The following is a 59,268-nucleotide window of genomic DNA, read 5'->3' on the forward strand; positions in this document are numbered from 1 at the left end:
AATAAATTTATCAATCAACAGACTAATAACTTTACTGATTAGTAACAACGATCTGAAGACAGTTCTAAAAAAAGAATGTGGGAGGAGATTCGAAGATATGATTCAAATAGAACCTAATTTATACTTTGCGTTAATCCCCTTAAGCTAGTTCATTTTTGGACAAACAAAAGGGTAGCGAGAACTGTAATGGGCTTATATTTCGCAAGTTCGATGAAAAGAGAAATAATCTCAATAACGGCACAACGACATAAAATCGAAACAAAGCTATAACTCATTTCCATTCCGATTGAGATTAAACGATTAGACCTTAACTAGCATTCTGAATTCTATATAAATGAACTAAAATATTAAACACAAAGGACAGAACTGAAGCAAAAGAGATGGAGAGTCAATGACCTTTTGTTGGTGCAATACGAAATGAGCGTCGACGGTCTCGAATCTACACTCCCGAACCCGATTAAAGTAACTAAAATTTCAGCTCGAAAAATGGAAATGGAGTAATATATGGCTGTTTTTAGACTGAGGCTATGTTGATGATAATTTTCAATCTCAAAATCTTATATTTCGCAGAAGTACTTTCTGATTTAAAAGAATATCAAGATAAAAACCAAGGCTTGATGACCGAAAACAAAAACCCCCCCTCGGCTGAAGTGTTCAAGAGGCATTTATAGGAGTAGAAAAATTAGGGTTTTGTCTCTCGTTTTTGGGCGGGATTTTAAGTGGGATTTTGAGTTGAATTTAAACGAATCAAAAACGATCCGTTGAATGCAAGCCCTCTCGTTTTGTATCCACGCTTTTCGATAAAGGAAAAAAAAATATCTTCGTCGTCTTGTGTTGACTCGATCGTTCCAGTGAGAGAGAAAAACTTGTATGTAAATGGAGCGGGCAATCTCGTCCTAGTTGAAAGGGGACTGAGTTTTCGCTGAAATGGGGATGAGAGAGGAATGACGATGAAGAGAAAGGAAATGAGAGAGGTGAGAGGAGAGAGAGACGAGAAGGAGGGAGGCTGAAGTTGTTTAGGGATAGAGATGTTGGGCTGAAGAAAAGGTCAAGCCTGCTCGGTAGTTAATGGATCGGGGAAAGGTTTTGTGGGTACTGATTGGGCCATTACTTTGGTCGAACTTTCATGGCCCTTTCTTCCTTTAATTAATTTATTTGAACTACTAATTTAATAACTAGTATAATATATATTATGATAAATTATGATTAATAATGATATTAATAGTAGTAGAAATAGTAGTGAAAATAAAATACTTAACTCGTCAATAAATTTAGAAGCTCCAGAAAACAAATTGAAATAAAGGAGGGACAAAATTGGGTGTCAACAATCTCCTATTATGTTAATTATGCCATTTTTATTTTATTTATTTGTGAAATTGTTTATCCCACGTTAATTATTCAAAAGATATAATACTACATAATTTACATATTGCTTACAAATTATTAATTAGTACGTTAATATAATTTATCTTTCATTTCAAGAATAATGACTAATTTAGTTTGTACAGACCAGACTCTTTCATGGATCCGAATGTTCCCCCACAGCCGATGATCACCCGGTCCCGATGATCACCCGGGCTCAATGATTACACCGGGGCCCGCTATTCACACCCGGCCCACATAGATTAGTATTGTCTTTGCAAGGCAATCATAGGCCGACCATTGTGGCTGGTACCAGGGATATCGACTAGGCTCCGTCCCCATGGCCGCAGAGCCGCGTGGACTCTTTTACGCGAGCGCCCCCACACCCCTCGCGTTGGGAGATATTGTTTCGGGCCGCATCTATCGTTGCATGTCCGTTGGTCGTGCACAGCATGATTAGGCGCTCATTATGGCCATGGTTGAGAGGTGGAGGCCGGAGACACATACCTTCCATCTTCGCACTGGTGAGGCCACGATTACACTTCAGGATGTGGAGGTCCTCTTTGAATTGCGGGTAGATGGAGAGCCACGACACACGGTGCGAGCCTCCTCCGGTCGACGTGGGTGACGAGTTGACTAGGCTCATCCACTTCGTGCTCCGATGCCGCGCCCGGATATCGAGATAAAGTTTCTGCCTCGACTTGGTGCACTCGCACTTATTTGGAGGTCCGGATCCGGTTGTGGATGGCACCCAGGACGATGTTGATCGCCGCGCCCGTTTATTTTGCTATTATATTCGGGCATTTTGTTCCCCGAACTCATCGGTGCCTTTGTCGGTTACGTTATTTGGTTTCTTGAACATCCGAACGCTCGTGGAGACTACGGTAATTGGCGGTCTTTGTTTTGGCGCATCTTTACGGATACTTGTGCCGAGCGTCTGATCGGTCTTCGTCGAGACGTGTGTGGATTTTTTTGCTCTTCTCCGGTAATATTTTTTAAGTGTGCGTTCCTTTAATGTAAACAAACCTTTTGAAACGACGACTAAAAAATCGTATTTTCTAATATCGTTTCTAGGATTGCTATCGCGCGGGGAGAGGATCGCTTTTTCAGCCCGTATTCCAGCATTACCTCGAGATCGACATGCCTTACGCGAGAGGTGGACAGCGGGTTTGACCGGGATGATACACACCACAATATTCTTCCATAGAGACCGACGCAGATCACACGATCGACGATGCGGTAAAACTATTTAACTTTACATTATTAATTTAATTAAACGCCTTTTCTACTTGGTGATCACTGATTTGTATTTATATGGACGCCATACGCTGCTATATTAGATGGTTTGCCGACCTTTTTGCAAAGGGGCGGGGTGGGGTTTGGAGGTCGCGGTGTCCATTGATACACCCGGACATCGTGGAGGACCACATGCCCGGCCGTGTTACGACAAATTTGGGCATACACAAAGTATACCCCCGACGTCCGTCATGAAGCTCCGACCACGGCCGGACGATCGGCTACCGTCGATGATGATTTTTCTGGCCTTCATAGGCTTCCGCTCACCGTCAGAGAACAAAGTCGGGCACTTTAGCTATGGTCGGCCATTTGACTCCCAATGAGGATTACATGCGCTGGTATCATTAGATCACACGCCGATTGATCGGCAACCTAGCTTTGCGTCCCGCTAGGGATGTAGGATACTTATCACTCGCGGGGCAGTACGAGGCATTGGTAAGTTTATCATAATTAGATTTATTTAATTGCATTAATTGTTTTGTTTTAAAAAATAACCTTTTTTTTTACTGTTGAACACAAATGCAGCTAGTGGCCGTACATCGATTACGCATCTTGGGGTTAGAGCCTATGCCTTAACCCGGGCTTGCGGGGCTTACGTCGGAGAAGGTACGGATATCCGAGGATGGTATCCAGCAGGCAAGAGAGATTAGGCGCATGGAGGAGCCTGTTCCGAAGGCTGAGTATCAGGAAGCGCCAGGAGGAAGACCGGTGCTCCCGAGGGGGAGAGGGGACCGGTGCTCCTGCAGGAGAGGGCCGTCTTTGCCCGTAAGACGCCGTACGCGTAGAGGACGCGGTTGTCACACCCTAATTTCCGATAGGGCATGATGGGCACCCGACCCTTACCTAGGGCCGAGCGAACCTGCAGACTTTCGTAATACTCATAATCATACTGGGCCCGCAAAACATGACATAAGCACATAATGAAAATTTTTCATAAAACAAACATGCCTTTCGTCTTTTTTTTCAAATCAAATAAAATCTGTAGTCACAACAAATTCGTAACATAATGCATACTAATACACCGGCTTACATAGCCGCTTACAAACTGACGTCTCATACCGATGACACTGTCTGCAAAGTCTCTAGCATAACTCCAGATACCATAACAAACGCACTCGACTCGGAACACCCGGAGGAAACGGAGCTCGCCAATCCCGCCGGAACATCTTCTACTCTCTCGTCCGTACCGCGTGGCACGAAACGCAAACCGAAGAAAGCGGGGTCATGACGGAATACGTACCGAGTACGTAAAGCATGGCATACGTAAAATGAGATCATAACCGAAGTAAGGGGTAAAAGCGAGCATAATAACCCGAATACCAAAGTACTTACATCCGACACAAATCGTACAACGAGGTACCGAAGACAAATATAATAATTTAATGCCAAAACGCTTACCGTAACACATCATAACTTATCATATTTAGCCGACATTAACCGACGTTGGGATTCGCCTAAACCAATGTGGGATTTGTCTAAACCAATGGGATTTGCTAAACCAAAGGTGGGATTTGCCTAAACCAACGTGGGATTTGCCTAAACCAACGTGGAATTTTGCCTCATCATGGGTTTGCCCCACCACCGGGTTCGCCCCACCACCGGATCCGAAACCAACCGATCATATTCCGTATCACATACATATAATATATAACGTGTCCCGGCCTCCAGGAGGGACTCGGTAAAACGAATCATCATATCATATCAGACTTCGAAATACACATTACACATATATACACAGTACCCGGCCGAAAGGGGCTCGGGGTACCGGAACATCATACTCCAAAAAACACATCATTTACGAACCGAGAAACCATACGCACATAAATCCTTATTACTGACTCAACAGAATGATCAAACAAGCCCTCATTTAAAAGCCAAAACAAGAGTCAAATCAAGTTTCCTCCGAACGTCACTCGGGAACGAATCGTATCAAACAACTTTAGAAATCATAGTTACGTATCAAAATCATATGCATAAAAATCCTCGTTCAAACTCGACAGACAAATAAGTAATCATACCGGGGTCGGAAGCATAGCCACATTAAGCTTTTTCAAAAATAGGTCGTTAGAACCAAACATAGAAAAGTCGCGGGACCCACGGATGAGCGCCAACCCGATCCGGGCCCGCCTATGAAAATCATAGTCCTTATACGTTATAGAATCATTTGCGAACATATCAAAGCCATCCGGTTCTGTCTGTGAAAGTTACGGACGTTCGTAGTTACAAAACTCTTTTTTGAAAACAAAACTTTTTATACAACATTTGAAAACCAATCATACAAAGACATATAAACCATATAAGGATGTCATCATCAAGAAGCAAATAAGCATCGTAAACATGCTCGGACTTTAAGAATAGAATTACCCCCGAAGCTCATAACATATCATAACTTATCCATATCTAAGACATGCCAAAAGAAGGAAAGGTAAGCTTTACATAAAGGTAGGCTTTACATACCTTGATTGCTCCCTAAGATAATCCAAACTCAAGTCTCGGCTTCTCAAAATCTACAACACGTCATTAGACACCAAACATTAGCCATAGGCACTTAGTAATCCAATTCCAAACTAGCACTTTATCTACGGAAATTTGGGCAGCATTTCCCCTATAAATTCAACAACCCCGAGAATTCAACTGCCAATATCATCAACAACAATACCAACAACCATCCCAACAATATCAATAAGTAATTTCAAACGCATTCTAACATTAACAACCTTCATCCACATAATTCGACAACATTTCATTTACTTTCCATTTGACTACATACATTCAAATCAATATCGACGCTCACATATTCAAATACTAATCCGAGATCATTCAAACAAAATTCAAGAATGCTTCAAACAATCCACCCAACATTCAAACAATCCAAACAATACACCATGGAACCCGAAACCTTCCCAACTCAACACGAACAACAATAACATATTTCTTTCTTCCAAAACTCATAAACTACTCCAACAATCCACACTTTAACAACATTATCTTCATAAATACAAGAAATTACAATAAGATCACATTAAGCTTCAAATCAGCCCACACGGTTTTCAACTTCAACTTGATTATTAACCTTCATTTTTCATCATCGAATTCATAACGACGACAACCAAAATACTAGATAACATTAATTCATTTCTTGCCTACCAAACAGCCCCTAATCACGGCCCAACACCAACACATGTAATCTTATTAGTTTCATTCAATTTCTACACATTATAACAACACACAAACATGATAAATTCAATTAATTAACCACTCCTTCTACACAACACATATCACACGCCACACACATACACACACGCCCTCACTTTAGCATCCATATTTTCATGAATTCCATTCATTTATACATGCCACAACATACACAAACCACCCATAACATATGAAAAATAAGATCAAACCTTACCTTTTTCCACTTATCTTCTTACTTGGCTAGAATGAGAACTTCAAGAACAAACACTTTGCTTGCTTCAACAACAACTCCATGTTGTAGAGGACCTTCCATTTAGTGGAAAAGCTAGGAGAAAATAATTTTTTCATGATCAACTCCATAGCCCCTCTTGGCCGTTTTTTCTCCTTCTTTTTTTTTTCTTCTCTTGATGTTTCTTGAATTTTCTAGGTGGTGAATGTGATGAAGATGATTAATAAGTCATCTTATCCCACTTATATAACTCATCCATGGACCTATGGCCCACACCACACACATGGCCACATATGGCCATTTTCATGAAATAATTAGTTTTCAAAATTTCACTTCTAGCCCTTAATTTTCATGAAATGCCTAACTTTTCATAATTCACTTTTGACCCCAAAATTTTCTTATTCCAATTTTACCCTTAACACTCCATACCAATGAAAAGATGAATATGCAACTTATGCACTTTTAACAAAATCGAAAGAAATTACAACCTTGTCCTTAACTTATCATGACTAACTCGGATTATTCAAATGTACCAAAATACGGGATATAACAATGGGTGCTGCTGCTAGAGGACCTGGTGGTGGAGGACACCATCTGGTAGATGAGGCAGATGAGGCCGATCCCATTCCAGAGGACGTTCCCGATCTAGTCCATCCGTAGCCGTTCCAGGCCGGTGGCAGCTCACCTGGGGACTCACCTACGTTTACACCGGCGCTCCTACTTGCTGAGATACCTGGGTCTTCATCACAGCCAAGCCAGAATACATACATGGAGGAGCGTGATAACGTCGATTGGGCGGCGTTACGCACTTCATTAGCTGATGAGCGGCCTGTGAGGAATTTAGAGGGAGCCAGGATTCTTGACTTCGATGAGTTTTTGATCCCGGTTAGTATTTAAAATACTTATTTGTTCATTTAAATTACTTATTTTAAATATATATGTTACTCATTATTTAGTAATATTTTATATTTTAGGATTCGGCGCCGATGTCCACCGAGCCACCCACTCAAGCGTTTTCTCATGGGCCATCGAACGGCAGTCTTCCCATGTGACTGTCGAGCCACAGGTAAGCTTTTTATTAAAATTAGTTTTATTCAATATAAGGTCAATATTTAATATACATATTTGATTATTTAAAGTACTTATTTTAAATATGTATGTTACTTATTATTTCGTTTTTTCATATTTTAGGATTCGGCGCAAATGTGGGTCCACGAGCGACCCATTCAGAGCATTCTCCTCGGCCTACCGAGCGGCGTGTTCTTCTCGCGAGACTACCGAGGCGCAGTAAGATTTTTACTTAAAGCAAATTTTATTCTATATAAGGTAAATATTTATTTAATTTTTATAACCTTTATTTGGACTTCGAACAGCATCTCGTCCAGGAGACTACCTCATATTCACCACCAGACCCATCTCAGGAGCCTACAGACCCATCTCAGGCGCCCGTGGACACACAGGTTTGATTATTCAACAAACGTTAATTGATTATTCAACAAACGTTAATATATTCAATATAAATAAGAAATGGTACTAATTATTATATACTTTTCAGGTTCATCCTTCAGCGCCTGCGGTGGCGACTCCCGACGATAAGAGGTCGAGTTTCCGGACCCGTGTCGACGAGGTTCTCTCGCCTGTTCTAGCAGGACCGGATCCCGAAGAAGCACATACTAGTCGAGGGGCGCGAGGGCCGTGGAAGAGAAAATGATCATGACTTGGAGCGCCCGGTTATTAAGAGGAAAAAGGGCGATGGAGAAGATGGCGAGGGCGGTGGGGATGGTATAGCCTTAGGCCTAAGGATAGTCTCAGACATACTACATGTGGGACCCATCCACGATAGTGTATATACATTAGTGTTGTACAGTTTATCCTAAATATTATATATTTTTTGCATATTTATAACTATTATCTTAGTCTTTATTATTGTTTATAGTTTCACATCCTAAATTGATAATAAAAAAAACGTGACACATTCGAAATAAAGTTAAGCATTAATTTAAAAATAACACGAAACCCTAAAAGATAAATAACGTAAAGCTAATGACTACAAGTCTTCAACAAAAAATGGCTTCGAGCACTTTTCAACCACTAAAACGACAATCCAAACTTTTGCGTATCCTTAATGTATTGAGCCTACCTTATTAATTGTACAAATATAAGTAGGGTTCTATATAAAATATTGAAGTTCTGGAGTCTCAAAGCATGATTAATATATGGCTAAACTACGTAAAAAAGAGTGAAAATTTAATAAGAGGCTGTTTTTGGAAAAAGGTGGACTCTTATAGCGCAGTATTTTACTGCGCTATAGGTCAAAGAAACTTTGGTTTAGCGCAGTAAAATACTGCGCTAAAGCACCTAACGGCTCCGTCACGGTTAAGTGCTTTAGCGCAGTATTTTACTGCGCTAAAGGTAGTTATGTAATCTTTTTTTTGTTGGGGTATTTTGGTTCAAAATGTTTTTTTTTTGGGGTCATTTTGGTTCCGGACTCGTGTGGCAACGTAAGACATTAGATGATTTCTTCTCATCTAAAGTCCCAGCGAGACAAAAATGTTATTAGATGATTTCTTTTCATGTGTCACAACCTTGATGAACAGGATTACTAGGGACATGTGCTGGTGAAATGTAGTAGGTACCATATAAAATTAGTTAAGGTGCACATAAATTGTCCCTGACACCACGATTAATTAAAAAAAATGATCTTTATAACATGTGATCTAATCATTAATATATGTGTGGTTTAACCATCTAATAAATATAAAATGAGAAATTTAAAATTAAGTTATTTCTAAATTTATAAAAGTTATCTTTTTGGGAATAAACTAAAACGAAAAATGTATTACAAAAATTGTATAAATTGTATTATGTGACAGAGAGGGTAATAGCCGTACGAGGAGTATATCTTTTAAGTAGATAATACGATAGTAGTATTCACACCGCTACGCGCAAAAGACTCGGGTTCAAAATTGAACCGCTACTACCAACAGAAGACGTGGGTAAACCCAAAGTCCACAGATGATTCCCCATTAACCGGAACACATTTGTATTGGGGGGTGGTCAAAAAGTTAATACGGACTCTGGCAAATAGAGATCAAAATTTTATTTTCTTTCCATCGCTTTTGAATTAAGAGAAACAAACATGAAGCTTCCAAGTTCCAACGATTCTCGAAACTTTCCACACGTGCCTATTACTTCTAATATTTTATGTTGTACTATTTCCAAGAGTAATAATCATAGAGTGAGAACACAATATTTAATTGATGTTCAACCTATTTCCTCTTTTCTTCTATTTTCTTGCAGTCAACACAATCATTCAAGCAAAGCACAAGTATAAAAACACAAGAATTCTTGACATACAACATCTGAAACCAAAAGTCTTTTTATCCCTCTAAGTCTAAGGGAATACTTTCCACTGCTTTATACGAGACTTCATATATCCACTTAATTTGTGTTCCTCAAATATCTACACAAGATACTGATTGTGATTTTGGAATCTATTTATATAGGCAAGATCTAAACCTTGGAGAGTACTGATTATTTAAGATATACACAATTTCTTCTCAAGAATGGATATTTCATCAGCTACATGGTGGTCTGAAATGGTAAGACAATAATATGAGCACTTTTTAGCTAGAGTAGTTTTCTTTTGTTGCGAAAGTTCCCTATAATTTTATCTAGTACCTTGTAGTAATTAACATGTTCTTTGACAAATACAGGATCTTATGAATATGAATGATCTTAACTACATTGATCACTGCCAAATGATGACCACATTTGACGATTTGCCTTTCAATAATAACCCTTTTACCTCTTGCACCTATGGCAATGTTCAAGCTTCTCAGGCTGCTGAAATTTTATTAGAGGGAGAGCCAGCTTTTTGCAATTCCACAAACACTGATTACCAAAATACCTCTTTTTCTTCTCCTTCTACCTCTCCTCCGCCGTCGTCTTCACCCAATGTCATTTCTTTCTCTAACACAAGTTCGCCATCAACCACTACTTCTTCTGCCCAAAACTACTTTGAAAAATTGAAGACCTCCGTGAAGTCTGAGGTCCCATCAGGAACTACCATAAACTTCTCCTCTTCAAATGTTTCTCTGGACTCCAATTTTGACGATAGTCAGCAACTATTCCAGGCCATGGGATTTGGGGCTGATGATAATACTCGGAAGAAGAGCTATAGTAGGACACCTGTACAGGCACAAGACCACGTTCTGGCTGAAAGAAAACGAAGAGAAAGGCTCACACAGTACTTTATAACTTTGTCTACCCTCATCCCAGAACTAAAGAAGGTATTTTTTTACTCTATTCGTAATTTTACGTCAAAAGCTACTGAAAAATCTTGATGTAGTGCTTTAAAAGAAATCTTGATGAAGTGCTTAGTATCCTACCTGCACTTTGTTTGAGAGTTATATCCTACATACCAACTCTAAAATTGTAATTATACTTGAGATTGATTGTGTCAATTTATAGTGTTATGATTGATTGGGCCAATTTATAGTGTTTGGAAATAATTATTTTAGACCATGGTATAAATATTTTGATTTGAATCATATTTAGACCATAGTATAAATATTTTTGATTTGAATCATACTTCCAATAAAGGACTTAAAGTCTTGAATTCATTAGGATTATATCCTAAATTTCTTCTCTAAATTTGTGTATTCTGGTGTTTGTTAATCTTCTAACAGTTGGACAAGGCATCAATACTGAGAGACGCGATTAAATACATAAAACAGCTGGAAGAACAAGTAAAAACCCTCGAGGTACAAGCCAATAAATATAGCGAGGAACCGGCAGTTGCAGTTAAGAGACCCCGATTGTTCTCAAGTTATGACAATTCTTCAATTACTTCTAATGAAAACTCCAATGGTAGAACCAACAAATCAGTCCCAGATATTGAAGTTAGAGCTGCAGATGGAAACGTTTTGATTAGGATTTGTTGCATAAAGCAAGCAAGAATAATAAAGGAAATATTCAGCGAAATAGAAAAGTTTCATCTCACTATTACTAGTAGTAGCGTCATCCCTTTTGGCTATAATACGACTCACATGACCATTGTTGCTCAGGTATTAACATAATCTTTTGAAATTCATTGAACTATCATTTACTCCAATTCACTTATGTAGCTAATAGTTTGAACAAAATTTTTGAAACAGATGGATCATCAGCTGAACATGTCAACGGAATATATCGCGAATAAAATACGTTTGTCTATAATGAAGCTTATCAGTAGCCATGAAGAATCCAATTCTCTAGTTGCATAGAGAATTTCAAGATTTTCAGAAGCTAATTTTCGGCTATTTCAGTGATAGTGTTAATTTAGAATGTAAAGGTGGGTCTCATTGACTTCGTTTTTGGGTAAAAGGTTTTCATTATTGTGGACTGGGGCTATTTTTTTTTTTTCGGATCACAAGTTGGGACCCGTTTTACAATAGCCCCACTTGCTACAAATGAGGCTGGCTCACTCTTTTTTGACAAGTCATGGAGTTCCACTAAGTGGTCCTATTCTTGTTCTCCTTTGGGGGACTGCTAGCTACAGGCCATGCACGTTTAGTTTTCTTTTCTCTCGTTTTGTTTTTGGGCTTTAAGTAACTAATTTTTGGCCTTTGTTGTATACTACTCGACCATAGTTTTTGTGTTTACTTGTATTGATGGCTTGATGGTGCAATAAATACATGTTTATTGGAGTTAATAAATCCCTTGTCGTCATTAATTTGGATACATGAAAGTATCACACCCGAATCCGGCTAACCTGATGGGCAAGCAGTAATAGAGGATAGGTTAGCCTTTTATTTTCATTTTTCATAAAAATTCATGCACAAATATAGATAAAAAATAAACATTCTCAAAATACAGGATGATAATTTTCACAACACATAAAAATCATAAATATCTACTAATCCTATTACATCTTCGCCACATCCACTTTTTACATTAGCATCTTTTGGAATATTTTTTAAGGTTTTCGATAATTTTAAAAAGTGGCATACTTTACAATTTTTAAATATTGGAACATATGAAATGATAGTTCTCAACATATTCATAAACCCCTTAGATAAATTGTTTCCAAATACCGTTAATGAATATTCATATTTTCTACACTTAATGAATATAAAAGAAGTTCCTAGGCGTACTCTCCTATCGTGCCGACAAAAATTCCCTTGATATGTTACCACAATGGTTTTGCCATGGAGTTTGAATACATACATAGCTTGCCTAAATATTTTTCTTACACCATCTAAAACTCCATTTGAGCAAAAAAATTATCCTAAATTTTCCACACTGTTTACGAAGTTATGTTCTGCAAATATGTAAGTTCATTCAGAAATTCTCTCATGCCAAGAGGCCTTGTAAGTTGCAACATGAGTGAAACTCAGATATAAGTTATCACAATATAAATTTTTAATAAAATATTTCTCATGTAACATGTACACCATGCTAAAATTAATGATGTGGCGGTCACATGTTATTGCTCGGCCAATTTTTAGTGATTCATATTTTATGAACAATTCATTCATAATTTAGTGACTTTATTTTTACAAAAACTAGTTTTATGACTTTAGTGTCAAAAGTAGTTAGCTTGGTGATTTACTAGTACTAAAAATAGTTTGGTGAATTTAAGAGTTAAAAAGGAAGTAAATTTAGTGATAGTCAGTGAAACTAACCCTAATAATACCCTATAGTTTAATTATAGTAAGAAAAATGAAAATTACAAAAACATGAACAGCTAAGGGAGATTTTTACGTATTCTCTCCCAAAAGTATGAGTTTCTTAACTTTATGGAACCCCTTTTTTCCATTGGACTAAAAGGTTGTCCTAATTAAAACATCAAATCGTAAGAAAAAGATGATAAGCCGGCATCACTTTTTAGTAGTAGAGGACTTTGGGAGTCCTTAGCACCCCGTACTTGACAATCAACTCAAAAAGTTACTACAATACTATTCCCCGGGGCATCACACTTACTTTAACTCTTAATCATACTCTCTATTCGTTTGACTTGCCTTTTTTTGGACGGTTAATGGTTCATTAATGGAAGACCAATCCTTTTTGGTCTCATAGTCAAACAACTAAAGAAAATAAGAAATTATTCATGTTAATCTTCATTCAGGGCCAGTTTGGAAATTCTAGTAATTATAGAGTTTAGTAATTACAATGATCTGTTTATTTTTCGTAACATAATTACAATGTAATTTTCAATGTTATATTTGGTTGCACAAGTATAATTACAAAGTTTGATCTTCTTTATTTTAAATAAAACTAATTATGAAAATTAAATAAGCTTTTGAAAGATGAAGATGTAAATAATATTTAATATGTGGCAAATATATGTGTATATAAAAATATTAAAATGAGAAAAAAGAATTTGAAAAGTAAACAGGTAAAAATATATCATGTAATTACAAATAATTCTTTGTCTTGTTGATAATTGGTAAGTGTAATTACTTTCTTTCAATTACACTAAATTACATATTGATCAAGTAATATTTGGCCAGATAACCAGGTCAAACAAAAATGACTTTCCAAATAAGTCCTTAGTGCCATCCATTGTCGATCTTACCTGAAAAAACTAGCTTTGATACTCTTGCGGAAACAAAAAATTAAAGGAGTGTAAATTAGATGGTTTTCAAAAATATGGTGGAGGGGAGGACCTTTACTTGATTTTGTACCTTGTAAATGAATGGAGCAGGGAAATGTTACAACAATTAGGCTGCAGTTTCAAATCTAAATAATGATTTGCTTATAAGAATTAGTGTTTCCTACATTTGAGAAAAATATTGTTTCACATAGACAAATTCATAAAATCAAATTTTGAGGATTATAGACTATACATTAAAGTTAATACCAATCAAATTTAAGCGTCACAAGAACATAATTTTCTTATTAATTGAAGAAAATCTTATGACCAACCTTTTTGGCTAAAATGTTAAAGTTCCATCATTTCTACAAGTAATTGCACGGTTTGTTATTTAAATGGACTGGTCTTTAATTTTTGTCCTTCAAATGGTCTGGTCTTCCATTTTTATCCTTTAAAATCGAACTAATGCCTACAGGAGCATAAATTCTTTGGGGACCCGGGCATAATTTATGGATATTATATTGCGTAAAGTATGCCTTTCTAGGCATAAGTTTGATTTTGAAGGGAAAAACTTAAAGAAAGGTCCACTCGAAGGCCAAAAATTAAATACCAGTACAAAACAAGAACAAAAGTGCAAATGAACCTCATTTGTATGATAGTACTAGTTAGAATCTCAAACCCAACAAAGTAATTAGGCCCAAAAGCCCACCATCGTACCGTTCGGAGTAAACCCGACTCGAAGTACTGGATCATACACTCAGTATTGAACAGTTTTGCCATGAAACTCGTTCTTTATTCCACGGATGTCGTAATTCAGTTGTCTTATTGATCAACACAAAAACAGGCGATTAATTACAAGCATGGATGTTGAGACACGACAAAATATCAAAAAACACCTAACAGAAATTAAAGATTCAGAAGTAAAGATCAATGAGGAAGGAAGTGGTGGTCTTGGCAGCAGTGACGACGGCTTCCACCGTGGTAGCGGCGGTGCTGTTGGTCAGGCAATGGAAGCGACGGAGCGAGCAACGGTGGAGACATGCACAGCGTATTCTTCGTAAATTTGCAAGAGAATGTGCAACACCTGTTCCTAAATTATGGCTAATTGCTGATGATCTTGTTGCTGACATGCAAGCTGGTTTAACTAATACTGAATCTAGCCTTCAAATGCTTCCTTCTTGCTTACCTTCACTACCCACTGGGTACTATAAGTTTGATTCTTCGTCGCCAATTGAATATAATTCTATCTTGTTGATTACATTTTCATTCTTCATTGTAGTTTACGTTCTTTTTTTTTTGGTAAGTTTCCGGTGGTCATTCAGCTTTGAGTTTATTATGCAAAAGTCACTTTTCTATTTTTTTGTTAGTACATATTAAGTCATTCAACTTTAAAGGTTATCACACAAAAATTTACTTCTTTTTTTTTTATATCACATAAAAGTCATCCAACTTTAAAGTTTTATCACACTAGAGTCTTTTTTTTTTTTTTTTTTTTGGGGTCACATAAAGTCATTCAGTTTTGCCCGAGTTAACTAAAAAGTAAATTCCACTTGAATTTTTATGTTTTGTAACGGAAGTGCGGGTTATCTCTCCTGTGTGGATGTTGGAAAAACGGGGAGGAAAGAACACTCAAATAATTCAAATTCTCGGTTAAAGACAACTTGACTTACAATTTCAATTATTCTCTTTGAAGAGAAGTGGGGAAAATATATTTTCCACCAACTTTACATAAAAGGTTGTATTTTTTCTTCTTCTCATATCATATGACTATAATACCTAAGTATTTATAGGACTATCCTAGCATGTACCTAATCTAGTACATGTATGATGTATCATCATTTAATTCTATTCATCCTCTTTTTTTCTCAAATACATGTATTCAACCATACATGTATCCTTACACTAATATCCAAATGCATGAACTAACTAAATTCATGTATCGCATAAATCAAAAAGTCTTTTTCTTCTTCCAAGGCAAGGTTCACATTTCAACATGGTTTGCGAGCTATTGCACAGGAGCTGGGTTTACCCGGTGCGCACCCGAAGGGTAGCGGTTGCGGTTCCATGTCATTAAAAAGAAAAAAAAAAGTATGACATGGGGAGGAAGGGAGGGGAATGTGTGAATCGAAGCAACGCCTATTGTGTGAAAGACTCACACTGATACCATTAAACTATAATCCTTGGTGTTTTTGTTAGATTTTGGGACTAGTTTGATCAATGGATAAATTTTAGAAATGGAAACACGCATCGAAGTTGAAAATCAAATTACGCTTGCATTCCATTTTAAGTAGATGTAGAGGGTTGATTTCTTAGATAGTCACTCAACTAATAGTTATTATCTAAACTTTCTTCTTGATCAAAGAAAGTGACTTTCGGAGATAATACCTATTAGTTGAGTTACAATATGAGAAATCAAACTCTAGATGTGGATTGTGGATATAGAAAATTTAAGTCAGTAAGTTCAGAGTATCACTATACTTGAATATTGTTTTGTAGTTAGGACAATTGCTCAAGAGGGAGCGTTCTTACATTGTAACTTTTGAATTGGAGGATTTTTTTAGTTGCTCATTAGTTGTTTACTTATGTGGTGCCAGTGATGAGAAAGGTCTATACTATGGAATTAATCTTCGTGGAACTAACTTCATCATCGTGCAAGCACGTCTTGGAGGAAAAAATGCACCCATTTCACGTATTGGAGGAAGAAATGAACCCATTTCGGATCTATACAGGCAAGAAATTCCAATTCCTCCCAACATAATAGAGAGCAGCTCCCAGGTATATCCATTGCCTTGAAATAGAAGTGTTATCTGCTGATAATTCACAGCAATAGGTCTTATTTATTGCAAGATACATATTTTATTATAATAAGTATTTTTATGATGAAATTCCTAATTCATCTAAAATCTAAGATATATTGGATTTCCTCCGTAGTTATTTTGACTGACGAATGATTCTAACTGCTAGGAGTACTTATTATGGGATATGATTAGCTTACCACCTCTGCTGATATGATCCTGACAAAAGAAAGAGCATATTGCTTCAACATTACTATGTAATTGAAGCATTTAAGATTGCTGTTATTTAATTACATGATTTTCGGTTACTCTAGTCACTTAAGGTGTTCAGCCCTAAAGGCTGAAATTAGATATGAGAAATGGTATAGGTCATAAACTTAATGTGGTCATATAGCTTTCTTATTATTAGATTGATTCATCGTAGGTCCTAGAGCTCTCTGTTTCTTCTATGTTCTTTTAATTTCATCAAGTCTTGAACAGAAAAGTTCTCTTTTCAAGTTAGACAATTTTACTCCTGAAGCTTTGTTAAGGTGACATAGAGCCATATGTTGCAGTTTCTGACTTGTAGTCTTCAGCAGTCAATTAGTGTCAAAACTATCAGGTTTAATGTTGCTATAGGTTTCATGAGAAGTCTTCCTTTTGAACCTCTTTCAGGAATTATTTGATTGGATAACAGTGGAGCTTGGAAAATTTATCTCCATGCATAGTGAAGGTCTACAAGGAGGGGAGAAAAATCTGGGATTTACTGTATCACCTACAATTGCGGAAGTAGCTGCCTCCAGGGAAACAGCCATTACATGGAAGGACTCATTATTTGGAGATGCAGTTGAGTCTTTCTATACTACCTAAGTAGATTTAAACATATTATATTTTCTCGAAGGGACCAAGATTTTCTGAAACAAAGATGTGTCCTATGCATTTGGAACTTAAAAACAGTTAGATTTAATTGACAATATATTTGCAAAAAGTTCAGCTGCAATAATGGAAATTGAGGTGTATATGGTTATCAAGCACAATGGCTCATTTGATGATTATTCTTTGTATTTTCCCGTCCACGCTTGCAAGCAATAATTATTGATTCACAGTTTTCACATGAATATAGATAGAACATGAATACGTTACTACATCGTAATCTCAGGCAGGGAACAAGTTGTTGAATGAAATCAATGCTGCCATGGAGAAGCACTGTGTTGACAAGCGAGTTTTTGCCCTGGTAAAAATTATCGGATGAAGCCTTTTAGTATAGTTGAAAAGGTGCAATTGTTCGTGCAGATTGCAATTCAAATTATGGGTGGAAAATTCTGCAGGTTGATGATACCATAGGAGTTTTGGCTGGAGGAAGGTATTATAGTAAAGAAAGTGTGGCTGCAGTCACTCTGGGGATGGGAACTAATGCTGCTTATATAGAATCAGCACAATCCGTCGTAAAATGGCCTGATCAGACTCCAAAACCAGAAGAAATTGTAAATTCTGGTGACAACATTTTTAAGTATACCAACTTACAAAATGTTACAATGTTTCATTATAGTGCTTGATTATGCAGGCAATTAATATCCAATGGGGGAATTTTAGATCTTGCCATCTTCCAATTACCGAATTTGACACATCGTTAGATGCCGAAAGTTCATATCCTGGTAGTCAGGTGGACACTTAACTTTTCTGCCCCCCTCAGTTCCCTGTGATCTCCATGAACTGCATTAACTCCTTAATCTCATTTTGTCTTCAGATATTTGAGAAGCTTATTTCAGGTACATATTTAGGAGAAACTGTTAGAAGAGTCTTATTAAAGATGGCTCAGGAATCAGCTTTATTTGGAGATACTGTACCACCTAAGCTAGCAATTCCATACTCCTTGAGGTAAAATGTAGTTTATTTCTAATCAGCTATATAGGGTGGTTGGGATCTTATTTTTTTTTTTCATTAAAAACTCGATAGTAACTTTTCTGTCTTTCTTCTTTAAAAATTACCGTTACAATGAATTTGTCCGCACCAGCTGTACTGAAAACTTGCATTTGTCCTCCTTCTATGCGGAAATTGCTCTACCACCCAAGTAGCCTGGATATGCAACTATTTCTCCATCTCTGGATTTAATTGGGACAGATATCAAAAATATTTTTTTGATACTGTGTTGTAATTAGTAAATGTCATAAGATATTGGCAGTAAAATCAGCTTGAAACAATTGGCATTATAGAGCTCCATATTTGTGATTGACATAACTACTGTCACGTTATCCTTTCTATTGTTGACTAGTGCCCTTGGCAGGTCCCCTGATATGGCTGCCATGCATCAAGACACATCAGAGGATTATGAAATAATTGATGAGAAACTGACAGAAATTTTTGGGGTAGGGCATTTAAATCAGAATTGTCAAATTTAAATAATTTGCTAAGAAATGTTCTTGCAGTTTCTCCATTATTATTTTTTCATTTGTCTGTCACGGGAGGGGGTTGAAATGTGATTTCTCAAGTTTCATGTAGGGGGTTTCAATATGCGTTACGTATAAGTAGATTATGTGTACACGTTTTATGCTCTGCTACACGTGCTAATTTAGTAGTCTGCTGATAGCAGATAACTAACTCTACAACGACGGCAAGAGAACTAGTTGCGGAGGTCTGTGATGTTGTAGCAGAACGTGGAGCTCGGTTAGTTGGAGCTGGCATTGTGGGGATTGTAAAGAAATTGGGAAGACTTTCTAATAGGATTAGCATCATTACTGTAGAAGGTGGTGTCTATGAGCATTATCGCATTTTCAGGAACTATCTGCATAGCAGTGTATGGGAGATGCTTGGCAATGAACTCTCAGACAATGTGATTATTGAGCACTCTCATGGTGGCTCTGGAGCCAGTTCCATCTTTATTGCTGCTTCACAACCATAAGCCTCAAATTCATACTAACTGGTGGTTTTAGCCATAACAGATAGTTACATCAGATTGTTTGCAGCATCTTATTTATTACTAATTAACTTATTTGTATTCTTTTACATCACGGATCCACTGAGATGTTGTTTTCAGCATCTTATTTTATCTTGAACCAAGGATCTGCATTTCATCTACTGTCTGTTTGAGTAAACAGCAAGTGGCTGTTTAGCCAAATAAGAAAGAGGAAGTGTTGCTCATTTCTTATCTTGTATGTTTCCCCTGTATCAAATGTAGAAAATCAAGAAAACCAGTGTAGTATATGATAGTCGAAGAGAACGTGCCTAGTTTCACAAATCTTGAAAATTTTGAACTTGAGCTGGAGAATATTTCATATTACTGCACAGATAAGATATCCAAGAATATATTATGTTTAATTGTAAGATGATTATTTGTCTAACGTAGATTGTAACTTTTCTTTACACATTGTGGCCTAAGGCTCCTACATAATCAGCTTCTTGTGTACATTGTTTTTCACATCAAACAAAAGGTTTTGTTTTATGAGGGTGAATAATGCTAGGAAGATGTACTTTTTGAAGATAGAAATGATGGTGCAATCACAAGGATCAGTCCCCACGAGCATTAAAAAAAGTGTTACCTAAAGATTGAAAAGGACTAGAGCAGCCAAGTTAAAACACCAATCTGATGAAACCACTGTCTTGTTTGTTGTCTTGAAAATAAGGTTACCTCCACTTCTGGGAAAAGGTTAAATTTTACAAAGAGAATTCAAGAATGCTCCATAAATGAGAAAAAACGAGCATAGAGACAAAGGCACCCCAACCACCCCCAAAATTTGAAGACTCTTTATATGAAATGTTGTTGCTTGATGTGTCCATTTGCACCAACTGTTGCTATCAACCATCTAATGCGTCCAATGGAAGTTGGGCCCTTTAGGCAGACTGTGGATTGGGAGGGACAAGATCCATATGCGCAGCCCATAACTATTAAGTTGAAAATGGGAAAAAGGAACTGTTTTCCTACTATACTGCTGTACAAGGACCACAATTGATTTGTATGAAATTTTATACTTACCTCTCTTTTTCCCTTTGGAAAATTCAGTTTCACTTTAACTGAATTGCAGAGGAGAGGATGAACGCTGACAAAAATAACGTGAATTGGAAATCAAGTTTTCACTTATACATGTTAGTATCTCAATAATTGGATTTTGAATTTACCAACTGATCAAATTCATTCAGCAAAATTGGAAGTGACGTAGTTGCTTTCTAGAAACCATTTGCTCATATTTAGAAGAATTTCATATAAACAATTTTTGCGAAGATTGCGCTTAACTCAACCTCAAAAATTAGCTCTTGGTGGGAGGATTTCCCGAAACCATGCAAGAAGATAACACTCATTCAACAAATATGGAACTTAGCACTTTCCCCCTCTTACACGCTCAAGACCAAGTGGCGGCTAAATACTGTTGGGAGCCTAATTCAAACTTTAATGAGGGCCTTAACCTTTTTTATCACACGAGAATTTAAAAAAATCATATAGTATATTTTTCATGTGAAGTCTACTTTTGAGGATCTATGTCAGATTTCTCACTAACTGCTTCGAGAGCTATTTTTTGAGATTGTATCAAAGACTCAATTCTTCTTTTTCTATTTTGAGTTTTGAACAACCGAATTCATATTTTCTAGTTAACATATTTTATATTTTAATAAACAGTTAAAGAGTCAATATATATTACATAGTAAAACATCAAAACGAGCAAGTTTTAGATGAAAACAATTCAAAAAAATTGAAATAATAGAACTTGATTCAAGAAGTTGATAACTTGATTTGAGAATACTTTTTGGTGCTTCAATATATCTCTTGCAATATTTGGTGCCCCAGAAAAAACAAAAATAGCAAATTCATACATTGTAACTCTTGTCTTTCATAGAAATATAGTCCAAGACTCTTTTGAAGAAATATAAAAGTATACACGTATACTAAAGTTCAGAGAAAGGTTAAAAGTTGATTGAGTATTGTAGAGATACCAATTAGAGGCCTTCTTTTTTGTCAATGTACTAAAAATAGATTGACTATTTGTATAACTATAAGTTACTTACTCTCTGTCAATTAATCTATTTTTTTTCCTTTTAATGACAAAAAGTACTCAAAATACTTTATAGTTTTCCAAAAAAATAATAATCTATATTGATGAAAAATGAGGCCCCTAAAACTGAGAGGCCTAAAGTCTAGGCTTTAGACACTTCACCCAAAAGTTACCCCTGCTCAAGACTCAATTGGAGCGTAATTATGGAAGCCCAACATTATGAGAAGCGCAACAATGATGAGTGTGACCCTGATACGATGTAAAAGCATTATTTTTTATTTTAATTCAATCTCAAAAACTAGCTCGAAATTGTACGTACAAAGCCATATAAAATACCACTAACTTATTCCCTCGACCAACATGCAACTTAACAATTTTAAGTCGGTAAATGCCAGTACCGTGAATCAATTAGCATCTTTCTTTGAGATTTCACAGCTCATGTGACATCTGGGACCCTTTTCCATATGATTGTAAGTTTGTAACAAATAATTCAACCTCTTTATTTTCTATTTTAATTGCTACGAACTTTTCCCGTAGCATGGACGAAGATAGTGTAACAATCAGACTACTAAAGAAAGGTCATCAGAAATTTCAAACTGATATAGGTTTTTAAAAGTTTATAACGTTGGAGTGGTTAGTAATAATTTGTGATCCAGCAATACAATTATATTAAATATTTAAGTTAGATAAAGATTCCACTAAAGTAATATACTCATTTGTGATTATTTTTTTCGTATTTCGTGGACCATGGGAAGGACCAAGGAAAGGAAAATGTAGGGCAGGTTATGCCAGAAAGTTTGATGCTTTGCTACCATATTTTTTCGTCGGTCCACAAGAAAAAAATGAAAAGAAAAAGGTAATCATCATAATTAATTAGATATGATTATCTGTCTCTCTTACACGTTCTCTTTCTAGAGACCCGCGTGCTGTTCTCTGCAGATTTAACATAAACTTAGATTCTCCTCTATGAAAAAATTTAAGAGTCCTTTGACCATGCAAATGTGTTTGTTTATAATTTTTTAAATAAAAGCAGAAAAAATCTTGGTTTAGAGCACCTAGAAATTTTATAAAAACAGCCTACCAAACACTTATTTTAAAAAACTTTTCTAAGCATTGCTCCAAACAGAGCATTGTGCAATGCATCGGCAAAAGAAAAAGCTCACCTCAATCTAACACTTAACCATAATAAATTAATGGAATTTAATGAAGACAAAGAATATGAGTAATTTCTTTTTCCTTGTATCCATTCCTTTTGCATGATAATATGATTGATTATTTCATAAAATTGACTAATAAAGTTAAATTACAGAATGATTAACCTAGAATGATGCATACGACATATGCTAATGACAAGTTGCACGCATTTGCGGCTTCAGAAATTTAGGATACAATTAGGGATACATGAAATGATAATGATCTACCTAACAAAGTGTAAATCACACAAACACTTCCCAGTCCATTAATTATGATTAACCCAAGGATAATGACGATCCAATTTAAATAATCAATAAACAAAGAGAAAATCATTTGTTTATGTTTGGTGAGTCCAAAGCCAAGTGACTAGGGGACAAGGCGAACAAACTTCGAGATATTATAAAAACTTAGTAATAAGACAATGGAGAAGCAGGATATTGAAATTAGGTGTTTGTGGGTTGGAAATAGCATCGGGCTACGTAGCATTTAACTGAGCCCAACGCTATATTAGTTGATCTAAATCAGCGCATCTAACTGAAAATTAATCCAAATTTTGGAAAGTATGACAAACAGCTGGAACCAGAACCTGAATGACCAAAATAACCTGGGAACATAGCCTAATCGAGAGTCCAAATCCACCATATTCCTTCCGTCTCAAATTATTTATCGTGGTTATTAAAAATTATTGCCTCAAATTATTTTATTTTTTTAAAAGTTCAAGACACAATTAGTTATTTCTTCCCCATTTTACCCTTGGTAGAATTTTATCATTAATGGAGATGACACATAAATAAATCAATTATTTAATGGAGAGAGAATATAAATTAGACATAAATAAGTGTAAAGTAAGTAAAATAGCCCTCCTAATTAATACGTATTATGAGGCGTGAAAAATAAAAAAATAAAAAATAATTTGAAACGGAGGGAGTAATATTCTCTCCATTCCTTTTTACTAGTTCAATATTGACATAAAAAAATTATTTTACTAAGCTGCCCACATTAACTATACGTTAAAGTTTAAATTTAATTACTAACACTGTAATAAATTTGAAAAATAAATATTTAATGATCGACGTAAAATTGAAAAAATAATATCTCTTGATTTGCTAAATTGACAAGTAAAAAAGTTAAGTTTTAATACGTTGAACTAGTAAAAGAAAACGAATTGAGTAAGTGCATACTCTTTTCTTTTAACTTGTACCATTTGTAAACACCAACAATAATAACTACGCTTCAATTTCAAGTAAGTTAAAGTTAGTTATAAGAAATTTTACTGTTCATGTCACTTAAGCATGTCTTAATCAAATATTGTAAAACATTAGTTTCTCTAATACCGAAAGTTCTCTTCTTCTTTCTTTTTTCATTTTATACATAAAATTTAAAACTATATAATTCAAACTTAATCGAGAAACTAAATTTATATTATATCTGGTTCATTATCACAAAAGTAACAAGTAGTATTACGTACGCATTAATGTAAATAATCTCTTACCATAACTCACTCTACAACTCTCAGCATCCACAAACATTGGAATTGGTAAAAATGGGCATATGGAAATGGTTTTTCCTCTGTCAATTTCCGAAGCTGTCTTTGAATCTCCTCGTTTTGGTCCTACGACTTTCTTTCTTGGTAAGGAGAGGGGCAATTTCGTAACATGTAGATGTGTCCTGTGCACTTCGATAGCCAGGAGAGGAGAGTGATTGAGAAGGACACTTTTGGGGTTTCTCAATAACTTTATATTCTAGGGAAAAGGGCCTGATTTACTCCTCTACTATTGGAAATAGTCCACATTTACCCCCCGTTATACTTTCGGCACAAATTTGCCCCTACCGTTACCTAAGTAGCAATATTTGCCCCTATTTTTAACACCAGTCCACTGTGGCAATTGTAATATTTTTTTTAAGGGAAAAGGGCCTGATTTACCCCTCTACTATTGGAAATAGTCCACATTTACCCCCCGTTATACTTTCGGCACAAATTTACCCCCGTTATACTTGGTACGACTCTTACATATTATTGGCATCTTTTAACCTAAAAAGTTTTAGCAAATTATAGGCCTAAAAAAATGAGCTCAACTTAACCAACTAAGTAAGCGGCTAAATAATAGGGATGACTATTTTCTTATCCCTATTAACCTAACTATATAATAGGGATGATTTTTTTTTTTTATCCCTTCTTTAACTTGATATACATTATATGAATACAATAGGTGTATACAAATGATCAACAAAGTTTTGACTCTTTGTCCTAATAACACAGTTTCCCCAAACCCACTTGGTGAGATTTTACTGGGTATGTTGTTGTCCTAATAACACACATATAAGAATAACGTCTACATAATTCATGACCTGGAAGCATTAACTATTTATCCCGTACCATATTCAGAATTTAGAATTTGTGAGTTCTTATAGTTACATCAAATTCATATGGCATACAATAATAATTGGTCTCTTGATGAAAAAGTTAGTTATTCAATGATTTTTTTTAATTAAAAATATAAGTTTGATAAAAAAAAAAACTATTGAATTCTCGTGAATTTGTGTTTGTGATAAGTTTACATTAGTTGGTAATTATTATTGGTAACGGTAGGGGCAAATTTGTGCCGAAAGTATAACGGGGGTAAATGTGGACTATTTCCAATAGTAGAGGGGTAAATCAGGCCCTTTTCCCTTAAAAAAAATATTACAATTGCCACAGTGAACTGGTGTTAAAAATAGGGGTAAATATTGCTACTTAGGTAACGGTAGGGGCAAATTTGTGCCGAAAGTATAACGGGGGGTAAATGTGAACTATTTCCAATAGTAGAGGGATAAATCAGGCCCTTTTCCCTATATTCTAATACAGAGATATCTAACCAAGCAGAATTATTAGCATGATAAAACAAAAAAAGTACAACTCTCTATCCCTTTCTTCTTGTTTTAATTTGACTGTGATTATCCTTAATATTCCTCAATTAAAATTTAAGTAAAGACTCTCAACTCAAATTTAATGTTCTGAGTTTGGTTTTAATGGTACTTTTATTACATCGAGTTCTTTTCTACATTCATTTTTTAACTGAGAAAAAATAGTTAAATTGATGACGTGTGCTCTTTAATTAATATTTCTCACTTAATTATTGTAACAGTAGTCATTAATTAATATATATATTATCACTTTAGTTTGTACTTCTTGAAATTAAATTATTTGATTCAATGTAAATATCTAAGGAAAATAAGTTTTTGCTGCATTACATTTGTGATTTGTCACTAGAGCTGGGCATAATATGGTTCAAACCAAAAAAACCGACCGAACTGAACCAAAGTTAATTTCGGTTTTTTAGTTTTTTCGGTCCGATTCGGTTTAAATTTATAAGATTTCAACAATTCGATTCGGTTTGAGCAAAATTTAATTCGGTTAAACCGAAAAATCGAATTTTAACAAGTCACTTTTTTCTTGAAACACACACACATATATATATATATATATATATATTGGGCTTCTGCTAGTTGTTGAGAGTTGAGACACAACTTAAGTGGGGACTTAGTTTCTGTTAAATTGATGTCCTTTTGATCTATGGAACCATGCAACTGTTATGGGGCTAATTTGTATAATTCCTCGTGGATTTTTAATAAATTTCTCCAACAATGTATCTTAGAACACCCATTAGCATCTTTTCTTGTGACAATGGGTGTTTTCTTAGTAATATTAACATTGCAAATTGTGAATAAAAAACTGTTCTTGGTTAGTGATAGGAAGATGTGATACAACAAAGTTTGACAAGTAGGAACTACTTATAATCTCCATTTCCTCTATCATATCTCTGGATTGTACAGAAGATGTTGGCTGATAAACAAGAAATACTAGTAATAGAGGACTTCAGTGAAATGTGGGGAAAAGTTCTGTCACTGCATTAATTTGTATTTTGGCTGATGAACTGATTATTATGTAGTCAACACTTTTCTACTGTCTCACACCAAGCTCTATTAGGATTTTACGAATGATGAAGTATCAGTTTGATGCTTAACTATGTCATTCATATCTAAACTGAAGAACCGGCTGAATAAATCGAATCGAAATTGCAAAAACTGAATTAACCCGAAGTTATTTCAGTTCGATTTCGGTTCCCATTTTTTACAAACCGAACCAAACTGACGAAATGCCCAGCCTTATTTGTGACAGTTCTAGCTTTGGGCTCCACTTGTATCATGGCCATCTTATACTCCTTATGTTCACCTTTACCTGTCCATTTTTAATTTTGCACGCTCCTTAAGAATTAATAAATGAAATATGTATTTTACTATACTGCCATATTAATAGGTGTATAGTCCATTGAACTTGGAGAATGATTTGAAAATAAATAATTAATGTTAAGGGTAAAACAAGAAAAAAAAGCTTGTCTTTTCTTGATATGTCAAAATGAACAAGTAAAAATGATTTTTTTTTTTAGTATAGTGGACAAGTAAAAGTGAACGGAAGGAGTAATTGGTAGGAGTAACATCTTTTTTTCCTTTTTTCTTTTCTGTTTCATTTAATGACGGGAGACTAGGGTGCCCTTCTTAGAAAGACATTTCCTTTAAAGGAAACAAGCAGGACCTATTCCGGATTTGGTGGACTAAATTGTACTAAATCGGTAAGTTGGGTGGGCGAATACACAACATAGTAATAGCCATTTGCTTCCAGATCAAACTTCTGTCTAATGTGCATGGTTATTACTTGAAAAACCACACTATAATAAGTAGGCGTTTGGCCATGAAAATAAAATATTTTTCACTTTATTTGGTATTTTAAAGTTGGAGTTGAAGATGGAGTTGTGTTTGGTTATAGTTTTTGCAAAGAATATTTGGTTGTGTTGAATGTATTGAAAGTGAAAAAAGTGAAAAATAAGTTTTGGTTGTTTTCCAAATTTCAAATACAAGAATTTTTATAGCCAAACACCATAAAGTGAAAAGTGAAAAAATATTCCGGAAAAAAGTAGATAATTCTCATGGACAAACAGGCCCTTAGAATTTTGAAGTTGAAGTTGAAGATAGAGTTGTGTTTGATTATAGTTTTTGCAAAAGATATTTGGTTGTTTGAATGTATTGGAAATGAAAAAAAAAAAAAAGGTGAAAACAAGATTTTAGGTGTTGAAGTTGTATTTGGAATTTTCATGGCCAAACTTTGATTTTTAAATAAAGTGCAATAATTTTCCGAGAAAAAGTAAAAAATTCTCATGGCCAAACATGTCCTAAGAGAACAAAAGTAACTTCGTTTAATAAACACATAACTGTTAATCTTAAATTGCTATTATTAAATACTCATTATTGGACAAAATTTCATTCATTTAAAAAGTATAAAAGCAAATCAAAATGACTAGAAATTATCAGTTATCTATTATAATTGATACAAACCTCCGATATGATAAATATTTACCATAATCATATTAGGTATCATTTAGATGCATGATTCAAAATTTCAAATCCCACTAAAAGCTCCCTCTATTGTTGCTTTCTCTCTGCCATATTCAAAGCCCGCGCTGTCAACAAAAAATTATCAAAAGAAGAAAGGGCTTTCCTTAAGAATCACATCTTATCAACTACATTACTAATCTAAAGATGAGAAAACTACAGCAAGTAATGGAAAATGCTTTAACACCCTGAATTAAAGGGGATAAAAGAGTTGTGGACTGCTTTTGTGTAATGTGACAAATGAATTGAAGGGAATCTTAAGAAATAAAAAGACCTCCCAAATATCTTTTTACCTTTATTGCTAATGAAACCTCTTTAACTAGTAAGGACAACTATTAAACACGAGAAAAGCAAGAACCAAGAGTTGTTTTTTTGCACTTTTTATCCGTGAAAAGATAAGTGTAAATGTTAGGAACTTTTTTATTTTAAGGAACAAAAAAGTTGGTTCCCCACGTTAGAAAAAGAGTTGGGGCCTCCAGCTCAATCAGACATTGTACTGTATACAGTATACCACTCCCTCACAATTCAAAATCCTTCTTTATAATAACCCCCGCTTTATTTATTTGCTCAAAACAAAACAAGTATATACACCAAACCAAACCATACCATACCAAACCAATCACCCACTCCCAAACCAAACCAAACCAGCCTTTCTATCCTCATTTTTGCTCTCTCACTCTCACAGAGTGAAACCTCAAACCAAACATTTGGTGAATATTACACTGAGAGGAACAACCTGTTAACATTAGTCTCTCAAAATGCGTCTTCTTCTACTCCTTTTTCTTGTTCTTCTCATGCATTTTACTGCCTCTAAACAAATCCGTTTACCGGAATACCAGGCTTTACTTGCCCTGAAAACAGCCATTACAGACGACCCACAGTTAACCCTTTCCTCATGGAACTCTTCCACCAGTCACTGCACATGGAACGGTGTCACGTGCGACAGGTACCGTCACGTAACTTCTCTTAACATTTCCGGTTTTAACCTCACCGGAACTCTTCCACCTGAAATTGGAAACCTCCGTTTCTTACAAAACCTCTCCGTTGCTGTTAACCAGTTTACCGGTCCCATTCCTGTTGAACTCTCCTTAATCCCAAATCTACGTTACCTTAATCTTTCTAACAACATATTTGGCATGGAGTTCCCTTCCAACTTAACCCGTCTTCATAACCTTAAAGTCCTCGACCTTTACAACAACAACATGACAGGTGGCTTACCAGTTGAGGTTTATCAAATGACGAACCTTAAACATCTTCACTTAGGTGGGAACTATTTCGGTGGTCGCATTCCACCTGAATATGGAAGGTTTCCATTCCTAGAATACCTTGCTGTTTCAGGCAATGAACTTGTTGGAGTTATCCCACCTGAGATTGGAAACCTAACTACGCTTAAGGAGTTGTACTTAGGGTACTACAACACTTACTCCGGTGGGATTCCACCGGAAATAGGGAACTTATCTGAGCTTGTTAGGTTTGATGCTGCTAACTGTGGACTTTCCGGCCAGATTCCGGCGGAGATTGAGAAGCTTCAAAATCTTGATACACTTTTTCTTCAAGTTAATTCTTTAGCTGGTTCTTTAACTAAGGAGATTGGGTATCTAAAAAGCTTGAAATCTTTGGATCTATCGAATAACATGTTTTCCGGTGAGATACCGGTGACATTTGCTGAGCTTAAGAATATTACGCTTCTTAATCTGTTTAGGAATAAGCTTCATGGTTCGATTCCTGAGTTTATTGGGGAGTTGCCTGATTTAGAAGTGTTGCAACTTTGGGAAAACAATTTTACTGGAAGTGTTCCACAGGGGTTGGGTACTAACAGTAAGCTTAAGAATGTTGATCTTAGTTCTAATAAATTGACAGGAAATTTACCCCCAAATATGTGTGCTGGGAACAATTTGCAGACAATAATAACTCTAGGGAACTTCTTGTTTGGTCCAATTCCTGAATCTTTAGGTAAGTGTGAATCACTTAGTAGGATTAGAATGGGTGAGAATTATCTCAATGGATCAATTCCTAAGGGGTTGTTAAGTTTGCCACATCTCTCACAAGTTGAACTTCAGAATAATCTTCTCACTGGTACATTTCCTGATACTTCTTCTAAATCTACCAGTCTTGGACAGATTAGTCTTTCCAATAATCGCTTAACTGGACCTTTGCCACCAAGCATTGGAAACTTTGCTGGAGTTCAAAAGTTGCTTCTTGACGGGAACAAATTTTCGGGGCGAATTCCAGCTGAAATAGGAAAGCTTCAACAGTTATCCAAGATTGATTTCAGTGACAACAAACTTTCTGGATCCATTGCAAAGGAGATTAGCCAGTGCAAGTTGCTAACTTATGTTGATCTAAGCAGGAACGATCTTTCAGGTGAGATTCCTACTGAGATCACAGGTATGAGGATACTCAACTACTTGAACTTATCAAGAAACCACTTAATTGGGAGTATTCCTGCGCCTATTTCTAGTATGCAGAGTTTAACTTCTGTTGATTTTTCATATAACAACTTTTCTGGTTTAGTTCCTGGAACGGGGCAGTTTAGTTATTTCAATTACACCTCATTTCTGGGCAATCCAGATCTTTGTGGACCTTACTTAGGTCCTTGCAAAGAGGGTGTTGTTGATGGGGTTAATCAACCTCACCAACGAGGAGCCTTATCGCCTTCAATGAAGCTTTTACTTGTTATTGGTTTGCTTGTGTGCTCTATTGTGTTTGCTGTTGCTGCAATTATAAAGGCCCGATCTTTAAAGAAGGCAAGTGAGGCTCGTGCCTGGAAGCTCACTGCTTTCCAGCGCTTGGATTTTACTTGTGATGATGTTTTGGATAGCTTGAAGGAGGATAACATTATTGGAAAAGGAGGTGCTGGTATAGTCTACAAGGGGGTAATGCCAAGTGGGGAACTTGTTGCGGTTAAAAGGTTGCCGGCTATGAGCAGGGGTTCCTCTCATGATCATGGGTTCAATGCTGAGATACAGACTCTTGGGAGGATCAGACACAGGCACATTGTTAGATTATTAGGATTTTGCTCGAATCATGAGACAAATCTTTTGGTGTATGAGTACATGCCTAATGGAAGTCTTGGGGAAATGCTTCATGGAAAGAAAGGTGGTCATTTACATTGGGATACCAGGTATAAGATAGCTGTGGAGGCTGCGAAGGGTCTTTGCTATCTCCATCACGATTGCTCTCCTTTGATCCTCCATCGTGATGTGAAATCAAATAATATTCTGCTGGACTCCAACTTTGAAGCTCATGTTGCTGATTTTGGACTTGCTAAGTTCTTGCAAGATTCAGGGACATCAGAATGCATGTCTGCTATTGCTGGTTCTTATGGGTACATTGCTCCAGGTATCCTATAAAGCCGTCATATCTTAACATTTTTATTTCTAGTCACTTCATGCGATACTAGTTTAGTATCAAAGTCATTAATTTGTTGACGGACTATTTTTCAGCTAAGACTAGTTATCAGTTTCTTCAAATGGAGCTTAGGTGTTCTAAACATCATACTTGTGCTATTTTTTAGTAATGTTTTTCGAGATGGTAGTAACAAATTAATCTCCTTTTTTGTTACGACTGGAGAACATGGCTAGTGGTGGTCCTTGACTGGTATACTTGAGGATAAGACCATCTTACTTTGAAAAGTATCTCTAACTACTTTGGTGTTTGTTAGGTTGGAATTTATGAGTACTTATGTAACTTGGTCATTAATTCAAATGTAGCATGTTCCTAAAGCAAAGGAAACATTAAATAAGTGGTACTGGTACTTGATGAACTCTGTTTCTTGTTTAGTTTTCTAACAAACTAATTGATTTGCTAGTAATTATATGTTCTGCTCTGTAGTATACTTCTCACTAGCATCTTATTTTCATTTTTGCAGAATATGCTTACACACTAAAGGTTGATGAGAAGAGTGATGTATATAGCTTTGGTGTGGTGCTATTAGAATTGGTAAGTGGCAAAAAGCCAGTTGGAGAGTTTGGTGACGGTGTTGACATAGTCCAATGGGTTAGGAAAATGACTGACGGGAAAAAGGACGGCGTTCTCAAAATCCTTGACCCAAGACTCTCAACGGTTCCCATTAATGAGGTGATGCATGTTTTCTATGTCGCATTGCTGTGTGTAGAAGAGCAAGCTGTGGAACGCCCCACCATGCGAGAAGTAGTGCAAATACTAACTGAGCTTCCTAAGCCACCAGGTGCAAAATCAGGTGACTCAACTGTCACTGATCAGTCGCCCCCACCATCAGCCTCTGCATTAGAGTCTCCAACCTCAATTCCAGGGGACTTTAAAGACCAACATCAGCCAACACCTCAATCACCTCCACCTGACCTACTCAGTATCTGATTTGCAATGTTCTTGAAATAGGAGTGGTTTCTTTAGTTTGATTATTCTCTAGTTCTATTATGAATTATTCTAGCTTTTGTTCCTTTTTTTAAAAAGTTGGGTCTTTTTGGGGTAAGGTAAGGGGTTTATTCTAACTCTAAGGTGGGTTTAATGCTCAGAAGTTTTCCTCTTGTACAGTAGATTGGTGGGGTTTTCTCAAGTGTCGCAAGTAATGGAAAATTACCCTTCATTTTGCTATTCTTGCTTGCTTAAGTATTTAGTGCAACTTCTGTTAACCTGACAGAGTAGTTAAATCTACAATTATATCAAACTTCAAGAAGAGAGTTCCCTCCAAGAGTGGTTAATACTATGTCTGCCGGTTAGTGGCTCTGTTCAATTATTTCGAAAAATACACCTCTGGGTTGGTGAGAGTTGATTATTATGTACTGTATGATTTAATTATTGGTAGTAAATGAATCATTAGGCCACCCTTAGGGGAAAGAGGTTTGACTCTCAGGTACTGTGCAGTGTTTTTCAATTACCAAGAATGGTGGGTTCACTTGAAACAGTGATTAAAAAACCTTAGCCTCTGCCACATTCAAAGACACTTTAATTTGGTTTTGAATTGAATTCGATCCTTATTCGACTATGCATCATAGAGTCAAATGAGTGCTGGAATACCCTTTAAAGAAGTGCAGAGCAATAAAGTCTTGTCTCATTTGGATAGATCCTTTTGCATTTAAACTTATGGATCCGCCATAACTCTTACATTGCATCATATTCTGTGGCTTGGCGCCATGAAAATGAAACATGAGGTCAAAAAATTTAAAACAAATCATGGCATGTCGGGTGCTTGGCCAAAGTAGGGTCATCACTTACGATGTTTGCGTGTGCGTCACATGTCGGTAAGAACCCTTGCTGGTTGTCTTTTTGGCTGGTAAAATTTGAATCCTAAATTGTACATTTAGCTTCCCCATTGACAAGAGTTTCGAGCATAAGCAGAGTCATGATTTGAAATCTATTGGTTTTGAACTTGTGTCGAATTCACATCTCATTTTCGTTACTATCTTCAGTTAAATATTTATATGTATTCAATGAATTTCTTAATACGAATATAAGATTTAACATGTAATTGGCCATCGGGAACCATACATAATGCTATAGCTCTGCCCCTGATTTCAAGTGGCCACACATTAACGGGCTCCATGAACCGTGATAATAGACCTAATTTCTTTTGACCAGTTTAACGTGTAGTTGGCTTCTAAGTACACTATGTGTCTGTTTGGATAGGCTTAAAAAAAGTAGCTATAAGCTGGAAACAACTTATAAATCAAAAAAAAATAAGTTGGGGTAGGCCAACTTATTTTTTTTGGCTTATAAGTTATTTTCATTTATAAGTCGCTTTAGATAATTTTAAGCCAAACGGCTTAATTAATTTTTGAACTTATTTTAAGACAAAATGACTTTAAATTTCGGCCAAAAACACTCAAAAAAAAGTGAAAACGAACTATAAGCAACTTATAAGCCAATCCAAACGGGTTCTATGTCGCATTAATGTGATTGTGTTTGAATCTAATGCGGATTTTAATACTCCCTCCGTTAACTTTTACTTGTCCACTATTCTAAAAATAGATTTTCATTTTTACTTGTCATTTTTCACATATCAAGATAAGACAGCTTTTTTCTTCTTATTTTACCCATAATAACTCACTTTAAATCATTTTTTCAAATTCAATAAAAATATGCACCAATTAATATGGGTAAATTGGTAAATTATGCGCTTCATTTATTATTTTCAAAAAAATAACGTGAAAAGTCCAAAGTGGACAAGGAAAAGTGAACGGAGGGAGTATGTTTATTTGACATATATTAATGCTAGTGAAAAAGTGTTCAAAGAAGTAGTGCGAAATGTAGTTTATAGTGAAATATCACATCAAATTTATACTTTAAATAGTTAAACAATAATGAATTCTTAAAGGTGGTAAAAGGTGTAAACCAAAAAAAAGAGTAGTTTCAATCGCCTTAGTGCGGTTGTAGGCCGGTGGACTAATCGTACCCAAACAAATTGCCCCATTTACGTTGGTAGTAGTAGCACCACATGAAATGCATTAGAATGGAGAAAGTGGAATGAAAAATTAGATGAAATTTCCCAGATTCTACGCCAATATGTCTGTATACTTCATGAAAGTTGGAAAAAGAACCCCAAGAAATTACCAAGGTTTGTGTTGGTTGTATCATGCCGGCATGCAATATGTGGTGCATGCACTTGTCATGGTAAACAATGATAATCAAAGTAACAAAAACATAAATTCTCCATCGGTGATGGATAATTTTTTGAAGTGATATGACAACACCAAAACAAATTGAACAAAACAAAGTATAGATTGATTTTTGGTACAATGTTGTGATGGCTTAGCTGGCCGTGATTGTTGGGTTTTGTTTACCTTTTTTGACGTCGGATTGATTCGAATCCTTGTTCCGTCATTTGAGGCGTAGGACATCGCCTGTTGCTTCATCTTTTTTTGTTTTCTGTATAATATATTTGTTTTTCAGTTTTAGCTTTTGGAGGTATTTGATTGTACTTCTCGCTAGTAAAAATCAAATGTGTGGTGAAATAATTTCAACTTGTTAATGTTTTGGGTAGATTGGATAGAAATAAAAGAAATAGTCTCTCGGAAGGTGTTTGAATGGCTTCATTCGTAAGTTTTTTTCTTTTTTTGATTTCCAGTGACCGCTACCAGCATTGTGTTATTAACGCATGTTGTGCCAGTTTGTAAAGAAAAATTATTTTCTTAATTTATAGAGTGTACTATTATTATTTTCCACTTTTATATAACATGTACCACTCATTTTGTCCCATTTTATATGACATGCTATTTCTTTTTAAATCTGTTAAAAAAAGAATAACACATTAATTTATCTAGAAATAATTTAATTAACTTCACTTTACTTCTAATGAGAGTATTTCATATGCCAAAAATCTCATGATATGTTTAAGATCAAAAGTTTCAAAAATATTTTCTTTCCTTGTTAAACTTTGCATCCCATGATATGTTTAAGATCAAAAGTTTCAAAAATATTTTATTTCTTTGTTAAACTTTGTATCCAGTCAGATACGTTCACATAACTATTTAAGAGTCAACTAAATATTTTCTCCAACTTCAATATTTCCAACATCTTTACGTACTTCACTATAAAAATATTGTATTGTTAATTTACACTAGTAATTTTATTTATTCTTAAAAGGCTTAAAATTTACCCATAAAGCATAAGGCATACTAAAATGTATGGATATTTTTGTGTCTAGCTATTTCACACTAAGCTTGGCTTAGTGGTTCTATTAAAAAAAAAAAAATGTATGGAGCCAGAGGGCAGGCCATGCAGTAAACCAAAACAAGAAGAAAGAGATGAAGAAGGAGAGGAGAAGTTTATTATATTGTGATTGAATAAAAAAATAGATGCAATTATCAATTATGTTAGACTTGATAGAACAGAGAAGATGGTATACAGACATTGTGAATGACGTTTCGACTTTCTGATTGCTCCTTGCACTAGTGAGTAGTGACTTCATTCATTGACTCCAATGCATAAATAAATAAACACTGAAATGTGAGCTGATAATATTCATGCAAAGAAATGACAACACATAAGATATTCCAGGATCCGTGCTCCACTCTGCCCAAATCAGAGAGGTTAATTTTTTGCTGTTGCATCGATATTTTTTTTATTCGATTGATAAAGTCTTTTTCTTATTTCAAAATACTTGGGTTTTAAAATTAGGACAAAAACATCAATTAGCAATAATAGACATTTTTTGGCTGTATTGCCGTTATTTTGTAGTCTTTACAAATTTTGAAAAACCATTGAAAGATAATATGCATGTTTTTTTCCCTAAGAATGGTACAGATTCCTAATGCTTCATTTGTTTCATCTTGATGTATATCCGCGATTAGTAATCACTTCAACATCCTCAGATTTGGATGCTTAGTTAGACCTGAATGCTGCAATAATTAAATTTCGTCTTCTCAAAGCTGATTCCACTTTCCACAATCACATTAGTGGTTGTGGTCCCCCGTGGCGTAGCCACATGTAATTATCGAATCTCCCTCCTCGAAAAGTAATAATAGGCTATATATATATATATATATATATATATACACACACTAGTTGCAGTAGGTCCATGCTAAGCCAGGGCCCAAACTCATAACATAAAAATAATTTTTTTATTAAATAAATATAACATGTCACATTGTTCTACTACATTACTAATTTAATGTATTTGCAGGTTAATAATATCTTATTGATAAGTTTTATAATTATTAAACTTTCTTCGTCACACAATTAGATGACTTTCAGAAAAAAATGTTTATAAGGAAGAAAGTTAAGTAGAAAAAATGAACAAATCTCAAATGTATACAAGTGATTCAATATGCTATATTAAGATGATAAAGTATGATAATTATAACTTGCAGCGATCATAAATCGAAAAATACTTTCGTATTTTTGTGAATTTGCAAGGTTGTGATTTTTTTTATATATAAAAATCGATTTGTTTTGATTTTATTAAATTTTCACTCATTATTTTGTGTCAAGGGTATATGCTAGTTAAATATGATTATTAACCTTAGTTTAGACGAAATTCAAGAAATAACCTACATTTATTAAAATGAACCTCAAGAATAAAAAATTTAATTCTTCATATACTTTATACTTAAAAAGATTTTTTTTGTTAACCAAATAAGATATTTTAAAGATAACCCAATCTTGACTGATAACACTGTCTTCATTTTCAACACCATATGGCATCACATAATAAGTTATACTTTCTGCATTTTAATAAATAATAGATATTTCAAAGGCAACGTAAAAAGACATAATTTTTTTATTCACTTTATATTACATTCTTGAAATTTTAACTAAAAAGATGATTTAACTAAATTATATATATATATATATATATATATATATATATATATATATATATATATATATATATATATAACTCAATTAATAGTAATCTTTCTTTCATCACATTTATCTCTCTCTATATTTTATCGAGTAAGGGTAAAGGTAAAAAAAATAATTAATTATTTCTTGATTTTCTAAAATAAAAAATATTTTAGATAAATAGACCGTAACGACTAAGTAATTTTTAAAACTATACCTGAAAACCATTTTAGTACAAATATTTTTAAACACATAATAAAATATAAACATAAAGTAAAAGAAATGCCTACATGTAAGTAAAAGAATTTTCAGTCTCAAATTTCATACTGCAAATACAAAGTAAAAGAAATGTCTACATGTAAGAATCTATAACAAACGAACCAACAAGAATAAAATTTAAAAAATTGGAGAATAATAAGCAACAAATGAAAAAGGAAAAAAAATGAGAGAGCAACAAGAAGCAAGAATATCTAGCGAAGAAATGATTATTTTTAGGTTAATAGATAAGATCAATAGAAGAAAGTAACATGAGAAATAATATAGGTGGTTCGACTGGTTTTAAAAAGTAGACCGTAAGAACAAAAGCTAAATTTAATTCAAAAAATAAGATTACGACCTAAAAGTACTTAATTGAAAAGTTTGTTATTAATTTGGAAACTTTTGTTAGGATTATAAAAGCCCTTGAGTTGTCCCTTATATATAGTAGTAATATATTAATTTTTTTTTAAAACATCATAATATAAAACAAATATAAGTTGAGATTCTAGGTGTGACAATATTAGAATATTATTTCTGTATCCCCTTGTCATAAATAGTTCTGGTTTCGCCATTGTGTGCATATGAAAAGTATATAAAGCGGCCTCATTTTTGTAGTGCTAATACGTGATTTGTCAATTTTGAGCAAAGTGGTGTTGAATTATATGACCCACTTGATGTTGTTTATTTAAGATTTTTCAATTTTGAGCAAAGTTGTATTGAATTATATGACCCACTTACACGTAGTTTACCTTATTAGTTCTTTTAAGTATTTACACTTAAAATCACATTTACCATTTTACTACTCAAACTCGATATTTTCTTACTGTAAATCTCATTTACTAATCGCGTGATGAAATAGGGTGGGGTGGGGGTGCGGCATAAGGAGAGTTTGGATAGGGCGAGTTCCTGCACATATTCTTCAACGAAAGTTAGGTTCATATTTAATGGGGTTAGTTTTGCAGTATCAAAGCTGTGCACGTTAGTTTTTAACGAAAGATAACACAACTGATGAACCTAACTCCCCATACTCATGTCAATTGTCACACATTAAACATTTTGTTGAGTAGTATGTACTAAGGGTATTTTAGTACTTTCCCTAAGTACAATTAGTTTCTAAGTTAGTTATAGATTATAGCCGTTACTATCGATATAAGTACTCTACTGCTCCTCTATGTAATTAACTTTTGATGAATGAATAACACTCTCTTCTTTGCTCCTTCTCTTTCTTCTTCTTCTCTACCTATTCATGGCTTCCTAAAGTCTCTCAATTCATCATGGTATCAGAGCTCACTGATTGAATCAGCCAAATCGATCTATATTTTCAGTCGGTGATTATCATAAGGGTTGTCAACAGTACAATTGAACACATCAAAGTTCAAATTCATTCGATTAAAGTTTCTAGGGTTACAATTGCAATCAAACTGGTACAATTGAACTTAGATTCTATCAGTCTAGTCAAGTTCGGAGTAATTGATAGTATACAGATCTTAACTCTGTTAAATTCATCGAAAAAATCCTTTGCATCTTGAACATCTTGTTCATCTTGTTCATCGTCATCTTGAAAATCTTCATATAATCTCATCTGAAGTATCGAATCATGACTGGAAACAACAATCAGGAACGTATTAATCCTCCAGTTGAATAAGTTACAGCAGCTACTCAGGCGCAACCAATGGATCACAATCATCCTCTATACCTAGCGTCAACAGATGTGAGCGGTATCACTATTATCTCTTTTCAATTAAAAGGAAGTGAAAATTATGCTGCATGGAGTAGTTCTATGAAAATTGCTCTATTAGGTAGAAATAAGATAGGATTTATAAATGGAAATTGTAAGAAAGAGATCTTTGCTGAAGAATTGTGGAATTTGTGGGAAAGAGTGAATGCAATAGTCTTATCCTGGATTATGAATTCTGTATCTAGTAATTTGATGGCAGGAATATTGTATGCAACAGATGCATATGATCTCTGGTTAGAATTGCAAGAGAGATTTAATAAAATAGATGGATCTAGAACTTATAACTTGCATCAAGAGATTGGATCATTAAAACAAGGTGTTGAGTCTGTGTCTGCATATTTTTCAAAACTCAAAGCTCTATGGGTGGAGTTCGAGTCTATGGTTCCGTCCCCTGCCTGCAACTGTGCAAAATCAAAGGATTTTGTGCTTTATCTGCAAAGGTTGAAGGTGTATCAATTTTTAATGGGGCTGAATGAGAGTTATGCACAAGCCAGAAGTCAAATTCTAATGATGATACCTTTACCTTCAGTAAATCAAGTGTACTCTATGATTATTAGTGATGAGAGTCAGAAATCAGTGGCTCAGTTTGTTAACAGTTCAGGACTGTTAGGGTCTGCACCTGCAAATGTGCAAGAGGCAGTGGCTATGTACTCTAAAACTGGTCCACAAAGAGGAAAGAGGAGTTACTACAATCCTAATTACAATTCTAGTGCCTTTTGTGACAATTGCAAAATGAAAGGACATTTCATGAAAGACTGCTATAGAATAGTAGGATATCCTCCTGATCATCCCAAGTATAATGAGAATAAAGGGAATGTTGACAATAGGGGAGTCAATTATAGAAACAATGAGAGGAACTATGATCACAAAAACAAACAGAGAAGAGTTGGTTATGGTTCTAGTGCTCACAATGTAGTGGCAGAAGGAGAGTGGAATGCACAAGGTGTACATCAAGGCTATGGTACTAGTGGTTATCAGGTTGGTTATCAAGGACAAAACTACAATGGCTCTCAAGGATACAATGTACAAGCTGGATTTGGACCCAATGAGAGCATGATTAACTCAACAACAGGACCTGGTTATTATGTTGCTCCAACTTCCCATCCTGGGACTATAGTAATGCCACCTAAGTTCACACCAGAACAATGTGAGCAAATCTGTAAGATGGTGGAGCAAAATCAAAGGAGTATGATCTCAGCAAACTCAGTCAATATGTAAGGTAACAGTAGTTCCATAGATAATAATTCAAGTTCCTTGACTTGGATCATTGACACTGGAGCTACAAACCATATGACTTCACAAGTAGAGTTACTGGATAGACACACCATTTCTCAAATGGAAAAACCAAGAAAAGTTTTCTTACCCAATGGTGATGTTTCCTTCGTAACTCATACTGGAACTAGCAACATATCAACTAGAAGTACACTCAATAATGTGTTACATGTGCCACAATTCAAACATAATTTACTTTATGTGTCAAAAGCTACTAGACAACTACAGTGTTCTGCAAGATTTTTTCCTGATTTTTGTGTGTTTCAGGATCTTTACAATGGGAAGGTGAAGGAGATTGGTAGACAACGGATGGACTTTACTTCTTAGTCAACTCAAGGCTGCCTGGACAAGGAAGATCTGGAAGTCATATATCTGTAAATAATGCTACTGCACCTACTGTGAGTTTGAATAAAAGGGATATCAGTACTTGGCATAGAAGGCTGGGGCATGTTCCAGCCAACATATTGCACAAGCTGTTCCCTGGTCAAAAATCCCACATTATAGATATAGTACAAGAATGTGGTGTGTGTCCTAAAGCTAGGCAAGCAAGAGTGTCTTTTCCTCTTAGCACTTCTGTCAGTTTAAAGTCATTTGAATTGCTACATATGGACTTGTGGAGACCCTACAAAGTTAATACATATGATGGTTTTAAATCATTTCCTACTATTGTTGATGACTTTTCTAGAATGACTTGGATATTTCTCTTAAAACTCAAGTCTGATGTCATTATGGTCATTAAGCAGTTCTTTGTGTTTATTAAAACTCAGTTTAATACCAGTGTCAAGGCTTTGAGAACGGACAACGAAACTGAATATGTTAATTCTGCTTGTAGTGATTTGTTTACAGTTTGGGAATTCTTCATCAAACCTCATGTCCATATACCCCTCAACAGAATGGTATAACTGAGAGGAAACATAGACACATCTTATAATTAACCAGGGCTATTAGGTTTCAGGCCAATATTCCTTTAAGGTTTTGGGGGCATTGTGTCAAGGCTGTCACTTACTTGATTAATAGGATACCCTCTACTGTTATTGGGAATATTTCACCCTATGAGAAATTACATGGGAGGAAGCCTTCACTTATTCACTTGAGGGTGTTGGGATGTCTCTGCCATGCTAAAGTGGTACAAGAAAATGACAAGCTTATGCCTAGAACTAGAGAAACAGTTCACATGGGGTATTCTGATACCCAAAAAGGGTATATACTGTATGATATAGCTAATAAAATGTTCTTAGTAAGCAGGGATGTGAGTTTTAGAGAAGATGTGTTTCCCTTCCAAACTAAGGTTACTTCCCAAAATGCTACTTTATTTCCTATACCTGATCTAACTTTGGTAAACATGGATACTCAATTATCTTTGAGCAATATTGATTTAGCTGCAGGACAACAACAGGATCCATATACACATGGACTTCAGTCTGTTCCTCCTCCTACTACTGCTAGTATCACTACAGCTGCTCCTAATGCACAAGTTCAGTCTGATAAACTACAAGGAATATCAGAGGCAGATATACCATCTGCAGTATAGGTTCATGATAGCACACAATCACACCAACAACCAAAAAGGAAAGTACAACAGAAAACAAGGGCATCCAACAGAGGAAAGCATCCACCAGGATGGATGAAGGATTTTATATCCTTAGCAGTGCACTCTAATGTTCCATATGCATTATCTAAATATGTGTCTTATGATCATTTATCTTCTAAATATAAATGCTACTTATCTGCCTTTTCTAATATTATGGAACTAACAACATATGCAGAGGCTGTTAAGGATCCCAAATGGCAGGAAGCAATGTAGAGTGAGATAGCAGCATTAGAAAGCAATCAGACTTGGAAGGTGGTTTCATTACCACAAGGCAAGAAGCCAATTGGCTGCAAGTGGATATACAAAGTCAAGTATAAGGCCACAGGAGAAGTTGAGAGATATAAAGCGAGATTGGTTGCCAAAGGGTACAGTCAGACTGAAGGTATTAATTACCAAGAGACTTTTAGTCCAGTAGTCAAGATAGTGACAGTGAGAACTGTGTTAGCCATTACTGCTTCAAGAAAATGGCACATTCACCAAATGGATGTTTATAATGCATTCTTACAAGGTGATTTATTTGATGAAATCTACATGGAATTACCACAAGGTTTTAAGAGTCAAGGGGAGAATACACAAGTATGTAGACTCTCAAAATCCTTGTATGGCCTAAAGCAGGCACAAAGGCAGTGGAATGCAAAGCTGAGAGAGGCATTGATCAAGTGTGGTTTCTCTCAGAGTCAACATGATCATTCATTGTTCACCAAAAAGACAGTGAAAGGCATTGTTATAGTCTTAATATATGTTGATGACATGCTTATAACTGGGGACAATCTTGAGCAGATATTAGAGACAAAGAGGCGCTTTGCACAAAGCTTTCAAAATCAAGGATCTTGGAGAGTTAAAATATTTTCTGGGAATTGAGTTTGCAAGATCACAACAAGGGATTGTCATGCATCAAAGAAAGTATGCACTTGAATTGATTTCTGAGACTGGATTAAGTGCTGCAAAACCAGCTAACACCCCTATGGATTCTATAGTGAAGATGACTACTAAAGAATATGATGAGCACAACAAGGAAGACACAACCACAAACAGGAAAACTTCAAAGAGAATACAAGATGAAAAACTAGCTGATCTAGGGACATATCAGAGGATTATTAGTAAACTTTTGTACTTAACCATTACAAGACCTGACATATCTTACAGTGTCCAAACACTTAGTCTGTTTCTACAAAGACCTAAGAAATCACACCCAGATGCAGCTATGAGAATTATAAGATACATCAAAGGAAAACCTGGACAGGGTGTGCTTCTCTCAAGTAAGCAATAAGATGAATTAACTGCCTTTTGTGATGCTGACTGGGCATCATGCCCCTTCTCAAGAAAATCAGTCACAGGATTTGCTATTAAACTTGGAGAGTCTCTAGTGTCTTGGAAATCCAAGAAACAGTCCACAGTTTCTAGGAGCTCAGCAGAGGCTGAGTACAGGAGCTTAGCCTCAACTGTTGCTGAACTAACATGGTTAATTGGCTTGATCAAGGACTTAGGAATCACTGCAAAGCTGCCTGCTTGCATTTACAGTGACAGTAAAGCAGCCCTTCAAATTACTGTCAACCCTGTATATCATGAGAGGACTAAACATATAGAGATCGACTGTCATTTCATACGAGAGAAACTACAACAAGGCTTGATGAAAACTGAGTACTTGGCAACACAAGAACAGCCAGTTGATATGTTAACCAAGAGTCTTACCAGAGTTCAACATGAGTTTTTGAGTTCCAAACTTGGTGTCCTAAACATCTTTATACCACCAAGTTTGAAGGGGAGTGTTGAGTAGTATGTACTAAGGGTATTTTAGTACTTTTCCTAAGTACAATTAGTTGCTAAGTTAGTTATAGATTATAGCCGTTACTATCAGTATAAGTACTCTACTGCTCCTCTATGTAATTAACTTTTGATGAATGAATAACACTCTTCTTTGCTCCTTCTCTTTCTTCTTCTTCTCTACCTATTCATGGCTTCCTAAAGTCTCTCAATTCATCACATTTCAATTGAGTAAATAAAACAAAGTGGTTATATAAGCTGACAATGTCAAGAATTTTAATATTATTAGTGCAATTAAGCTGATTATAGTAGGTTATTTTTTTTTAATTTTGATCGAGGTTAACTACCATATATTTGGCGTGCTATGGAGTTAACTGTCATTGTCAACTTTAAGTCTTTATGGTATACAATATATAAATCTATACACTGCATATGCAAAACTTAAAGGATAAGTGATTTTGTAATATATAAAAAAAGTCGAGAGATTTTCACTATAAAAAATAATTGGATGACTTTAGTGAAAGAAAAAGAAAGTTGCTATCTATGAAATCAACCTTCTACTTATAATGGTGAGAAACTTGGAACAGTTACCAACTTTCGCTCTTCAGAATGTGAAGGTCATACTAACTTTCTTAAGATTATTTGAGATGCAAACATTAATGTCCTAATATATGTAGGCCAAAAGATTCAAAGTTTTTAATGGAAACTTTTGTCCATTCCATGAAGTAAAAAAAATAAAAGTAATGATCGTTAAACTTTATTGAACAAGACATTCTAAAGATTGTTTTGCGGTCCCATTTCACTTTCAAGCAGAACTAGCTGTATACTTGACATTTTACCTACTCCGATAGAGATCCTCAGGATTAAATTGAATAATCACCCTTTTTTGTTTTTAACTAACCTAAAGAACTAATGTCGAATTCCGTCGTCAAAGATTTAACAGGATCTCCACACATGTAGGCCCTTCAATTTTCCAAAGGCACTACATTGGCTAAAATTTAAGAAAGGGCTAAGCATTTTTGATCCCCCGATTATTGATAAATTTTGATTTTAGTCCTTGTGATATCTGACTAAGAACATCTAACCACCGATTAATTGAACTATAAATTTTTTTAATCTCTTTGCTCATGAATATTTTCAAATTTACCATAATATTAATGGTTCACCAATTAATTACCCACGTGTTATGGTTAAATTTGTGTTACACACACACACACAGATATATATATATATATATATATATATATATAGAGAGAGAGAGAGAGAGAGAGAGAGAGAGACTAAAATCACACATTTTAACTAATTGAAGGTTAAATGTAATGAGACATCTATCATAAGGATCAAAATAAGAATTTACCTAAATTTGAGGGACTAAAAGTATTATTTTCCCTTTAGTAAAAGAAAGATATTTGTCTAATCTTTTTCAAGTTGTTGTTTTTGTGTTTGTTTAAGTTGTTGAAACTTTTTTTTTAAAAAAAAAAGAAAATTGTTTTCTCCAAAAGACTATTCAAAACACTTTTGCCAAAGGTTTGTCCCAACGACTTAACTTTTAATTAGGAGTATAATTATTTTTTTGCCCATTTCACCAGTCTTTTAGCTAAAAGCTGTTTATTGGCTATTAAAGGGGAATAACTTATTTGTATCTGATCTAATATCCTAAATCCATAAATTCATGATATGTTTAATAACTAATGTTAACTAAATATGGCTTGTCATTTATCATTCATTCGACTTTATATTTTTCTTTATTTCATTATAAATTCTAAGTATTCTATTCTAACACAAATTCTATTCTAAGATTTACATGAATGATGATTAAAGGTCCATACTCCTAAGATTTTTATTTTTGCATCATGAACTAAATATGGGTTGATTAATCATAGTTGAGTGATTAAAATTTACATAGAATATAATGGCATAATCACGAATTTATTGAAATGACTTATCCGATAAATCACTTTTTTCTTATAGATTTTTTATTACTATCTGTTGTTTCTTTAGCCGCGCTTATCTTATTAACTTGCTATTGTTTTTGCTTGTTGCTAATGCCTATTTTTCATCTTTCTATGACTCGAGGGTCTCCCCGAAATGTACCTCTACCTTCCCAATAGAGGCGGATCTAGGATTTGAAGGTGGTGGGTGCCACAATTTTCTTCAATGGACATCTTGTTAGGAATGTGTATTTGGGTCGGGTCCATCTTTTTTTAATTTATTCGGCTCAACTTAATAGGATTTTTTTAATTTGCAAATATGAAAATTACATATCAAAAATCAAGAAATGAACATAATTAGCATCTTAAACAAGGAATCACACCCATTAACAATAAAAGTAAAATCAACATTTTCACCAAGGGACTTACATCTCTTATGTATATTAAAAAATGAATTTGCACAATTAAAATAACATCTTCAATAAGGGAATTACACCAATCAAAATAAGAAAAATAATAAAAAAACTCTTCAATAGGTAAATACACCCCATAAGTAAATGTAGAATTAGATAAACTACAAGTTCTCAAAAATAAATCATAAATTTCATGTTTTTTCTAAGCAGTGCTTAAGAATTTTCATCACAATTTAAGTAGTAAAGTGATTTAAATTGAATTTAATAATTATAGAATAGCATAAATTTTTATAACACACTCCTGTCCATTTTTATTTGTCCATTATACTAAAAATAAATATATGTTCACTTTTACTTGTAAGTTATATAGTTTGAAAAACTAAGACATAATTTAACATTTTATACCTATTTTATCCTTATTATTAAGTATATCCTTATTATTAAGCACTCCAATTCATTTATTTATTGCTTATTAAGAGTGTCCCAAGTCAAATATAGACAAGTAAACATGGACGGAGGGAGTAATAAACAAAAGAAATTACAAAAAAAAAAATTGAATTTTGATCCAAATCCAAAATTCCCATTGAGACCCAAGTTTTCTGATTTAAATACTCAAAGATTTGAGATTAAGAGAAATGCTTAATTTAAGGGATTGTGAAGTTTCTATTTATTTGTTCTCGCTAGAGATCACAGATAAAATAATAGAAAAGAGGAAAGACAATATAAATAATAAAAAGATAAATAGAAAATTGGGAGAGCCGAAAAGTAAATTACTGGTATAAAGGAAGTAAAAAGCACAAAGAAAAATCGGAGTGGAAAGATGTTCAAGATAGATTTAAATTTGTGTCTACTAGCCGTGACACCTTTGTCTAATTTACGACTGGGGGTGGCAGGATCAAATATTTAACTTAATTTAAGCAAATTACAACATAAGTATATAAAATTTTTATTAATCTAGGGGGTCATGCCACCCCCACCCTAAAGGGTGGATCCGCTCTTGCTTCCCAAGATAGAGATAAGGTCTGAGTACATATTGCCCTCCCAAACGGCCAGACTCCAACTTGTGGGATTACACTGGGTATGTTTGTTATTTTGTATATGTAGATTATAAATTGAAAGTAAGGCCCCGTTTGGACATGGTTTGAAACCTGATTTCAAACCATGGTTTCAAACCATGTTTGGACATACAATTTGGATATTTTAAGTTGTATTTTCTCTTATAGATATAAAAACCCCACAAATTGTGAAAACTATCAAAACATTCTCAATTCTTATACAATCTACCAAATGAGCAAATCGAGTTTATAACAAAATTAGTACACTACTAGAAGGCTTTTCTAAAAAATGCAACATCAATTAATCAAACTTTACTTCAATAAAATCGAAAATTTAACATGAATAGTAATGTAACTACTATTTAATATAATCTTCCCACATAAATTAAAGGTTGGTGGACATAAATAAAGGTTGGTGAAAGTTAATGAGATTGGTAAATGATTGATGGGGGTAATTGTTAAAAATATTTACCAACTTATGGATCTTTTTTTTACAAAATATTAACTTATGGGTTAAATTTTGTATTTAAAAAAGTTGAAACCATGATTTCAAACCCCAAACCATGCTTTTTGGATGATTTGGGTTCAAATCATGGTTTCAAACCATGACTGAAAATTGATGACCAAACGCTGGTTTGAAAATTGATGGCCAAACGCCTACTAAATGTGCACCCGTTGTTCCCAAATGGAGCTTAGTTGATAATGGTTGTTGTGCCCTCTGTCCTAACTCGGCAAAATGATTCAAATTTCTTATCTGTTAGTAATAGTGAGGATCAAATGCATTCTTATTATGACATAAATGAGCTAAATTTACATTTGTTGACTAAGAAAATAATTCTTTTTAACATGTGAGTCTTTTATACAAGAAAAAAAGGATTAAATTTGTGCCTGACATAACGAAATTTTGATGATATAGCGCGGGAACGAACCACCTACTATGTTTAATGCAGTAATGTCAAGGGAGCAGCACTATCAAACTTAAATTGGTTATTAAAAGCACTAAGTTTGTTAAACGTCCGAGCTTTTATTGGTTAAGTGGTCCATTTGAATCTTTATATCGTTGATTAAACAGTAAATGCACATTAGTCGTAAAATAAAGGACTAAAACTTTTCTGAAAATGAAAAAAGGTGACATGAGGTGACGTTGGAAAAGCAAAAAGGATTGATTGAGAGGGGATTAAACAAGTGAGTTTGGCTTGACTTGTTTGGAATTTGTTGGAGGTTCCAAAAAAACTTTTGACAATCCAATGCAAATTGAAAGAAAACAAAATAGTGGTGGGGCAGTCCATACAGAGAAAAAAGCTGTAATGTGGAGAAGGGGCAGATTTTTATACAAATTGGACCCCACCATTTCACCTTAATTACGTGTGCGGAGGCACCCAGTGTATTGGGTTTTTGGGAGTCCGCAACTTAAATGACAAAAAGTGAAATTGGATACCAAAATAACGCAAAAAAAAAAAAAAAAAAAGTTATCAAACTACCCTTGACGCACTAATTTAGTGCGCAATATGACTAAACTGTAACTTTTCAGTAAAGTCCCATTGCTCGCTAAAATACTGCGCAAAAGGAGCTCAATAAAAAATCCCACCATCTTCCCAACCCATCATTTAAACTCCACGACGTCAAAAAAAATTAAAGTAATAGTCCCAACGGGAAAAGTGCTTGCTCGCTAAAATCCATTTATGCCATCGAACTAGGAAATGGCCTCGAATGCCATCGAACTATAGGAAATGGAGCTTTAAAAATAAAAAATCCCACCATATCTTCCCACGGTACCCAGGATCGGTAAGGTGTATGGGTCGGATTTTTTATTAATTTGGTATTTAAAATTGAGCTTTTTTAATTGAACGATGTAGGTTCTAATTGGAGGCCACGTGTCATAAAGGTAAAAAATTAATAAAAAATGGCATGGATGAGTCATTTTGTTAACACGATGGCATAAATGAGTCAAAATATTGATGAGTGGCATAATGAGCCATTTCCTATCATTCGATAAAAATGATATTTCATAGTTCGATGGCAAAATGAACGTAATGGGTCGAGCCTTTTCCGTAAAAACAATACTAGGCATAACGTAATGGGTTTCACTTTCTTCCGAGAAAGCGACACGCCTATCGAGTCTCAAATTTCTCAATTAGTCAAGCAATCTATTTTTCACTTTATTTTTTGACATGTTCAAAGTTCAACCATATTCAGATCTTATAAATAATTTCACTCACATCTACTACAAAAGAACTAAACATTTTCTTTAGAAAGTACCAATCTAAACATTTTCTTTAGAAAGTACCAATTTAATTCATATTATTGACAAAATTACACAAGAGAGCAGTGAAAGGTACAACTTAAAAAGACCTAAATCCCATTACAAGAACTTAAAATTAGGAGTAACCAGGAAAACAAGAGAATAAAACCAAAAGCCAACATCTAATGCAACAGGGAAAGAGACAAGAGATAACCTTTACTAGAAAAAAAGGGAATTAAAGGTGGTTGCTTGCTCCTTGCGAGACTAATATTTCATGACATAAGGAAATTAACTCCACAAGATATTGAGCAAACCTTGATTGATAACGGAGTGGGTGAAGTTTCAGCAATCCGGAAGATTTATGGAGCAAGGTTGTGTTTCGAATTTAAGCAAAAGAGACCAGAGACGTAAGGGCTTGGGAAATGGGAATTATTTGTTGTTTTAGATTGGGACATCGGATCCTTTTTTATTTTAAGTTCTATTATTTTTTAAAAAAAAAATTAAAAGAAACTCTAGTTTGCCCCAAAACTTTCCTAAGTGTTAAATATTTTAAAGAGTTGCAAAAGGACGTGTTTAGATATGTTTAAAAGAAAAGAGGATAGTCAATTGTTGTAGGCTGGTTTTGAACTCAGATCATTTGACAAAAAATGAACCCACTTCGCCACTGGGCAGGTGTTGCATTCTATACAAGTGGAGTCAAATTTAATATATACCTGTATTTATTTTAAAAACAGATTAAATATACATGTATATATAGTATTATTTTTCAACAAAGTGGGTTCATATGAACCCACCTGACACCATGTGGGTCCGCCCCTGGGTATCCCCTCTATTTTTTTTTTTTTTTAAAAGCGTCATTACCAATCAAAAACCGAAGTCCCACATTCAAAAAACATCATTTTCGTGTTATTTTTAAACCTGAAAATCAATATTCTTGGTATATTCAAGTCAAGGAACAAGTTTCAAAGCTTGAATTTCGGAATAAAGCGGCGTAGAACTCGATTTCAAAAACAACCTTTGAACTAGGTATTTTACTATGAATTTTCTATTATATTGATAAATATATTATTATCCTAAGCATGATTAATGTGGGTTTTGAAAAAAAAAATGAAATGCGCCAAAAAAAAAATAGCGAAATAGGAGCTGTCCAAAGGCGCGATCAGCCCCTTTTTTAATTTTTTTTAATTTTTTTTTGTTAATTATTTGTTAATAGTTTGATTAGCTAATTGTTAATTATTTGTTAATAATATGTTAATATTTAATTATTTATTAATTGTTTGATTAGCTAATTGTTAATTATTTGACAATGATATGTTAATCTTTAATTTTTGTTAATGATTTGTTAATTGTTTGATTATAGGAAAATATACTAATCTCCTAATAATATCTTTAGTTGTTAATTTATTTATTTGTAAAATTGTTTAATCCATGTTACTTATTACTGTGTGAATTAGTTATCTAATTTTATTTGCTAATTAGTTATCTAATTTTATGTGCTAATTATCTATTAATTTATGTGTTAATGGGCTAATTATGGTCTAATTAATTATCAATTGTTAATTGGAAATAGTTAAACCTTAATATCCTTAATATTATATTTGTTAGTTAATTGTAGTTAATCCTTAGTTTAGGATTGAACATCCTTAGTTAAGATTAAAAATATCATTAATATAATATTAGTTAGTTAATTGTAGTTAATATAATAATTAATTAACAATTATTAATTCGCAAATTTAGATAGCTAATATAATTTCCCGTTAAAGGATTAGTTAGTAAGTATAATTTTACGATAAAAGATTACATAATTAATATTACATGTTAATGATTAATTAAAAATTATTTATACTGATACGACACCTCCATGGATCCCAACCCTCTTCATCTAGGGCCTTTCGATGCATCAGTACTTTATCTAAAGGCTAATCATTGGTCCCAGCTATTATGGGTTAGGGAGATACATTATAGTGCGTTGTTTCGTCCTTGTAGGATAGAACATGCGTGGGATCTTTTGGGCACTCGGCCCCCACATCGTCGCGTATTAGATATACTTTATCGGGACGGTGTCTACCATTGTGTCACTGTTGGTCGGGTACAGTATGATAGGGCTCTTGTGACTGTCATGATTGAGCGATAGCGACCGGAAACCTACATATTTAATCTCCGTACTGGTGAGCCCACTATCACGCTTGAGGATATGGAGGTCATAAATGGTGTACGATTAAATGGACTCCCGTTATATATTGAGGAGCCTCAGCAGCCCAGATAGCATCGACAGGAGTTGACTAGGCTCACTGATTTCATGCCGAAGGATGGTGATTTTTGGGGACAAACTCGAGTGTCGTTGGTTTCCCTCTGCACCTACTTATGCCTTATAGACATCCAACATCTTATTACAGAGGACACACCTCAGGCGATCGTCGTGCCCTTCTGTACTTACTCATCATATTCACGGGCATTTTGTTCCCGAACACATCGGGTTCCCATGTGAGCTTACGGTATTTGCCATATATGGATAATCTGGGCGAGTTGGGATGTTATAGTTGGGTAGCTACTATTCTGTCTTACCTGTATTGATCACTATGTCGAGCGTTTGTGGGCAAACGTGTGGAAGTCGGCTAATTTTGCGCGCTCCTCTAGGTAATATATTTAAAAGTGTGTAATTTTATTCTAAATATAGCTTTTTGAAACGACGACTAATAAAATATTTTTTAATAACCCTTTCAGATATGGGAGTGGTCTAGAATGAGGCATTTTCAGCCCGTAGTTACGCACCCTCAGCCTGACTTTATTGCTAAGGGCATGCCCTATGCGAGGAGATGGACGGGAGGCGTAATCCGAGATGTGGATACACACCACAAATTTCTTCCGCTCAGGGATCTGCTAGATCGTATGACGGCGGACATGGTAGGTTATTATCTTTTTTTTTTTTTTTTTTTTTACTATTTTTGTCTTGTATTGTTTACTAATTTGTTTTTTTTACAGTTTTTTATATGGAGGCCATATGATCAGATTTTGGATAAATTGCCGGCGTTTTGTGGGGTTGGTGAGCTCATGTGGAGATTGTGGTGTCTGTTGATACACATGGATATGGTTGAGGATCATGCGCCCCACCGCGTCTTACGACAGTTCGGGCATGTATGGAATATACCTGAGCCGACTGATTGGGAGCACGACCATTATATGAGGGACGAGCATGCGGTCGTCGATGCTACATTCTTGGCCTTTATGCAGGCGCAACTCCATCGTTGGGAACATAGGATTGGGTCGCTAGCGGTGGTCGGATATATGACTCCGATCCTCCAGCACATGGAATGGTAAAGGCAAATCACACGCAGCCTGACTGGGAACCCGCGACTCGTCACACAGAGGACTGATGATATGCAACACTCACGGGAGGGTATGAGGCGTTGGTAAGTTTACCCCACTTAAACCTAATTAATCGTCCTATTTATTATGTTACAAATTTATATGCGCTGGGAGAGCATGGCCCACATGGATTCCCCCGAGACAGCAGGATACGCAGTTCGGATGGTTCAGCTAGCTGATAGTGGTTTGCAACAATCAAAAGTGCTCGGACGTATCCATAAGCATGTTCCAGATATCCCGTATCAGGCCCCTGTAGCATATGATCATGCTCGTGCTGGGTGGGGCTAGAGGGGATGGTGGCCGAAAGGGTGGGGCCAAAGAGGGCGTGGCCGAAGTGGTAGGGACAGAGGGGGTGGGGCTAGAGGGGTTGGTGGCCGAGGTGTTGGCGGTGGAGGCTTCCGTCTAGTAGATGAGCCTGATGAGCATGCTAACGTTCCCGCTCTGGCCCAGTAGCATCCGTATGTTCCAGAGCTCCCGTCGAATATGGCGGAGCTTTTTTCAGAGTGGCCATCATTAGAGGCATACCAAGCGCAGCCGCCAGTTTGTCATCCACATGGAAGGCGGCCAGTTCGTGATCTATAGAGTGGCAGGGAGTTGGAGTATGACTTCACATTCCTGGACTTTGGCAGCTGGAGCCATGATGTAAGTGTTTGAAATGATTATCTTAACAAATTAAAATACTTATACTAATTATTATATAATTTTCCATTTCTTAGGATCCAGCTTTGGCACCATCTTTATCTCCGGCTCCGGGGCCCGCTCGGGAGCCAGCTTGAGAGCCCTCTCATCATCTATCTCAGGAGCCCGTAGACACACAGGTTTGATTTTTTACAAAAATATAATGTATTAATTAGTTCTAAATTATAATTAGGTTTTTAATTATTTATATGTTATTTCAGGTTTTGTTTTGAATAAATCTAAACTAAATTGTTTATATGTTATTTCAGGTTCATTTTTCTGCGCCTGTGGACCGGTCTCCAGCTCCGGCACCATCTACATCTCCGGCTCCGGGGCTCGCTAGGGAGACCGCTGAGGAGCCAGCTCGGGAGCCCTCTCACCATCCATCTCAGGAGCCCGTCGACACACAGGTTTGATTTTTTACAAAAAAAGATAATGTATTAATTAAATCTAAATTATAATTAGGTTTTTAATTGTTTATATGTTATTTCAGGTTTAGTTTAGAATAAATCTAAACTAAATTGTTTATATGTTATTTCAGGTTCATTCTTTTGCGCCAGTGGACCCGTCTCCAGTTGAGATTGACCCATCTTCTGATGCTGGTAAGATTCCGACCATACAAATCCGGCCCCAGAAAAAGCATGTTATGCTGAAGGTCGCAAGGAAGGGAAGGACAGATGATCATAACATAGAGCATCCTATTATTGAGAGGAAGAGGGGGGATAGAGATGATGGTGAGGGTGGTGGGGGTAGTGGGGATCGCCTTAGGCCTGTGGTTACTCTAAAAGTGCTCCCACGTATAGGACTGGGGAAGAAGGAGGATGTAGATTGTGTATATGTAAATAAATTGCACATTTTATGTTAATATTATATTTTTACTCGTATTATTTTCTTAATTATAATTAGTTATCTTAGTCTTTATTATCGTTTATTAATAACTCGTGCGACGTCCTAAATTAATTATGAAAATAATCTCTACATATTCGAAATAAAGTAATGCCTAGACTAAATAATAAAACGCTTAAATCAAAACCTTATAAAATAAAACACTTAACCCTAAAGATAACAAGTTTCCAAACAAACAACACTTACTTCGGGGCCCTTTACAACTCCTAAAACGATGATCCAAACATTTACGTATACTTGATGTATCGAGCCTACATTATTGTTCGCAGAAAAAGATATCAGATTCTATATAAAATATTGATATTCCGGTGTTTTGAAACATGACTAATCTTTAGTCAAAATATGAAAAAAAACGTGGAATTTCAATAGTTTGAATTTACACAAGTGTGGGTATTTTATTGAAGACCTTTCGCGCAGTATTTTAGTGCGCAATAGGACTTTTCTGAAAAGTTACAGTTTAGTTCTATTATGCACTAAATTAGTGCGCAAAGGGTAGTTTGGTAAAAAAAAAAAATATTGCATTATTTTGATTCCCAATCCCACTTTTTGGGTCATTTAAGTTGCGGACTCGGGTTTTTGGGCCACGTATCTAAGTTCAAGATTTTGGAAATGTATATTTATACTAAGTTCACACTGATACTTTCCACAAAATTAGTGATAAAATTGGAGTTCATAATTAAATAACAATTATGTCTCAATCTCAAAAGTTTATGTAACTTTCTTTACACGGTCGAGTTCTTTTTCTGATGCAATATGCGACTTACATAATGGAATTGGGCTCCATTTCCGCCATAAAAAAAGAAGTAAAATTTACTTGGCATAGCTTACATTATTACCTATTTATGGAACATAACTAAACTTTACAATAATTATATTTGGTAGCTAAATAATAACATATTTACTTCCTATAGCTATCACTTTTTACTACTCATCCGATAACCTCCCACACCCCTAAATTTAAGCAAAAAAAAAAACGTCCCTCTCTCCTATCCCTCTAAATACACGTCATTATGCCCAATATCCCTTAATTCCTCCAATTTCAAATCGGCTTTTACAATAGTTCAACTTCCTCTTGTTTATCTCTAATTAACTACTCATTAATTTCACTCATAATTCAAATCTAATTCCCCAAAAAAGGTAAGATTCTATACTGATTTTTACGTTTCACCGTGTATTTAACTTATATATATATATATATATATATTTTTTTTTTTTACGTTTGAATCAGCAATGCAACTCTAAATAATTAATTATCACCGTTTTATTCTTGGTTGTTTTTTGTTAGATTCAAGTGAAATGGCTAAGAAAGCTTCTACTTTCGATGAGGACTAGTAGGTATAGAACCTGAATTTTCAATTCCTAATGTTTTGGATTGATATTTTAATAGTTGTTTTTCATATATATATTTTGCATATATTTTTAATTGTATTTTGATTATTATGTTCAATATTACTTATTAAGTTTCGTTTACTATATTTCAGATATATTTTTCATATATTTTTTAAAATTTCGTAAAAAATAAAAAAAATAAAAAAGTTGCGGTGAAAAACGTTGTTACCTCAATTATGACTATATTTTGGCTATATTTTAATTGTATTTTTGATTATTATGTTCAATATTACTTATTCACTGACTATATTTCTATATATTTTCATATATTTTGACTATATTTTTCAAAATTTCGGAAAAATAAAAAAAATAAAAAAGTTGCGGTAAAACATTGTTACCTCAATTATAAACTTAACTTGAATTCGATATTTCAACATGAATTCAAATATATATTCGTCGTTTAAAACGAGCTCTTTTCCTTTGGTTTGATATTGTTATTTTTCAAAGTTTTTTGATGAACTAGTTTTTGAATCTTTTTTTTTTTTGGTTAAAAATATGAATGTACTTTTTGAATTCAATTTTTTTTTTTTTTAATTTGTTAGTCTTTGAATGAGATATGAGATCGTATATGGAATGGGAGGATATTTGCGTGAATCATGGAACATTAAAAATTGATTTTAATTTAAATTGAATAGATTTTGTTTCCATAAATATAAGACTTTCGCCTTTTCTTATTTATTTATATTTATCATATTTATGTCGACGCATCTACTTGCTAACATAGGTCCTCTACTACGAATTGTAAATGTAAACATGTAGTTATAGGTTGTTATAGTTAAAAGGTATTTATTTGTGAAAATTTTACAAAAAAGAACTCCTTATTGTGTAGATTGGCACTTTACTAAACACCAATTAAGGCCATTTCTGTTTCACAACAAAGGATTGCAGGGTGGGAAGAATAATGCACCATCGAACATTTCTACTTTTGCTAAATTATTTTTAAATTTCTTTAAAGAATTGGCAATGAATCAGACTGAAGGTTAAAGAAAGAGGTAAATGATGGATATGAGTTTTGAAAGCACAATTTTAATTAGTGAGTGGGAGTATGGAAGCAGGAAAAACAAATTATGAGTCAAAAGTTAAAAACAATATTAAGTACATGCTTTCTCATCATGTATTCTTTTTCTACCTGCCACCTACCAGCATAACAAGCACAATCTCACCACTTAATTTTTTATTTTTTTTTTGGATTGCAATGGGTCATAGATATTGATGGATGGACCATAAATTTAGGGTCAAAAGAGACGAATAGTGCAATTAAATTAATTTCTAGTTGAGACCAGGTGTCTAGATGTAAATGATATTTATTTTCTTCTTTGAGTTATATCTATCCCCTGTGTGAAAGTAATTTGTAGGGACAAGAAGAGAATCCTATAAAATTTGTGGATTCATGCCTAATGTCTGATGTCTATGGATAGGGTCAACGGATACTAATGCCTAAGCTTTGGACCTGTCTAGCTCTGGAAATATGCACTTCTAAATCGGCTGAAGAAATTGCACGAATTGTCCTTCAAATGGGCTGGTCTTTAATTTTTATCCTTGAAAATCAAACTTATGTTTAGCGGGGAATAAGTTCTTTAATGACGCGAAACATAACTTGTGGCATATTATAATGAAAATATAAACTATGCCCCGGGAAAAGGTTATTTGCATTGAGGGAAAAAATTAAAGACCTGCACAAATAGAGACAAAGGGCTAATGACACGAATCTCTTCCACACATTGGGCGGTTAGATTTTGAAGAACTTCTGAGAAAAAAAAACATTGAGCTATTAGGAAAAGAAAGTTAAATACTTTGGGCTACAACTCTCAGCGTGGTCCAGACAACAAACCCATTCTAAAGCAACCCAATAATAGCCATATAGTAGGTGCAAGAAAAAAGCCGACTAATATAACCAAAATTATACAAGCTCAGTAACATGACACAATCTGCTTCTTTTTCTTCAAGGATGCACCACTTACACATTATAAAATTAGTTTATTGTTTCTCTAAGACTACGATTATATTGTATTATTTGTATATACTGTATCTGTCAGGATTGAATTCGAAGTAAGATATCTGTCCAGTAGATTGTATCCGAGGTCATAATAAACAATGAAGGAAAAGATGAGTTATTTGCCGACAGCAGGCCCAAGCCCAGTATTTGCTGCCAAATTCCTTCTATCTATCACACATCGCAAGAAATAATCAGTTCGCCGCGGTTTATATACTCTTATCTCCCATACAACAACGACCTTACTTGAACAGGATCTGATCTATAGGCTCGTACCACCTTGGAACCATAGAGGATCGTTCTCAGCTCTGCTCGCAGGCCTGGAATGCTTTCTTAGCTGTCTGACAGACTCTTCATGCAATGAGCTCTGCAAAAAGCATGAGCTCACAACTTATAGCATTAACATTATACCAGTCCTGCATTGGGTTCATTTTATTCATTCCTCAAAACGGATTTGGGATTTAAACTCTTAAGGATTCAACCTTTTTAAGATTAGCATTGAAGAAACCATAGTTATAGCGATACATCCGTCTCTGGATATGCTTTAATCAATTTTGGATATGCTAGAATTCTAGTACTACGAATGTTATAGCTTTGTACAACCACACTTGTATATTAACATCATTACATGGTTTTAAATGCTAAGGAACCAGAAAAAAATGAGATGATTTTCTTCTGTTTCATCAAGGAGACACTATTTCTCTATGACTGCGACTGTGTTGTGTTATTTATTTACTAATCGAAATTCTCGATTCTACAGTGTATATCATTGATGGATTAGAAATAACATGTTTAGCAGAACGTACTCGGTCATATGGAAAGCTATTTCACCAAGCAAATTATATTCTGGCATACTTTTCTGAATAAAAAATTTAGTTGAAAGAATTGAACTGCTGAAATGATTGTGAATTGTGGTGATATACTGATATTGACCAAGCTTACCATGGATTGGTAAATGAGGATACTTGTTTCAATAAGATTTTGCATAGTCAATACGTGTAGGTGGAGGAAAAAATTTTAACCACTACTCATGATAAACACTAGTAAACCCTAGAGAAAGAAAAGGATTATGGACAGAGAGAAAGGCCCATTTCACTAAAGTCATAGACCAATTGACAATGGAATATGAACCCCATTAAGCTGGCCGGGTCCATTTTAGTGGTTAAAGTGCACCAGTAGCCATTTTCAGGTTATTGTTTAAAATATAACTAGCATATGCAATGTATTTAAAACATAATCACAATTAAAAAAGTGTGACAAAGTCCTGCTTCTTCAAACTTCAAACTACTATTTATAAGTTCAATTCTTACCAGGTTCGACTTAAATTTTATATGTGATTTTCGGTGCAATTTAAATCATAACCATGAAAAGTA

General features: G+C 34.8%; 3 protein-coding genes across 3 annotated transcripts; all 3 read left to right on the forward strand.

Moving 5' to 3' along the window:
• Positions 1-9,448: 9,448 nt before the first annotated feature.
• LOC132048308 (transcription factor bHLH18-like) lies at positions 9,449-11,769 on the forward strand. Its single transcript, XM_059439215.1, has 4 exons — positions 9,449-9,681; positions 9,796-10,371; positions 10,771-11,148; positions 11,239-11,769. Exons 1-4 carry the CDS (start codon positions 9,646-9,648, stop codon positions 11,344-11,346), a joined length of 1,098 nt encoding a protein of 365 aa, XP_059295198.1. The 5' UTR covers positions 9,449-9,645; the 3' UTR covers positions 11,347-11,769.
• Positions 11,770-14,485: 2,716 nt separating this feature from the next.
• On the forward strand, positions 14,486-19,570 carry LOC132046737 (probable hexokinase-like 2 protein). The gene is made up of 9 exons (XM_059437475.1): positions 14,486-14,860; positions 16,253-16,433; positions 17,108-17,278; positions 17,592-17,666; positions 17,761-17,916; positions 17,997-18,095; positions 18,180-18,310; positions 18,717-18,798; positions 19,023-19,570. The coding sequence occupies exons 1-9, from the start codon at positions 14,589-14,591 to the stop codon at positions 19,329-19,331; spliced, it is 1,476 nt and encodes a 491-aa protein (XP_059293458.1). The 5' UTR covers positions 14,486-14,588; the 3' UTR covers positions 19,332-19,570.
• Positions 19,571-28,611: 9,041 nt separating this feature from the next.
• LOC132046738 (leucine-rich repeat receptor-like serine/threonine-protein kinase BAM1) lies at positions 28,612-32,610 on the forward strand. The gene is made up of 2 exons (XM_059437476.1): positions 28,612-31,377; positions 31,907-32,610. The coding sequence occupies exons 1-2, from the start codon at positions 28,794-28,796 to the stop codon at positions 32,371-32,373; spliced, it is 3,051 nt and encodes a 1,016-aa protein (XP_059293459.1). The 5' UTR covers positions 28,612-28,793; the 3' UTR covers positions 32,374-32,610.
• The last annotated feature ends 26,658 nt before the right edge of the window (positions 32,611-59,268 follow it).

The sequence above is a fragment of the Lycium ferocissimum genome, chromosome 2 (assembly GCF_029784015.1).
Source record: "Lycium ferocissimum isolate CSIRO_LF1 chromosome 2, AGI_CSIRO_Lferr_CH_V1, whole genome shotgun sequence".
Classification (NCBI taxonomy): domain Eukaryota; kingdom Viridiplantae; phylum Streptophyta; class Magnoliopsida; order Solanales; family Solanaceae; genus Lycium; species Lycium ferocissimum.

Bases quoted from the DNA above. Each gene is read 5' to 3' on its own strand.
- LOC132048308 (XM_059439215.1), top strand. From the start codon at position 9,646: ATGGATATTTCATCAGCTACATGGTGGTCTGAAATG. The intron at 10,372-10,770 runs GTATTTTTTTAC...ATCTTCTAACAG, and splicing joins TCATCCCAGAACTAAAGAAG to TTGGACAAGGCATCAATACT. The intron at 11,149-11,238 runs GTATTAACATAA...TTTTTGAAACAG, and splicing joins ACATGACCATTGTTGCTCAG to ATGGATCATCAGCTGAACAT.
- LOC132046737 (XM_059437475.1), top strand. From the start codon at position 14,589: ATGAGGAAGGAAGTGGTGGTCTTGGCAGCAGTGACGACGGCTTCCACC. The intron at 14,861-16,252 runs GTACTATAAGTT...ATGTGGTGCCAG, and splicing joins TTACCTTCACTACCCACTGG to TGATGAGAAAGGTCTATACT. The intron at 18,096-18,179 runs GTGGACACTTAA...TTTTGTCTTCAG, and splicing joins GTTCATATCCTGGTAGTCAG to ATATTTGAGAAGCTTATTTC.
- LOC132046738 (XM_059437476.1), top strand. From the start codon at position 28,794: ATGCGTCTTCTTCTACTCCTTTTTCTTGTTCTTCTCATGCATTTTACT. The intron at 31,378-31,906 runs GTATCCTATAAA...TCATTTTTGCAG, and splicing joins TTATGGGTACATTGCTCCAG to AATATGCTTACACACTAAAG.